The 72,089-nt window shown below is 47.3% G+C and overlaps 1 protein-coding gene across 2 annotated transcripts; it reads right to left on the bottom strand.

Annotated features, from left to right (window-relative positions):
* Positions 1-31,655: 31,655 nt before the first annotated feature.
* On the bottom strand, positions 31,656-71,412 carry TRUB1 (TruB pseudouridine synthase family member 1). 2 transcript variants are annotated; one of them, XM_063962685.1, is made up of 8 exons: positions 71,208-71,412; positions 70,365-70,457; positions 69,088-69,143; positions 51,807-51,888; positions 49,891-49,987; positions 48,230-48,369; positions 47,704-47,760; positions 31,656-32,175 (listed from the first exon to the last, which is right to left on the bottom strand). In XM_063962685.1, exons 1-8 carry the CDS (start codon positions 71,323-71,325, stop codon positions 31,976-31,978), a joined length of 843 nt encoding a protein of 280 aa, XP_063818755.1. In that variant the 5' UTR covers positions 71,326-71,412; the 3' UTR covers positions 31,656-31,975. The 2 variants fall into 2 exon arrangements, with proteins under 2 accessions (XP_063818755.1, XP_063818756.1); XM_063962686.1 differs by having other exon boundaries at positions 49,891-49,963; positions 71,208-71,407.
* Between the last annotated feature and the right edge of the window lie 677 nt (positions 71,413-72,089).

Here is a 72,089-nt window from a genome sequence, read left to right as displayed (position 1 = left end):
AGGGTTAGGATCAGGTACTATCCTGGGAGGTTAGGGATAGGCTGTGGTAAGTGGAGGGTTAGGATCAGGTGCTATCCTGGGAGGTTAGGGATAGGCTGTGGTAAGAGGAGGGTTAGGATCAGGTACTATTCTGGGAGGTTAGGGATAGGCTGCGGTAAGTGGAGGGTTAGGATCAGGTACTATCCTGGGAGGTTAGGGATAGGCTGTGGTAAGGGAGGGTTAGGTGCAGGTACTATCCTGGAAGGTTAGGTATGGGCTGTGGTAAGGGAGGATTAGGTTCAGGTATTATCCTGGGAGGTTAGGGATAGGCTGTGGTAAGTGGAGGGTTAGGATCAGGTATTATCCTGGGAGGTTAGGGATAGGCTGTGGTAAGGGAGGATTAGGTTCAGGTATTATCCAGGGAGGTTAGGGATAGGCTGTGGTAAGTGGAGGGTTAGGATCAGGCACTATCCTGGGAGGTTAGGGATAGGCTGTGGTAAGTGGAGGGTTAGGATCAGGTACTATCCTGGGAGGTTAGGGATAGGCTGCGGTAAGTAGAGGGTTAGGATCAGGCACTATACTGGGAGGTTAGGGATAGGCTGCGGTAAGTGGAGGGTTAGGATCAGGTACTATCCTGGGAGGTTAGGGATAGGCTGTGGTAAGTGGAGGGTTAGGATCAGGTGCTATCCTGGGAGGTTAGGGATAGGCTGTGGTAAGGGAGGGTTAGGATCAGGCACTATCCTGGGAGGTTAGGGATAGGCTGTGGTAAGTGGAGGGTTAGGATCAGGTACTATCCTGGGAGGTTAGGGATAGGCTGTGGTAAGTGGAGGGTTAGGATCAGGTACTATTCTGGGAGGTTAGGGATAGGCTGCGGTAAGTGGAGGGTTAGGATCAGGTACTATCCTGGGAGGTTAGGGATAGGCTGTGGTAAGGGAGGGTTAGGATCAGGTACTATCCTGGGAGGTTAGGGATAGGCTGCAGTAAGGGAGGGTTAGGTTCAGGTATTATCCTGGGAGGTTAGGGATAGGCTGTGGTAAGTGGAGGGTTAGGATCAGGTACTATCCTGGGAGGTTAGGGATAGGCTGTGGTAAGTGGAGGGTAAGGATCAGGCACTAACCTGGGAGGTTAGGGATAGGCTGTGGTAAGAGAGGGTTAGGTTCAGGTGCTATCCTGGGAGGTTAGGGATAGGCTGTGGTAAGTGGAGGGTTAGGTTCAGGTGCTATCCTGGGAGGTTAGGGATAGGCTGTGGTAAGTGGAGGGTTAGGATCAGGTACTATCCTGGGAGGTTAGGGATAGGCTGTGGTAAGTGGAGGGTTAGGTTCAGGTGCTATCCTGGGAGGTTAGGGTTAGGCTGTGGTAAGGGAGGGTTAGGTTCAGGTGCTATCCTGGGAGGTTAGGGTTAGGCTGTGGTAAGGGAGGGTTAGGTTCAGGTACTATCCTAGTAGGTTAGGGATAGGATGCGGTAAGTGGAGGGTTAGGATCAGGTGCTATCCTGGGAGGTTAGGGTTAGGCTGTGGTAAGGGAGGGTTAGGTGCAGGTACTATCCTAGGAGGTTAGGGATATGCTGTGGTAAGGGAGGGTTAGGTGCAGGTACTATCCTAGGAGGTTAGGGATAGGCTGCGGTAAGGGAGGGTTAGGTTCAGGTGCTATCCTGGGAGGTTAGGGATAGGCTGCGTTAAGGAAGGGTTAGGTTCAGGTGCTATCCTGGGAGGTTAGGGATATGCTGTGGTAAGTGGAGGGTTAGGTGCAGGTACTATCCTAGGAGGTTAGGGATAGGCTGCGGTAAGGGAGGGTTAGGTTCAGGTGCTATCCTGGGAGGTTAGGGATAGGCTGTGGTAAGGGAGGGTTAGGTTCAGGTGCTATCCTGGGAGGTTAGGGTTAGGCTGTGGTAAGGGAGGGTTAGGTTCAGGTACTATCCTAGGAGGTTAGGGATGGGCTGTGGTAAGGGAGGGTTAGGATCAGGTATTATCCTGGGAGGTTAGGGATAGGCTGTGGTAAGGGAGGGTTAGGTTCAGGTACTATCCTGGGAGGTTAGGGATGGGCTGTGGTAAGGGAGGGTTAGGATCAGGTACTATCCTGGGAGGTTAGGGATGGGCTGTGGTAAGTGGAGAGTTAGGATCAGGTATTATCCTGGGAGGTTAGGGATAGGCTGTGGTAAGGGAGGGTTAGGTTCAGGTACTATCCTGGGAGGTTAGGGATGGGCTGTGGTAAGGGAGGGTTAAGTTCAGGTATTATCCTGGGAGGTTAGGGATGGGCTGTGGTAAGGGAGGGTTAGGATCAGGTACTATACTGGGAGGTTAGGGATAGGCTGTGGTAAGTGGAGGGTTAGGATCAGGTGTTATCCTGGGAGGTTAGGGATAGGCTGCGGTAAGTGGAGGGTTAGGATCAGGTACTATCCTGGGAGGAGGTTAGGGATAGGCTGTGGTAAGGGAGGGTTAGGATCAGGTACTATCCTGGGAGGTTAGGGATAGGCTGTGGTAAGGGAGGGTTAGGTTCAGGTACTATCCTGGGAGGTTAGGGATAGGCTGTGGTAAGGGAGGGTTAGGTTCAGGTATTATCCTGGGAGGTTAGGGATAGGCTGTGGTAAGGGAGGTTTAGGTATTATACTGGTAGGTTAGAGATAGGCTGTGGTAAGGGTGGGTTAGGATCAGGTACTATCGTAGGAGGTTAGGGATAGGCTGCGGTAAGTGGGGGGTTAGGATCAGGTACTATCCTGGGAGGTTAGGGATGGGATGTGGTAAGGGAGGGTTAGGATCAGGTATTATCCTGGGAGGTTAGGGATGGGTTGTGGTAAGGGAGGGTTAGGATCAGGTATTATCCTGGGAGGTTAGGGATAGGCTGTGGTAAGGGAGGGTTAGGTTCAGGTACTATCCTGGGAGGTTAGGGATGGGCTGTGGTAAGGGAGGGTTAGGATCAGGTATTATCCTGGGAGGTTAGGGATGGGTTGTGGTAAGGGAGGGTTAGGTTCAGGTACTATCCTGGGAGGTTAGGGATGGGCTGTGGTAAGGGAGGGTTAGGATCAGGTACTATCCTGGGAGGTTAGGGATGGGCTGTGGTAAGTGGAGAGTTAGGATCAGGTATTATCCTGGTAGGTTAGGGATAGGCTGTGGTAAGGGAGGGTTAGGATCAGGTGCTATCCTGGGAGGTTAGGGATAGGCTGTGGTAAGGGAGGGTTAGGATCAGGTGCTATCCTGGGTGGTTAGGGATAGGCTGTGGTAAGGGAGGGTTAGGTGCAGGTACTATCCTGGGAGGTTAGGGATAGGCTGTGGTAAGGGAGGGTTAGGTGTAGGTACTATCCTGGGAGGTTAGGGATAGGCTGTGGTAAGGGAGGGTTAGGATCAGGTGCAATCCTGGGAGGTCAGGGATAGGCTGTGGTAAGGGAGGGTTAGGATCAGGTGCTATCCTGGAGGTTAGGGATAGGCTGTGGTAAGTGGAGGGTTAGGATCAGGTGCTATCCTGGAGGTTAGGGATAGGCTGTGGTAAGTGGAGGGTTAGGATCAGGTACTATCCTGGGAGGTTAGGGATAGGCTGTGGTAAGTGGAGGGTTAGGATCAGGTGCTATCCTGGGAGGTTAGGGATAGGCTGTGGTAAGTGGAGGGTTAGGATCAGGTACTATTCTGGGAGGTTAGGGATAGGCTGCGGTAAGTGGAGGGTTAGGATCAGGTACTATCCTGGGAGGTTAGGGATAGGCTGTGGTAAGTGGAGGGTTAGGATCAGGTACTATCCTGGGAGGTTAGGGATAGGCTGTGGTAAGGGAGGGTTAGGTGCAGGTACTATCCTGGAAGGTTAGGTATGGGCTGTGGTAAGGGAGGATTAGGTTCAGGTATTATCCTGGGAGGTTAGGGATAGGCTGTGGTAAGTGGAGGGTTAGGATCAGGTATTATCCTGGGAGGTTAGGGATAGGCTGTGGTAAGGGAGGATTAGGTTCAGGTATTATCCAGGGAGGTTAGGGATAGGCTGTGGTAAGTGGAGGGTTAGGATCAGGTATTATCCTGGGAGGTTAGGGATATGCTGTGGTATGGGAGGGTTAGGATCAGGTACTATCCTGGGAGGTTAGGGATAGGCTGTGGTAAGTGGAGGGTTAGGATCAGGTGCTATCCTGGGAGGTTAGGAATAGGCTGTGGTAAGTGGAGGGTTAGGATCAGGTGCTATCCTGGGAGGTTAGGGATGGGCTGTGGTAAGGGAGGGTTAGGATCAGGTACTATCCTGGGAGGTTAGGGATAGGCTGTGGTAAGTGGAGGGTTAGGATCAGGTACTATCCTGGGAGGTTAGGGATGGGCTGTGGTAAGGGAGGGTTAGGATCAGGTACTATCCTGGGAGGTTAGGGATAGGCTGTGGTAAGTGGAGGGTTAGGATCAGGTGCTATCCTGGGAGGTTAGGGTTAGGCTGTGGTAAGGGAGGGTTAGGTGCAGGTACTATCCTAGGAGGTTAGGGATAGGCTGCGGTAAGGGAGGGTTAGGTTCAGGTGCTATCCTGGGAGGTTAGGGATAGGCTGCGTTAAGGAAGGGTTAGGTTCAGGTGCTATCCTGGGAGGTTAGGGATATGCTGTGGTAAGTGGAGGGTTAGGTGCAGGTACTATCCTAGGAGGTTAGGGATAGGCTGCGGTAAGGGAGGGTTAGGTTCAGGTGCTATCCTGGGAGGTTAGGGATAGGCTGTGGTAAGGGAGGGTTAGGTTCAGGTGCTATCCTGGGAGGTTAGGGTTAGGCTGTGGTAAGGGAGGGTTAGGTTCAGGTACTATCCTAGGAGGTTAGGGATGGGCTGTGGTAAGGGAGGGTTAGGATCAGGTATTATCCTGGGAGGTTAGGGATAGGCTGTGGTAAGGGAGGGTTAGGTTCAGGTACTATCCTGGGAGGTTAGGGATGGGCTGTGGTAAGGGAGGGTTAGGATCAGGTACTATCCTGGGAGGTTAGGGATGGGCTGTGGTAAGTGGAGAGTTAGGATCAGGTATTATCCTGGGAGGTTAGGGATAGGCTGTGGTAAGGGAGGGTTAGGTTCAGGTGCTATCCTGGGAGGTTAGGGATAGGCTGTGGTAAGGGAGGGTTAGGTTCAGGTGCTATCCTGGGAGGTTAGGGATAGGCTGCTGTAAGTGGAGGGTTAGGATCAGGTGCTATCCTGGGAAGTTAGGGTTAGGCTGTGGTAAGGGAGGGTTAGGTTCAGGTACTATCCTGGGAGGTTAGGGATGGGCTGTGGTAAGGGAGGGTTAAGTTCAGGTATTATCCTGGGAGGTTAGGGATGGGCTGTGGTAAGGGAGGGTTAGGATCAGGTACTATACTGGGAGGTTAGGGATAGGCTGTGGTAAGTGGAGGGTTAGGATCAGGTGTTATCCTGGGAGGTTAGGGATAGGCTGCGGTAAGTGGAGGGTTAGGATCAGGTACTATCCTGGGAGGAGGTTAGGGATAGGCTGTGGTAAGGGAGGGTTAGGATCAGGTACTATCCTGGGAGGTTAGGGATAGGCTGTGGTAAGGGAGGGTTAGGTTCAGGTACTATCCTGGGAGGTTAGGGATAGGCTGTGGTAAGGGAGGGTTAGGTTCAGGTATTATCCTGGGAGGTTAGGGATAGGCTGTGGTAAGGGAGGTTTAGGTATTATCCTGGTAGGTTAGGGATAGGCTGTGGTAAGGGAGGGTTAGGATCAGGTACTATCCTAGGAGGTTAGGGATAGGCTGCGCTAAGTGGAGGGTAAGGATCAGGTACTATCCTGGGAGGTTAGGGATGGGATGTGGTAAGGGAGGGTTAGGTTCAGGTACTATCCTGGGAGGTTAGGGATAGGCTGTGGTAAGGGAGGGTTAGGTTCAGGTATTATCCTGGGAGGTTAGGGATAGGCTGTGGTAAGGGAGGTTTAGGTATTATCCTGGTAGGTTAGGGATAGGCTGTGGTAAGGGAGGGTTAGGATCAGGTACTATCCTAGGAGGTTAGGGATAGGCTGCGGTAAGTGGAGGGTAAGGATCAGGTACTATCCTGGGAGGTTAGGGATGGGATGTGGTAAGGGAGGGTTAGGATCAGGTATTATCCTGGGAGGTTAGGGATAGGCTGTGGTAAGGGAGGGTTAGGTTCAGGTACTATCCTGGGAGGTTAGGGATGGGCTGTGGTAAGGGAGGGTTAGGATCAGGTATTATCCTGGGAGGTTAGGGATAGGCTGTGGTAAGGGAGGGTTAGGTTCAGGTACTATCCTGGGAGGTTAGGGATGGGCTGTGGTAAGGGAGGGTTAGGATCAGGTACTATCCTGGGAGGTTAGGGATGGGATGTGGTAAGGGAGGGTTAGGATCAGGTATTATCCTGGGAGGTTAGGGATAGGCTGTGGTAAGGGAGGGTTAGGATCAGGTGCTATCCTGGGTGGTTAGGGATAGGCTGTGGTAAGGGAGGGTTAGGTGCAGGTACTATCCTGGGAGGTTAGGGATAGGCTGTGGTAAGGGAGGGTTGGTGTAGGTACTATCCTGGGAGGTTAGGGATAGGCTGTGGTAAGGGAGGGTTAGGATCAGGTGCAATCCTGGGAGGTCAGGGATAGGCTGTGGTAAGGGAGGGTTAGGATCAGGTGCTATCCTGGAGGTTAGGGATAGGCTGTGGTAAGTGGAGGGTTAGGATCAGGTGCTATCCTGGAGGTTAGGGATAGGCTGTGGTAAGTGGAGGGTTAGGATCAGGTACTATCCTGGGAGGTTAGGGATAGGCTGTGGTAAGTGGAGGGTAAGGATCAGGCACTATCCTGGGAGGTTAGGGATAGGCTGTGGTAAGGGAGGGTTAGGTTCAGGTACTATCCTGGGAGGTTAGGGATAGGCTGTGGTAAGTGGAGGGTTAGGATCAGGTACTATCCTGGGAGGTTAGGGATATGCTGTGGTAAGGGAGGGTTAGGATCAGGTACTATCCTGGGAGGTTAGGGATAGGCTGTGGTAAGTGGAGGGTTAGGATCAGGTACTATCCTGGGAGGTTAGGGATAGGCTGTGGTAAGGGAGGGTTAGGATCAGGCACTATCCTGGGAGGTTAGGGATGGGCTGTGGTAAGTGGAGGGTTAGGATCAGGTACTATTCTGGGAGGTTAGGGATATGCTGTGGTAAGGGAGGATTAGGTTCAGGTATTATCCTGGGAGGTTAGGGATAGGCTGTGGTAAGTGGAGGGTTAGGATCAGGTGCTATCCTGGAGGTTAGGGATAGGCTGTGGTAAGTGGAGGGTAAGGATCAGGTACTATCCTGGGAGGTTAGGGATAGGCTGTGGTAAGTGGAGGGTTAGGATCAGGTACTACCCTGGTAGGTTAGGGATAGGCTGTGGAAAGTGGAGGGTTAGGTTCAGGTGCTATCCTGGGAGGTTAGGGATAGGCTGTGGTAAGCGGAGGGTTAGGTTCAGGTGCTATCCTGGGAGGTTAGGGATAGGCTGTGGTAAGTGGATGGTTAGGATCAGGTACTATCCTGGGAGGTTAGGGATAGGCTGTGGTAAGGGAGGGTTAGGATCAGGTACTATCCTGGGAGGTTAGGGATGGGCTGCGGTAAGGGAGGGTTAGGATCAGGTGCTATCCTGGAGGTTAGGGTTAGGCTGTGGTAAGGGAGGGTTAGGATCAGGTATTATCCTGGGAGGTTAGGGATAGGCTGCGGTAAGGGAGGGTTAGGATCAGGTGCTATCCTGGGAGATTAGGGATGGGCTGCGGTAAGGGAGGGTTAATATCAGGTGCTATCCTGGGAGGAGGTTAGGGATAGGCTGTGGTAAGGGAGGGTTAGGATCAGGTGCTATCCTGGGAGGTTAGGGATGGGCTGTGGTAAGGGAGGGTTAGGTTCAGGTACTATCCTGGGAGGTTAGGGATGGGCTGTGGTAAGGGAGGGTTAGGATCAGGTGCTATCCTGGGAGGAGGTTAGGGATAGGCTGTGGTAAGGGAGGGTTAGGTGCAGGTGCTATCCTGGGAGGTTAGGGATAGGCTGCAGTAAGGGAGGGTTAGGATCAGGTACTATCCTGGGAGGTTAGGGATAGGCTGTGGTAAGGGAGTGTTAGGATCAGATGCTATCCTGGGAGGAGGTTAGGGATAGGCTGTGGTAAGGGAGGGTTAGGTGCAGGTGCTATCCTGGGAGGTTAGGGATAGGCTGCAGTAAGGGAGGGTTAGGATCAGGTACTATCCTGGGAGGTTAGGGATAGGCTGTGGTAAGGGAGGGTTAGGATCAGATGCTATCCTGGGAGGAGGTTAGGGATAGGCTGTGGTAAGGGAGGGTTAGGTGCAGGTGCTATCCTGGGAGGTTAGGGATGGGCTGTGGTAAGGGAGGGTTAGGTGCAGGTGCTATCCTGGGAGGTTAGGGATAGGCTGCGGTAAGGGAGGGTTAGGATCAGGTACTATCCTGGGAGGTTAGGGATAGGCTGGGGTAAGGGAGGGTTAGGATCAGGTACTATCCTGGGAGGTTAGGGATAGGCTGGGGTAAGGGAGGGTTAGGATCAGGTACTATCCTGGGAGGAGGTTAGGGATGGGCTGTGGTAAGGGAGGGTTAGGATCAGGTACTATCCTGGGAGGTTAGGGATAGGCTGGGGTAATGGAGGGTTAGGATCAGGTACTATCCTGGGAGGTTAGGGATAGGCTGCAGTAAGGGAGGGTTAGGATCAGGTACTATCCTGGGAGGTTAGGATTAGGCTGTGGTAAGGGAGGGTTAGGATCAGGTACTATCCTGGGAAGTTAGGGATAGGCTGTGGTAAGGGAGGGTTAGGATCAGGTACTATCCTGGGAGGTTAGGGATAGGCTGGGGTAAGGGAGGGTTAGGATCAGGTACTATCCTGGGAGGTTAGGGATAGGCTGTGGTAAGGGAGGGTTAGGATCAGGTACTATCCTGGGAGGTTAGGGATAGGCTGGGGTAAGGGAGGGTTAGGATCAGGTGCTATCCTGGGAGGTTAGGGATAGGCTGTGGTAAGGGAGGGTTAGGATCAGGTGCTATCCTGGGAGGAGGTTAGGGATAGGCTGTGGTAAGGGAGGGTTAGGATCAGGTGCTATCCTGGGAGGAGGTTAGGGATAGGCTGTGGTAAGGGAGGGTTAGGATCAGGTGCTATCCTGGGAGGAGGTTAGGGATAGGCTGGGGTAAGGGAGGGTTAGGATCAGGTATTATCCTGGGAGGTTAGGGATAGGCTGTGGTAAGGGAGGGTTAGGATCAGGTGCTATCCTGGGAGGAGGTTAGGGATAGGCTGCAGTAAGGGAGGTTTAGGATCAGGTATTATCCTGGGAGGTTAGGGATAGGCTGTGGTAAGGGAGGGTTAGGATCAGGTGCTATCCTGGGAGAAGGTTAGGGATAGGCTGGGGTAAGGGAGGGTTAGGATCAGATGCTATCCTGGGAGGAGGTTAGGGATAGGCTGTGGTAAGGGAGGGTTAGGATCAGGTATTATCCTGGGAGGAGGTTAGGGATAGGCTGGGGTAAGGGAGGGTTAGGATCAGGTGCTATCCTGGGAGGAGGTTAGGGATACGCTGTGGTAAAGGAGGGGTAAGGGAGTAAGGAGGGGAGTTGGAATCCTGAACTCACCCCTGTCAGTATCTTTAACACTGGGATGATGGTGTTGGTGTTCTGACTCCCGACATCCTGTCCGCCAGGATCTCATACCAATCCAGTATAGCAGGTAAGAGGGACAGAATATGCTTTTGCTGGGGCACTCTCATTGTATATGTATATTAAAACGTAACATTTAATAAAGTCTTTTAAAATGGTGTCTGGAATAATATTCTATCCACCCTCCTGAGATCACCAAGAAATATTACAAATTAACACTTAATTAGAATAAGGTTCAGCTGAATATCCCCTAGTGATAGAGATAATGGCAGCAGCGCCATCCGGAGAGTACAGCGCTCACTACCTTGTGTCACTGGAAGGTTTTACATATTACCATAAATACATTATTAATCGTATTAGTTTATAATCTGTAATTCCGGATCATTCATTTCATCACACAACAATAAAAGGCTGCGGTCAGAGGGGTGGTCTTCTGTTTGCTGGCGGTCGGGCTCCCGGCGCTCAGTATACCGGCGCCGGGAGCCCGACAGCCGGAATACCGACAATTATTTTCCCTCGTGGGGGTCCACGACCCCCATAGAGGGAGAATAAAATAGTGTGGCGCGCGTAGCGCGCCACCGTGCCCGTAGCGTGGCGAGCGCAGCGAGCCCGCAAGGGGCTCATTTGCGCTCGCCAAGCTGTCGGTAAGCCGGCGGTCGGGCTCCCGGCGCCGGGATGCTGGTCGCCGGGAGCCCGACCGCCGGCCAGCCGTAGTGAACCCGGTCAGAGAGCATGTCTCATAGATTTATGTTATTTGTATGTTATATGTATGATTTATGTCAGTATGTATCATTTATGTCAGTACGCATGTTATATGTATGATTTATGTCAGTGCGTACGTTATATGTATGATTTATCAGTACGTATGTTATATGTATGATTTATGTCACTGCGTATGTTATATGTATGACTTATGTCAGTACGTATGTTATATGTATGATTTATGTCAGTGCGTATGTTATATGTATGATTTATGTCAGTACGTATGATTTATGATAGTATGTATGTTATATGTATGATTTATGTCAGTACGTATGTTATATGTATGATTTATGTCAGTACGTATGATTTATGATAGTATGTATGTTATATGTATGAGTTATGTCAGTACGTATGTTATATGTATGATTTGTCAGTACGTATGATTTATATCAGTACGTATATGTATGATTTATGTCAGTACGCATGTTATATGTATGATTTATGTCAGTACGTATGATTTATGATAGTATGTATGTTATATGTATGAGTTATGTCAGTACGTATGTTATATGTACGATTTATGTCAGTGCGTATGTTATATGTATGATTTATGTCAGTACGTATGATTTATGATAGTATGTATGTTATATGTATGATTTATGTCAGTACGTATGATTTATGATAGTATGTATGTTATATGTATGAGTTATGTCAGTACGTATGATTTATGATAGTATGTATGTTATATGTATGAGTTATGTCAGTACGTATGTTATATGTATGATTTGTCAGTACATATGATTTATACCAGTACGTATATGTATGATTTATGTCAGTACGCATGTTATATGTATGAGTTATGTCAGTGCGTACGTTATATGTATGATTTATCAGTACGTATGTTATATGTATGATTTATGTCACTGCGTATGTTATATGTATGACTTATGTCAGTACGTATGTTATATGTATGATTTATGTCAGTACGAATGATTTATGATAGTATGTATGTTATATCAATATGTATGATTTATGTCAGTACGTATGTTATATGTATGATTTATGTCAGTACGTATGATTTATGATAGTATGTATGTTATATGTATGAGTTATGTCAGTACGTATGTTATATGTATGATTTGTCAGTACGTATGATTTATATCAGTACGTATATGTATGATTTATGTCAGTACGCATGTTATATGTATGATTTATGTCAGTACGTATGATTTATGATAGTATGTATGTTATATGTATGAGTTATGTCAGTACGTATGTTATATGTACGATTTATGTCAGTGCGTATGTTATATGTATGATTTATGTCAGTACGTATGATTTATGATAGTATGTATGTTATATGTATGATTTATGTCAGTACGTATGATTTATGATAGTATGTATGTTATATGTATGAGTTATGTCAGTACGTATGTTATATGTATGATTTGTCAGTACGTATGATTTATATCAGTACGTATATGTATGATTTATGTCAGTACGCATGTTATATGTATGAGTTATGTCAGTACGTATGTTATATGTATGATTTATGTCAGTACATATGTTATATGTATGATTTATGTCAGTGTGTATGTATCATTTATGTCAGTACGGATACGTATGATTTATGTCAGTGCGTATGTTATATGTATGATTTATGTCAGTACGTATGATTTATGATAGTAAGTATATGTATGAATGATGTCAGTACGTATGATTTATGATAGTACGTATGTTATATGTATGATTTATGTCAGTACGTATATGTATGATTTATGTCAGTGCTTATGTTACATGTATGATTTATGTCAGTACGTATATGTATGATTTATGTCAGTACGTATATGTATGATTTATGTCAGTGCGTATGTTATATGTATGATTTATGTCAGTACGTGTTATATGTATGATTTATGTCAGTACGTATGTTATATGTATGATTTATGTCAGTACGTATGATTTATGTCAGTGTGTATGTTATATGTATGATTTATGTCAGTACGTATGTTATATGTATGATTTATGTCAGTACGTATGATTTATGTCAGTATGTATGTTATATGTATGATTTATGTCAGTACGTATGTTATATGTATGATTTGTCAGTACGTATATGTTATATGCATGATTTATGTCAGTACGTATGATTTATGATAGTACGTATGTTATATGTATGATTTATGTCAGTATGTATGATTTATGTCAGTATGTATGTTATATGTATGATTTATGTCAGTATGTATGTTATATGTATGATTTATGTCAGTACGTATGTTATATGTATGATTTGTCAGTACGTATATGTTATATGCATGATTTATGTCAGTACGTATGATTTATGATAGTACGTATGTTATATGTATGATTTATGTCAGTATGTATGTTATATGTATGATTACACTGACACAGGTGTCTGTCACACCCTGACTAGCAGGTGACGGTAGGGCACGGTACCCAGTACTTCCTCCCTGCCTTGGCCACATTAGTGGGTCAGGGTTCTCTGATGGCGCCCTCGGTGCTGGGACCTCGCCGACATTACAGTCGGTACTGAGAAGTCCGTGGTGCTCCCTGATCTGCCCTTCCTCTAATGTCGACCTGCAGCCCCCCAAACTAATATCGCCTGATTATCATCCTCAGTTACCTGGTGAATGTGTCACTGGCAGAGTCTAGGTCAGGATCACAGAGACGCTGACGTTTATTCTTTTACTATATGTAATTACTGGCCTTAAAACCCCCAGTAATTAATAATAAGAGCAATTGTCCCCATTTGCAGTTACTGTCATATAAGGCCAGTGCAGTATTACAGTTACTGGCAGGAAGATAAATGGGACTATATTCTGCATTCCGGGAACTGCCGGAGAGGTTGGAATGAATTTACATAATTATGAGCTATGATATGACAGCATGGAAAGGCTTAACCTTCTCTGTGCTGCTGACGGGTCAGACGGGCAGGGAGAGAGCTCTCGCTGATACCTCCCCCTAATCCCAAGCCCTGGAAGAGGAGAATAAACCATCCACAGAAACAGAACATAGAATGTGACGGCAGATAAGAACCACTTGGCCCATCTAGTCTGCCCTTTTTTTTATCCTTTAGGTAATCTCAGCCATTTTTGATCCTTATTTCTTAGTAAGGATATCCTTATGTCTATCCCATGCATGTTAACATTGCTCTACTGTCTTATACTCTACCACCTCTGCTGGGAGACTATTCCACTTATCCATACCTGTATCACTGCTGAACAGGAGATTGCATCCACGCATTTGCTGGACATAACTATATTATTATCCTTTATATGTAAGGCATCAGAAAGTGTCCACAGCCTAGTATAAGGAATATACACAGTAACAGAGCTGACATATATTAGGAACCGTGCTAACCAATATAACATCACACTAGGCAGAACGAGGAAAAATAAAAAAGTAGCACACATTCTACATGTCAGAACGGGCACTATTATAGATAAGTCCTGGATAAACCGATATAATGTGTTAGTATTAGGGATGTTAGGGACCCATCGGATGAGGTTCACCTTGACGTGGTAGGTGGGCCCGCATTTTTGCACTTATACTTCACTTATACTCCATGTTAATTATATGAGTTTAATAAAATGTATTTTTATAGGGTGTGCTGTCCGCATAAATTGGGGGTACTATGATGGATAATGTTTACTGGCAGCCATTTAATGTGGCATCACGTGAAGTAGAGCACTACTAGGGTTCATAAAATAAACTAGGGCGCTATTATTGGGCGTAAAATGAACAACTTGCGGAGAGATATCTCTCTAGAAGCATTGGGACAGGGGCCCCTTAAAAATGTTGCTCTGTGGCCCACAAAGTTTTGGCTATGCCCCTGGGTGTAATTCAGATGTTTTTGTGTACCCCGCAGCAGAATATCACCCATCACGGTTAGATCGGAGCAACAAATGAATTGCTCTATTGTGTGCAGGGTGTCCAAAAAATTATTGCATCCCCCCCTAAGGGAGACATGGAGTAAAGCTGTTCCAGAGGGGGGAGGCTGAAGTGGTGAGAGGAAACGGAGACAACACTCAGAATAGGCTGATGAGGAGGCCAGAGAGGAAGAGGTTACAGTAGTTCAGGTGGGTGATTGCCTGGATGAGAGTCTTGGTGGCATCAGAGTGATAAAGGGCCTCATCCTATAGATGATGCGGAATTGGAAACAGCAGTAGAGATGCTGGGAATAACAGGAGTCAAGAAGGACACCCAAAGGGTCTTAAGGGTTAAAGATGTTTGCACTAAGAAAGTACTGGACATCCAGGACAAGATGGCAGAGAGGCAGGAAGAGAAACGAGAGAGGACAGAGGAAAGATTTATAGGATTGTTATCAGCGTTCAGATGGTATAGGAGAACGAAGGAGCTTATGACATTTCCAAGGGAGGAGGTGTAAACACCCCCTGGGGGTAAATGTACTAAAGACTGATTTTTAATCGATTTTAAAATTGACTTAAACCAACAGATTTTGCAGTTGAGTCTGATTGTTACAAATTGGAGATTTACTATGTGTCGATTTTGTGTTCTTTTTGGAAATCGATGTCAATGTGATTCGATTTTAAAAGTCTAATGTCAGTCGGTTTTATCAGCTCCATTTCTAATCGCCTGCAAAACCGACTGAAAACAATCCCTATTGTCCAAAACATTACACATGCAAAGTAAGCATCACAAACACTTTATAGAAAAGCTGCGAGACACACAAGCTATCTCAGGGTGCCCCCAGATTTGGCAACACAGTAGAACCAAGATTTTAATAGGCCAAACGTGCAATCTATCACTGACGTAGTGGCTGTATGTGCCTCGTTATACTTATGCTCAGCAGGAGTCTGCTGATGTGACAACGGAGTCAGAAGCCAGGAGTAACAGCCGTAGCCTAAATCCCCTGCTGTAGGAAAAAAAAAAAGATAATTTATTAAAATTAGTGATGTGCACTGGACATTTTTCGGGTTTTGGTTTTGGATTCGGTTCCGCGGCCGTGTTTTGGATTCGGACGCGTTTTGGCAAAACGTCCCTGACATTTTTTTGTCGGATTCGGGTGTGTTTTGGCTTCGGGTGTTTTTTTACAAAACCCCCTCAAAAACAGCTTAAATCATAGAATTTGGGGGTCATTTTGATACCATAGTATTATTAACCTCAATAACCATAATTTCCACTCATTTTCAGTCTATTCTGAACACCTCACACCTCACAATATTATTTTTAGTCCTAAAATTTGCACCAAGGTCGCTGGATGACTAAGCTAAGCAACCCAAGTGGCCGACACAAACACCTGGCCCATCTAGGAGTGGCACTGCAGTGTCAGACAGGATGGCACTTCAAAAAATAGTCCCCAAACAGCACATGATGCAAAGAAAAAAAGAGGTGCACCAAGGTCGCTGGGTGGCTAAGCTAAGCGACCCAAGTGGCCGACACAAACACCTGGCCCATCTAGGAGTGGCACTGCAGTGTCAGACAGGATGGCACTTCAAAAAATAGTCCCCAAACAGCACATGATGCAAAGAAAAAAAGAAGTGCACCAAGGTCGCTGGGTGGCTAAGCTAAGCGACCCAAGTGGCCGACACAAACACCTGGTCCATCTAGGAGTGGCACTGCAGTGTCAGACAGGATGGCACTTAAAAAAAATAGTCCCCAAACAGCACATGATACAAAGAAAAAAAGAGGTGCAATGAGGTAGCTGTGTGACTAAGCTAAGCGACCCAAGTGGCCGACACAAACACCTGGCCAATCTAGGAGGTGGCACTGCAGTGTCAGACAGGATGGCACTTCAAAAAATAGTCCCCAAACAGCACATGATGCAAAGAAAAAAAGAGGTGCACCAAGGTCGCTGGATGGCTAAGCTAAGCAAACCAAGTGGCCGACACAAACACCTGGCCCATCTAGGAGTGGCACTGCAGTGTCAGACAGGATGGCACTTCAAAAAATAGTCCCCAAACAGCACATGATGCAAAGAAAAAAAGAGGTGCACCAAGGTCGCTGGGTGGCTAAGCTAAGCGACCCAAGTGGCCGACACAAACACCTGGCCCATCTAGGAGTGGCACTGCAGTGTCAGACAGGATGGCTCTTCAAAAAATAGTCCCCAAACAGCACATGATGCAAAGAAAAATGAAAGAAAAAAGAGGTGCAAGATGGAATTGTCCTTGGGCCCTCCCACCCACCCTTATGTTGTATAAACAGGACATGCACACTTTAACAAACCCATCATTTCGGCGACAGGGTCTGCCACACGACTGTGACTGAAATGACTGGTTGGTTTGGGCCCCCACCAAAAAAGAAGTAATCAATCTCTCCTTGCACAAACTGGCTCTACAGAGGCAAGATGTCCACCTCCTCCTCATCGTCCGATTCCTCACCCCTTTCACTGTGCACATCCCCCTCCTCACAGATTATTAATTCGTCCCCACTGGAATCCATCATCTCAGGTCCCTGTGTACTTTCTGGAGGCAATTGCTGGTGAATGTCTCCACGGAGGAATTGATTATAATTCATTTTAATGAACATCATCTTCTCCACATTTTCTGGAAGTAACCTCGTACGCCGATTGCTGACAAGGTGAGCGGCTGCACTAAACACTCTTTCGGAGTACACACTGGAGGGGGGGGCAACTTAGGTAAAATAAAGCAAGTTTCTGCAAGGGCCTCCAAATTGCCTCTTTTTCCTGCCAGTATATGTACGGACTGTCTGACGTGCCTACTTGGATGCGGTCACTCATAAAATCCTCCACCATTCTTTCAATGGTGACAGAATCATATGCAGTGACAGTAGACGACATGTCAGTAATCGTTGGCAGGTCCTTCAGTCCGGACCAGATGTCAGCATTCGCTCCAGACTGCCCTGCATCACCGCCAACGGGTGGGCTCGGAATTCTTAGCCTTTTCCTCGCACCCCCAGTTGCGGGAGAATGTGAAGGAGGAGCTGTTGACAGGTCACGTTCCGCTTGACTTGACAATTTTCTCACCAGCAGGTCTCTTTGAACCTCTGCAGACTTGTGTCTGCCGGAAAGAGAGATACAACGTAGGTTTTAAATCTAGGATTGAGCACAGTGGCCAAAACAACAGATTGACCACCCGTGAATCCTGGTTAAGCGAATTAAGGGCTCCATCCACAAGTCCCACATGCCTAGCGGAATCGCTCTGTTTTAGCTCCTCCTTCAATCTCTCCAGCTTCTTCTGCAAAAGCCTGATGAGGGGAATGACCTGACTCAGGCTGGCAGTGTCTGAACTGACTTCACGTGTGGCAAGTTCAAAGGGTTGCAGAACCTTGCACAACGTTGAAATCATTCTCCACTGCGCTTGAGTCAGGTGCATTCCCCCTCCTTTGCCTATATCGTCGTAGGTAGCTGTATAGGCTTGAATGGCCTTTTGCTGCTCCTCCATCCTCTGAAGCATATAAAGGATTGAATTCCACCTCGTTACCACCTCTTGCTTCAGATGATGGCAGGGCAGGTTCAGGAGTGTTTGCTGGTGCTCCAGTCTTCGGCACGCGGTGGCTGAATGCTGAAAGTGGCCCGCAATTCTTCGGGCCACCGACAGCATCTCTTGCACGCCCCTGTCGTTTTTTAAATAATTCTGCACCACCAAATTCAATGTATGTGCAAAACATGGGACGTGCTGGAATTTGCCCACATGTAATGCACACACAATATTGGTGGCGTTGTCCGATGTCACAAATCCCCAGGAGAGTCCAATTGGGGTAAGCCATTCTGCGATGATGTTCCTCAGTTTCCGTAAGAGGTTGTCATCTGTGTGCCTCTTATGGAAAGCCGTGATACAAAGCGTAGCCTGCCTAGGAACGAGTTGGCGTTTGCGAGATGCTGCTACTGGTGCCGCCGCTGCTGTTCTTGCTGCGGGAGGCAATACATCTACCCAGTGGCCTGTCACAGTCATATAGTCCTGAGTCTGCCCTGCTCCACTTGTCCACATGTCCGTGGTTAAGTGGACATTGGGTACAACTGCATATTTTAGGACACTGGTGACTCTTTTTCTGACATCTGTGTACATTTTCGGTATCGCCTGCCTAGAGAAATGGAACCTAGATGGTATTTAGTACCAGGGACACAGTACCTCAATCAATTCTCTAGTTCCCTGTGAATTAACGGTGGATACCGGAAACACGTTTTTCACCACCCAGGCTGCCAAGGCCTGAGTTAACCGCTTTGCAGCAGGATGACTGCTGTGATATTTCATCTTCCTCGCAAAGGACTGTTGGACAGTCAATTGCTTACTGGAAGTAGTACAAGTGGTCTTCCGACTTCCCCTCTGGGATGACAATCGACTCCCAGCAGCAACAACAGCAGCGCCAGCAGCAGTAGGCGTTACACTCAAGGATGCATCAGAGGAATCCCAGGCAGGAGAGGACTCGTCAGACTTGACAGTGACATGGCCTGCAGGACTATTGGCTTTCCTGTCTAAGTAGGAAATTGACACTGAGGGAGTTGGTGGTGTGGTTTGCAGGAGCTTGGGTACAAGAGGAAGGGATTTAGTTGGCAGTGGACTGCTTCCGCTGTCACCCAAAGTTTTTGAACTTGTCAATGACTTCTGATGAATGCGCTCTAGGTGACGTATAAGGGAGGATGTTCCTAGGTGGTTAACGTCTTTACCCCTACTTATTACAGCTTGACAAAGGCAACACACGGCTTGACACCAGTTGTCCGCATTTCTGTTGAAATAATTCCACACCGAAGAGGTGATTTTTTTTGTAATTTGACCAGGCATGTCAATGGCCATATTCGTCCCACGGACAACAGGTGTCTCCCTGGGTACCTGACTTAAACAAACCACCTCACCATCAGAATCCTCCTTGTCAATTTCCTCCCCAGCGCCAGCAACACCCATATCCTCATCCTGGTGTACTTCAACAGTGACATCTTCAATTTGACTATCAGGAACTGGACTGCGGGTGCTCCTTCCAGCACTTGCAGGGGGCGTGCAAATGGTGGAAGGCGCCACCTATTCCCGTCCAGTGTTGGGAAGGTCAGGCATCGCAACCGACACAATTGGACTCTCCTTGGGGATTTGTGATTTAGAAGAACGCACAGTTCTTTGCTGTGCTTTTGCCATCTTAACTCTTTTAAGTTTTCTAGCAGGAGGATGAGTGCTTCCATCCTCATGTGAAGCTGAACCACTAGCCATGAACATAGGCCAAGGCCTCAGCCGTTCCTTGCCACTCCGTGTCGTAAATGGCATATTGGCAAGTTTACGCTTCTCCTCAGACGCTTTTAATTTAGATTTTTGGGTCATTTTACTGAACTTTTGTTTTTTGTATTTTACATGCTCTCTACTATGACATTGGGCATCGGCCTTGGCAGACGACGTTGATGGCATTTCATCGTCTCGGCCATGACTAGTGGCAGCAGCTTCAGCACGAGGTGGAAGTGGATCTTGATCTTTCCCTATTTTACCCTCCACATTTTTGTTCTCCATTTTTTAATGTGTGGAATTATATGCCAGTAATATATCAATAGCAATGGCCTACTACTATATATACTGCGCACAAAAACTTAAATGCATCACAGGTATGGATGGATAGTATACTTGACGACACAGAGGTAGGTAGAGCAGTGGCCTACTGTACCGTACTGCTATATATTATATACTGGTGGTCAGCAAAATTATGCACTGTCCTACTACTATATATATACTGCGCACAAAAACTTAAATGCACCACAGGTATGGATGGATAGTATACTTGACGAAACAGAAGTAGGTAGAGCAGTGGACTATTGTACCGTACTGATATAATTCTGGTGGTCACTGGTCAGCAAAATTCTGCACTGTCCTCCTACTATATACTACAATGCAGCACAGATATGGAGCGTTTTTCAGGCAGAGAACGTATAATACTGGTGGTCACTGGTCAGCAAAACTCTGCACTGTCCTCCTACTATATAATACTGGTGGTTCCCAGTCCCCACAATAAAGCACACTGAGCACAGATATTTGCAGCACACTGAGCACAGATATGGAGCGTTTTTCAGGCAGAGAACGTAGATATTTGCAGCACACTGAGCACAGATATTTGCAGCACACTGAGCACAGATATTTGCAGCACACTGAGCACAGATATGGAGCGTTTTTCAGGCAGAGAGCGTAGATGTTTGCAGCACACTGAGCACAGATATTTGCAGCACACTGAGCACAGATATTTGCAGCACACTGAGCACAGATATTTGCAGCACACTGAACACAGAAACAGAGAACACCAGCCACGTCCTCTCCCTATCATCTCCAATGCACGAGTGAAAAATGTCTGCGACGCGCTGCTCCTTATATAGAATACTAATCTCGCGAGAATCCGACAGCGGGATGATGACATTCGGGCGCGCTCGGGTTAACAGAGCAAGGCGGGAGGATCCGAGTCTGCTCGGAACCGTGCAAAAATGGGTGAAGTTCGGGAGGGGGGGGGGGGGGGGGGATCGGATCCCGAGGAACCGAACCCGCTCATCACTAATTAAAATGTTCAATTATAATATTAGGTACAAAAATAAGGTGACTTTATCCAGCAACCTTCCCTCATGCACCCTCAATTGAGGGTTGGATTAGTTTTTTTTTTAAAAAAACATCAGAGCAGGGATTTTCCCATAGCCGCAGGGTTTTGCTATTCAATTGCGGGACAGAAAATGAACAGAGGTGATTTCTATAGAAATCACAAAGTCTTTGTTTTTATCTCGCACTGCCACAGCAAGTCTCATTTTTCCTAAAATCGTTATTTTCAGGAAAAATCACCAGGACTTGCTATGGTACCCCGGCAGTAACCCCCTGAGGACTAGTTACGCAGTGTGATATTTCCAATTAGCTTAATTAGTCTCTAATTACTCACCATCCAAAGGGTTGTCTCAGCGGGATGCGGTCTTCTGCAGCGGTGGTGAGTGTAAAGTGTCTGTGTGTACGACCCGTTCCCTACCCTCGGGTGGTATTCATGTGACCGACGGTCGGGAGACTGACGGTCACATGACCTCCACCGACATCCCGCCCCCTCACTATCCCGATGGTCGGCATGCTGACCGACAGGGACTATTTCCACTCGTGGGTGTCCACGACGCCCATAGAGTGGGAATAGAACCTGTGGCAGCCGCAGGTCTCCACTGAGCCCGCAAGGGGCTTTCCGCACTCTCCCCTCCCCGCCGGGATCCCGGCGTCAGTATGCTGCCGGGATCCCGGCGTCGGTATGCTGACCGGCGGTCTCCGGACCGCCGGTCAGACATGCTACACCCCCTCCCCTCCCCCTGTGGGAGTGTAATCCTTCCGCAAGCAGCAGCTGGGAGAACTACACCTCCCAGCAGCCCCCCTCCCCAGTGGGAAGGTGGAGTGAGACCACTGGGAGCCACGAAGACTACCAAACAGGTATCATTTTTATTGTAACTTGCACCGCAGGGTTTTCAGAGCTAAAATCCTAGCAACCATTTTTTTTTAATTGGAATCCACGGGTATCGGGAGCACATATACCCGCTAGGAATAAACCTTGCGCCTAATTGAACTAACCCCATAGAGTGGTAATGATGTCTGTAAATGTACAAACGTACAGTATTCCCAAATCTAACTCTCTCTGCAGAGGTTACTTCTGCCCAACCTGCAGTACAGAATGGTTTTGCCCATTAGAGCAACATGTTGCTGCTGCTATCAGGTCTGAATTATGCCCATAGTCTGTGATCTGCTGTTCTGTCGCTATATGAATAACATGTAAATGTATCGGCTACTTAGCATTCCGGCGTTTCTTCACCGGTTACTTTGATAACAATTTCAATGCAAATTTGCCGCCGTATTCATTCAGTAGCTGCTACTGACAAAGCGGCATTACTCCACCACGCAGCCATCTGACCTTCTCCTCTGTATAGAAAAACAAACGTTAGACGCTCCTGAAAAACATCAGTATTTACAGTTGTGATTTCCATCAGCGGATAGACTCGCTAATGCAAATAAACGCGGAGGAAAATTTTGCGTGTGACGCTATCCTCGGGGAGAAAGGTTCTACAAGTGTTGCTGCAACACGGAAAAATAATGAAGTGTCTGCTGAGTCCTATCACGACGACTGCCGAGCAGGTGTGAGAACGCAGACCGACATCTTACACACCAATCATATGACAGCTCCGGCTAACGAGTATAGCTGCAAATTGTTCCAGTGAAAGAAGGCATAAAACTGAATAACTGACTGTTTTACCAGGGCCAGATTAACAACATAGGCCCATCAAGATGAGAGCATGATAATGACCAGCTGCCCCCTGCGCTCAGCCATAAATCATTAGTACTGCAATTGTATTTCTATTTTCCTTTACAAAGTTATATGAAAGTTTTTCTAGCCTTCTGTATTTAAGGTGACATTAGGGCTGATAGTGTAGGGGTGTACACGCTACACGGCACTGGCCACACCCACACGGCACTGGCCACACCCACAGAACATGAGGGAATGGAACCCAAGACCTCAGTGCTGTGCGGCAGTAATGCTAACCATTACACTTACCCCGTACCTCTCACCTGTCCTGCTTTTTGTACTAGATGTTGTCCCGACTACTGTCTGGGTTACTTATTTTTTGTTTGATTCATGTCAGCACAGATAAAATGTCAACATGATTAGAATATTGAGAAAAGAGTGTGTCTCGGAGAAGCGCTGACTTATAGTATTCTCTATTGGATCTTCGTCTGTGTCTACTGGGTCCGGCGATCATGTTATGGTACATTCTGGATGTTGTCTAGTGGTGAGTGATGCCCCTGTTCCTAACCCTCCCCTCCCAAAGTCTTAACCTAAGCCTCCCCCTAGTGACTGACCCCAACCCTCCTCTCCTGCAGCCTAACCCTGCGCCATGCGGTACTCCAACTGAGAGATGTAGCGAAGAGGAGGTGGAATCAGAGAAGCGGACACTGAACGAGCGATTAGGTAGGATGAGAACCAAGAAAGGGCCGTGTCCTGAGGACCTAGGGATGTCCGTATGATAAGAGAGCGGTCACAGTGTCACATGCAGCAGCTTCTACCAATACACAGAGAGCCCGATTCTGATTTGGGAATAAAGTAAGAAAGAGCCAGTAACTGCACCGTGGTAAGTATATATACACCGGAACATTATAACCAATATTATAACAGGCAGCGAATGAACACTCAGCTCTTGAAGTTGATGTGTTGGGCAAGAAGAAGGATCTGAGGAACAAGGGCCAAACTGTGCCGGCTAGATGACTGGGTCAGAACATCTCCAGGATGGCAGGGCTTGTGTGGCGTTCCTGGTATGCAGTGGTTACTACCTAAGTGGCCAAAGGAAGGACAACTGGGGAACCGGAGACAGGGTAATGGGTGTCCAAGGCTCATTGATGTCCGTGGGAAGCGATGGTTAGCTGTCTGGACCTATCGCACAGAAGAGCCGCTGTAGCACGCATTGCTGATGCAGTTACTGCTGGCTGTGACAGAGGTGTCAGATGACGCAGAGCATCGCGGCTCGCTGTGTATGGGGCATGGAGCAGTGGCAGAAGGCGGCCTGGTTTGATGAATCACGTTTTCTCTTACATCATGAGGACGGCCGGGTGCGGGTGCGTCATTTACCAGGGGCAGAGATGGCACCAAGATGCAGTACGATGCTCTGCTGGGAAACCGTGCGTCCTGCCATTCATGAGGATGTTACTGTGACACGTGACACCTACCTTACATTGTAACAGACCAAGGGGGTCATTCAGACCGGACCGCTGCAGCGATTGCAGTCTGAAGACCTTTGGGGAGTGCGTTCGCGCAGCGTGCACACCCCGTGAAGCCCAGTGAGATGCGAATGCATCTCAGGGCTGCGATCGCCTCTGCCCGATTGACAGGCAGAGGTGGTCGCGGGCGTGCCAACGGCGTTAAAATGCCATTGGTGGGGCGTGGTCCAGACAACGCAAGTGTGTCCGGACTGTTGCGGGGGCAGGCCACGGTGGAGGCGTGACATCACACGCAGCCGCTGCAACCCGGGACGCGGCAGGTATCCACCTGCCAGTGCAGCTAGGCTGCGCAGGCAGGGAGTTACTCGGCGGGTGCAAAAGCACCACCGCCGTGCAATGCTTTCGTACCCGTGCCGGGGAAGGGGGGGGAGGTCTAGGGCCAGACGTGCGGGGTGGACTAGCCCTGTGCTGGGCGTCCCCCTGCATGTCAGTAACTGATTATAGATGTGCTAAATTTAGCACAACTAGGATCAGATCTGAATGACCCCCCCCAAAGTACTCCCCTTCATGGCAATGGTATTCCCTGATGCTAGTGGCCTTTCAGAATCCAATTCAGGCTTCTCACACTCACTTACAAAGCCCTCACCCACTCCTCTCCCATCTACATCTCTGACCTTATCTCCCTTTACTCTCCCACCCGTCCTCTTCGCTCTGCTAATGCACGCCGACTCTCCTGCCTACTGATTACTTCCTCCCACTCCTATCTCCAATATATCTCACGTGCTGCACCCTTTCTCTGGAATTCTCTACCTCTCCCCCTCAGACTCTCCACCTCTCTACAAAACTTCAAACGGGCTCTCAAGACCCACTTCTTCCCCAAACCCAACTGTCTCTCATCCTAACCTTCCACGCTCACTGTCTACCCCACCTGTGTCACCCCTGTCTGTCTGCCCCTCCCCTATAGAGTGTAAGCTCTCCATGCAAGCACTGGAGTACTGAAAGCCCCTACCACATACAGTATGAGACATTTCTTGGCCAACCACGAGCCAGTACTGCCGGAGGACAGGGCGGGGAAACCAGCGCATTGCGTTAGGAAACGAAATCCAGTCTTTATTCACCATAATTAAACCCAAAATGAAATGTTTAATTTGAAGTGAAATTGGAATGGGGAAAAGTGGACGGGTTCCTGCAGGAGGGCAGACCACCATAATGTCTAGTTACTATTATACTGAATTCTATGCCAGCACTTAAAAAGGCATATTTTATTAACGGCTCCATTCAGCCAATCACGGCCCTGATCCAACCAATCACACAATTTTTATTTAAGCTCTGCTCACTTGAGTAATGCAGAACCATCCCACTGAAACTGGGACATTAGTAGGTGTGACAGGATACCGGTGTAGATTTGGTGCCACAGCTAATAAGCGAGGATGAAGAAAACAGAAGAGTCGCAGAGAACTCCCATGGGAGGCCGGATTCAGACATGTTCCTCTTGTTGGTTACAGTTCAGCTTACCATGTATTTGCAAATATATGCAACAAATATCTCTGAATTTCTATTACCATATAATTCTCAAGTATTGTTGCAAGTACTATTTAGTGTGCTGGGGATACCAGGCGGAAAAAGAACCCCCTCGCTCTCTGTTTATTGCAACCTCTCCCTTTCATGCTGCCAGACTGATTAAGCAGCTATCACTGTGTTTGCAATTGTGTAAAGGCATTGCATGGAATCAGCATTTGGAAGGCATGCTGGTTCCTGCAGTGCTACTTGGAGATCCCACGTGCGGCTCCTAGGTAAGCAAGCCCTCAGTTTAGATATATTCTGTATATCCAATTCTTTGGAATTCCCTACCTCTCCACCTCTCTACAAAATTTCAAGCAGGCTCTCAAGACCCACTTCTTCCTCAAACCCAGATAAATCTCAGCCTAACCCTCTGTTACACGCTCTCTATGTACCCCGTCTGCGTCACCCCTGTCTGTCTACCCCTCCCCGTTAGAATGTAAGCTCTCATGAGCAGGGCCCTCTTCCCTCATGTGCTTATCCTTTGTCTTACTTTAATAATCTTCAACTGCACCAATTCCATCAGTCTTCTGCCACCTGATACTTATTCCAGTGTCATCTGCTGATGTAGCTATGTTTATTTACCCTGTACTTGTCCTATACTGTCATCACCTGTAAGTTGCTGTTTTCCTGTATTATTTGTTTATGTACTCTGTAATTGGGCACTGCAGAACCCTTGTGGCGCCATATAAATAAAGGATAATAATAATAATTATGAGGCCTTACAATAAACAATTACATGGCCCTAAGTGGGCACTGGTCTGGTATCATGTAGTATAAGGACTGCCGATAATCAGAGAAGCCGTGAAGGGGCTCGGCCGCTTACCATGTATTTGCAAAAATATGCAACAAATATCTCTGAATTTCTATTATCATATAGTTCTTAAGTATTGTTGCAAGTACTGTTTAGTGTGCAGGGGGATACCTGGGGGATAAAGCCCCCCCCCCCCCCCCTTCTGTATTCAGTTCATTACCTGCATTATAATAGCTCACCTGGGCCTGGCAAAGCCATCACCATTCCTGCCATGAAAGACCAGCGCCGGCTTGGCAAGCTGAGGCAATCAGATGATACGTCGCCTCCGTGAGCTCCCGATACTGTATACAGAGCGAGGGTCAGGATTCGGGGGAATAGTTCTGTGCACTTATGAGATCTGAAGATTACGTGGAACAGCAAAATAGAAACAAACCATTAAATAACTTGTATAAAATCAATTCAGTCCGGGCAGCGGGCCACCACAGAGGAGAAATTCAATGAAAGAGAACCGCTTACTAGGCATTAAAGAATAAAACTACTGCAGACAATGTATAAACATCTACAGAGAGATGGGCCGGGATCCTGCCAGTGACCCACTCCTTCCGTGACTTTCCAATACACGTGTCTGGGCTCTGATTCTGCAGTTGTGACCCCAGAAATACATTTGCAGAGGTTTTTATGAAGCCTGGTAACAGTTTTCTGACTTTGTAGCCTTTCAGAATCCCGGCCTGCTGTGGGAAGGGGCAGACTACAGCCATGTGCAATGTACTACAGCATGATTCATGTTTGTAAGTAAAGCAAAAAAAAAACCCATGTAGCACTGCAGGTGGGGCAGATGTAACATGTGCAGAGAGATTTAGATGTGGGTGGATTTTATGTTTTCTGTGCAGGGTAAATACTGTCTACTTCTGCATGTACAGTACTTTGATTTCAGTTTGTACACGCGCCACCCAAATCCAAATCTCTCTGCCCCACCTGCAGTGCAGCGTGATTTTTCCCAGCTGCGTGTTTTTTTTGGTTTGCTAATAAACCTGAATCAGACCCTAAATGCAGCGGCTCCGGCAGAGAACTACATGTACAATCATGCTTTGTAGCAGCCTCCTCTGTGACATCATCAGGCGCTGCTGCTGTTTGGATCCTTCCTGCACAGAGGTAACACCTGCAGAGAAGGTAACACTGAATGGGAGGACCACATACAGTCCCAAGGCTGCAGTGTCCAACTACACAGGATTACTCCACTGGCGGCCAGGCAGCACTGTATGTACTAACACACAGCTCGCACATACCCTGTTACAGTATGTAGACAGATGTGAATCATTTTCTGTAACAGGATAGAACATTTTTGTTTGCAGCAAAATGTCCTTTAAAACCCCGAATAAGTCAGGACAAACAAAAGGAAATTTTCCTTTAAATACATTGTCTTCTATGTGCGTGTCTGAGACTCTGCTTCACCCTCCGGTCCTCCTTGTGTGGCTGTAGCCTCTTGTCATGACAAAGACATTGCTGTTCTCGGTAACCTGGGGCTGCGGCAGATACCAGAACATAAACCACTCTGCCTGATAATAAGAATACGCTGCTGAAACACATAATGAAGATAGTGCAGGATGACAGGACGGATACTAAAACCATCTGAAGGTTAAAGAGAATATCCCAGAATTATTCTCAGTACGGAGATTGTATTTGTACACAGGCCACAGCTCTCCTCCTGATGTACATAAATCTGATACAGGAGTCGGATCTTTTTATGACTTTTGGAACATCAATAGATATCAATCCTAGATCTAGTGTCCGCATTGTTTTCTCTTGGGACATGGGTGTTCAACCTGCGTCCCTCCAGCTGCTGTGGAACGACACATCCCAGCATGCCCTGCCTCAGTTTTAGCATGCTGGTATGTGTAGTTCTACAGCAGCTAGAGGGCCGCAGGTTGAACACCCATGTCTTGGGATGTCCGGTCAGTGATCTTTGGTTAAATGAGAACATAAAGGAGCAACAGCTCGGTAACTAAGTCCTGTAGTCATCCGAAGGTTTCTGCAGATCCTCTCCCACCTCATCTGCAGAGCATCACATCGCTCATAGGGGGTAATTCCAAGTTGATCGCAGCAGGAAATTTTTTAGCAATTGGGCAAAACCATGTGCACTGCAGGTGTGGCAGATATAACATGTGCAAAGAGTTATTTTTGGGTGGGTTATTTTATTTCTGTGCAGGGTAAATACTGTCTGCTTTATTTTTACACTGCAAATTAGATTGCAGATTGAACACACCCCACCCAAATCTAACTCTCTCTGCACATGTTATATCTGCCCCCCCCCCCCCCCCTGCAGTGCACATGGTTTTGCCCAATTGCTAACAAAATTCCTGCTGCGATCAACTTGGAATTACCCCCATAGAGTGGATACAGAGTCCACACACACTCCCTGATAGTGCAGGTTTTGTGAGGCTGTGGGATGTATTAAATAAAGTGTCGGATCCATTCTGACATGCATTTGTCGGAATAGATCCGACAAGGGCTATTCAACGAACGTCCAAACCCGACTATCGGATTTGTCTGTTCCCGATGTCGTGTCCTGCTGCTGCGGTCAGTGACTGCCGGGTGCGCTGACAGCGGCGGTGGCGGGGCTGAGTGCGGCGGTCAGCCGACTTTTTTTAACGTTGGATTGAGATTGTCGGAAAGGGGGCCAAAACCTGCCGGATTTGGCCCCGTTTCCAACAGAAGCACGCGGATCGCCGGCTACTCCATTGATCCACGTGTTTTCCGACAAGTCTGCACTTTTTAAATAGGTCGGAACCCCTTCCAACCGAAATCTGCCGGAAGCTGCCGTTTTTCCGACAAGATGGCAGTTTCTGACAGCTATTGAATACATCCCTGTGTCTGACAGCAAGTCACTGCAAGGTCTTCCTCTAGTACACAGGTTCTCAAACTCGGTCCTCAGGACCCCACACAGTGCATGTTTTGCAGGTCACCCAGCAGGTTCACAGGTGTATTAATTACTCACTGACATTTTAAAAGGTCCACAGGTGGAGCTAATTATTTCACTTGCAATTCTGTGAGGAGATCTGCAAAACATGCACTGTGTGGGGTCCTGAGGACCGAGTTTGAGAACCTGTGCTCTAGTATATATACCCCAACCCTTTATAACAACCGCGGTGACCTTACTGAGCAACCTCTATCTCTGTTGTCAGAGGCAACCTCCTTTTAATTCCACCTTGTAACTAGCAAAAGGGTCATTTATATGGCGGATGAAGCATTATAGCAGGAAGTACAGGACACGGGGAAGGGCACAGCAGCAGATCATTTATATGGCGGATGAAGCATTATAGCAGGAAGTACAGGACACAGGGGGAAGGGCACAGCAGCAGATCATTTATATGGCGGATGAAGCATTATAGCAGGAAGTACAGGACACAGGGGGAAGGGCACAGCAGCAGATCATTTATATGGTGGATGAAGCATTATAGCAGGAAGTACAGGAGACAGGGGGAGGGGCACAGCAGCAGATCATTTGTATGGCGGATGAAGCATTATAGCAGGAAGTATAGGACACGGGGAAGGGCACAGCAGCAGATCATTTATATGGCGGATGAAGCATTATAGCAGGAAGTACAGGACACAGAGGGAAGGGCACAGCAGCAGATAATTTATATGGCGGATGAAGCATTATAGCAGGAAGTACAGGCCACAGGGGAAAGGGCAGAGCAGCAGATCATTTATATGGCGGATGAAGCATTATAGCAGGAAGTACAGGACACAGAGGTAAAGGGCACAGCAGCAGATCATTTATATGGCGGATACAGCATTATAGCAGGAAGTTCAGGACACAGAGGGAAGGGCACAGCAGGAGATCATTTATATGGCGGATACAGCATTATAGCAGGAAGTACAGGACACAGGGGGAAGGGCACAGCAGCAGATCATTTATATGGCGGATGAAGCATTATAGCAGGAAGTACAGGCCACAGGGGAAAGGGCAGAGCAGCAGATCATTTATATGGCGGATGAAGCATTATAGCAGGAAGTACAGGACACAGAGGGAAGGGCACAGCAGCAGATCATTTATATGGCGGATAAAGCATTATAGCAGGAAGTACAGGACACAGGGGGAGGGGCACAGCAGCAGATCATTTATATGGTGGATAAAGCATTATAGCAGGAAGTACAGGACACAGGGGGAGGGGCACAGCAGCAGATCATTTATATGGCGGATAAAGCATTATAGCAGGAAGTACAGGACACAGGGGGAGGGGCACAGCAGCAGATCATTTATATGGTGGATAAAGCATTATAGCAGGAAGTACAGGACACGGGGAGGGGCACAGCAGCAGATAATTTATATGGTGGATAAAGCATTATAGCAGGAAGTACAGGACACAGGGGGAGGGGCACAGCAGCAGATCATTTATATGGCGGATAAAGCATTATAGCAGGAAGTATAGGACACAGGGGGAAGGGCACAGCAGCAGATCATTTATATAACGGATAAAGCATTATAGCAGGAAGTACAGGACACAGGGGGAAGGGCACAGCAGCAGATCATTTATATGGCGGATGAAGCATTATAGCAGGAAGCACAGGACACGGGGAGGGGCACAGCAACAAATCATTTATATGGCGGATGAAGCATTATAGCAGGAAGTACAGGACACAGGGGGAGGGGCACTGCAGAAGATCATTTATGTGGTGGATAAAGCATTATAGCAGGAATTACAGGACACAGAAGGAAGGGCACATCAGCAGATCATTTATATGGTGGATAAAGCATTAAAGCAGGAATTACAGGACACGGGGGAAGGGCACAGCAGCAGATCATTTATATGGAGGATGAAGCACATCAAGTAGGTATTCTACAATTTTAGAGATAATCTGGCCAGTGTACATTTATGGCTCACATACTAAAGGAAACATTATCTCTGGGAGTACCAACGATCTGATAACAGTTTCATACTAAGGGGCAGATGTACTGAGACTTGGGGATAAAGGGAATAGGGTGCGAGTTGCCGTACTTCAGGCGAGAATGCCCATATTTTTAAAGTGGTAATCATTTACAAGGCAAAACCAGGTTTGTTTTGCCTTGTGATTGCTGCTTTAAAAATACGGGCATTCTCGCTTTTAGTCCTGTGACTCCACCAACTGGCACTCTATTACATTTACCCCTTGGAGAGAGATAAAGTACCAACTAATCCGCTCCTGTCATTTTTCAAACACAGCCTGTAACATGGCAGCTAGAAGCTGATTGGTTGGTCTCTCTCCAAGGTTTAGTACATCTCCCCCTAGTCTCTTACACGTATAATGAAGGCGAAATATCTGCGCTAGGATGTACAGATAGACAGCCCTGGATGGGGAACCAGTGAGCAGACAATTCCTACAGGCGTTCAGGGCTTATATAGCGGCTGTTACATACAAGATGTATATAGAACACATAGGTAATCAATAAGCTGATATATACCAGCACAATGAAGGTTCTAGGAAGCACACTAAGCGTATGTTAGAAGAGAAGGCTCATTACTGTATACGAGTTGCTGTGAGAGAATAATTAGGACCCTGCGAAGATTCTCAAAGCAAATTTCATTTTTTATTAAAAATAAAATTATGTACAAAAACTCTGGAAATGTCCTTTTGCATGAACCGGTGATTGCCTGGTGTTCATAACATGTCCTACTGCCAGTTTTGTTACCCAAAAATATTCCAACGCATGTTGTGGATTTCCCCAGCCACTGGAATGTTCATCATAACCACCGTCACCCAGTATACAGCTCACCTCTCCGGAACACTAGGCTGCGGGGGCTGTGAGCGGATGCGGTGGTACAGGGAGGCGTGCACCAGTCATCCAGGCATGTTCCACTAACACTCCACGGGGAGCGGACTACACGTCACACATGCGATGCCTCCTTTTCCCCGGTCTTTAGGCGTTTGGCCCCTGGCTCCGCTGGGAGGAGGTGGGCAAAGTCCTTCAGAGATTGGGCGACTGTGGCAATATCCCAGCTGTCCTCTCTCAGGGCGTGTTCATCCAGCGAGAACGGCCCCTGCTTGGTGCGGATGAGCTCCTTCACATTGGCACAACTTGACAAAGCTGCGGGAGAACAGGAAACAGAGGACTTAATAGCTGAGAGTACAGGAGAAGTCACATCCTAGAGGGCGGTTACCTTCCTGACCACACTGCGACTTATCAAATGCTGGATGTGAAAAGCGGAGAGTTACCCAGATCTATCCATAGACAGTGATAGCAGCACCGGATGCTGGACTGGAGCAGATCACTTACTCCTAAAATGCTGCTTTAATAAAGTTTTCTACACAGACGCCGGTTCTTATGTCACGTGACCACGTAAAGGAACGACGCAGCAGACTAAGTGCTTTGTACAGGTCGCGGGACCTCCAGGGCGACTTCTGATGCTTATAATAATAATTCAGGCAGGACACACAAGTGATGACACTAGAACTATTACACGACTTATGCATTATATCTAGGTAAAGAAACAGAATTTGTCGGCAGATAAGAACCACTTGGCCCATCTAGTCTGCCCCCCCCCCCTTTTTTTTTTTTTTTTTTTTTACATTATTTTTATCTCTAACCTTATTTGATCCTTATTTCTGTGTAAGGAGATCCTTATGTCTATCCCATGCATGTTTACATTGATCTACTGTATTAGCCTCTACCACCTCTGATGGGAGGCTATTCCACTTGTGCACTACCCTTTCTGTGAAGTAATTTTTCTGCAAATTTCCCCTGAACCTCCCCCCCTCCAGTCTCAGTGCATGTCCTCGTGTCCTATTGCTTCTCTTCCTGTGAAGAATGTTTCCCTCCTGGACTTTGTTAAATCCCTTGATATATGTGAAAGTTTCCATCATGTCCCCCCTTTCTCTTCTCTGCTCCAAACTATACATATTGAGATTTCTTAGTCTTTCTGGGTATGTTGTGTGTTGTAGGCCATGCACCATTTTAGTCACCCTTCTTTGTACAGTGTCTAATGTATTAATATCCTTCTGAATATATGGCCTCCAGAACTGAATACAGTATTCTAGGTGAGGCTGCAGCAATGACCTATACAGTGGCATTATTACTTCTTTCTTTCTGCTGCTGATTCCTCTCCCAATGCAGCCAAGCATCTGACTAGCCTTCCTCATTGCCTTGTTACATTGCTTACCTGCTTTTAAGTCATCAGAAATAGTGACTCCTAGATCCCTTTCCTCCTCAGTAGTTCCCAGTATAGTGCCATTAATATATTTATCCTTTATGTCACCTGAAATAGTGACTCCTAGATCCCTTTCCTCCTCAGTAGTTCCCAGTATAGTGCCATTAATACTATATTTATCCTTTATGTCACCTGAAATAGTGACTCCTAGATCCCTTTCCTCCTCAGTAGTTCCCAGTATAGTGCCATTAATACTATATTTATCCTTTATGTCACCTGAAATAGTGACTCCTAGATCCCTTTCCTCCTCAGTAGTTTCCAGTATAGTGCCATTAATACTATATTTATCCTTTATGTCACCTGAAATAGTGACTCCTAGATCCCTTTCCTCCTCAGTAGTTCCCAGTATAGTGCCATTAATACTATATTTATCCTTTGTGTCACCTGAAATAGTGACTCCTAGATCCCTTTCCTCCTCAGTAGTTACCAGTATAGTGCCATTAATACTGTATTTATCCTTTATGTCACCTGAAATAGTGACTCCTAGATCCCTTTCCTCCTCAGTAGTTCCCAGTATAGTGCCATTATACTATATTTATCCTTTATGTCACCTGAAATAGTGACTCCTAGATCCCTTTCCTCCTCAGTAGTCTCCAGTATAGTGCCATTAATACTATATTTATCCTTTATGTCACCTGAAATAGTGACTCCTAGATCCCTTTCCTCCTCAGTAGTTCCCAGTATAGTGCCATTAATACTATATTTATCCTTTATGTCACCTGAAATAGTGACTCCTAGATCCCTTTCCTCCTCAGTAGTTTCCAGTATAGTGCCATTAATACTATATTTATCCTTTATGTCCCCTGAAATAGTGACTCCTAGATCCCTTTCCTCCTCAGTAGTTCCCAGTATAGTGCCATTAATACTATATTTATCCTTTATGTCACCTGAAATAGTGACTCCTAGATCCCTTTCCTCCTCAGTAGTTCCCAGTATAGTGCCATTAATACTATATTTATCCTTTATGTCACCTGAAATAGTGACTCCTAGATCCCTTTCCTCCTCAGTAGTTCCCAGTATAGTGCCATTAATACTATATTTATCCTTTGTGTCACCTGAAATAGTGACTCCTAGATCCCTTTCCTCCTCAGTAGTTACCAGTATAGTGCCATTAATACTGTATTTATCCTTTATGTCACCTGAAATAGTGACTCCTAGATCCCTTTCCTCCTCAGTAGTTCCCAGTATAGTGCCATTATACTATATTTATCCTTTATGTCACCTGAAATAGTGACTCCTAGATCCCTTTCCTCCTCAGTAGTCTCCAGTATAGTGCCATTAATACTATATTTATCCTTTATGTCACCTGAAATAGTGACTCCTAGATCCCTTTCCTCCTCAGTAGTTCCCAGTATAGTGCCATTAATACTATATTTATCCTTTATGTCACCTGAAATAGTGACTCCTAGATCCCTTTCCTCCTCAGTAGTTCCCAGTATAGTGCCATTAATACTATATTTATCCTTTGTGTCACCTGAAATAGTGACTCCTAGATCCCTTTCCTCCTCAGTAGTTACCAGTATAGTGCCATTAATACTGTATTTATCCTTTATGTCACCTGAAATAGTGACTCCTAGATCCCTTTCCTCCTCAGTAGTTCCCAGTATAGTGCCATTATACTATATTTATCCTTTATGTCACCTGAAATAGTGACTCCTAGATCCCTTTCCTCCTCAGTAGTCTCCAGTATAGTGCCATTAATACTATATTTATCCTTTATGTCACCTGAAATAGTGACTCCTAGATCCCTTTCCTCCTCAGTAGTTCCCAGTATAGTGCCATTAATACTATATTTATCCTTTATGTCACCTGAAATAGTGACTCCTAGATCCCTTTCCTCCTCAGTAGTTTCCAGTATAGTGCCATTAATACTATATTTATCCTTTATGTCCCCTGAAATAGTGACTCCTAGATCCCTTTCCTCCTCAGTAGTTCCCAGTATAGTGCCATTAATACTATATTTATCCTTTATGTCACCTGAAATAGTGACTCCTAGATCCCTTTCCTCCTCAGTAGTTCCCAGTATAGTGCCATTAATACTATATTTATCCTTTATGTCACCTGAAATAGTGACTCCTAGATCCCTTTCCTCCTCAGTAGTTCCCAGTATAGTGCCATTAATACTATATTTATCCTTTGTGTCACCTGAAATAGTGACTCCTAGATCCCTTTCCTCCTCAGTAGTTACCAGTATAGTGCCATTAATACTGTATTTATCCTTTATGTCACCTGAAATAGTGACTCCTAGATCCCTTTCCTCCTCAGTAGTTCCCAGTATAGTGCCATTATACTATATTTATCCTTTATGTCACCTGAAATAGTGACTCCTAGATCCCTTTCCTCCTCAGTAGTCTCCAGTATAGTGCCATTAATACTATATTTATCCTTTATGTCACCTGAAATAGTGACTCCTAGATCCCTTTCCTCCTCAGTAGTTCCCAGTATAGTGCCATTAATACTATATTTATCCTTTATGTCACCTGAAATAGTGACTCCTAGATCCCTTTCCTCCTCAGTAGTTTCCAGTATAGTGCCATTAATACTATATTTATCCTTTATGTCCCCTGAAATAGTGACTCCTAGATCCCTTTCCTCCTCAGTAGTTCCCAGTATAGTGCCATTAATACTATATTTATCCTTTATGTAACCTGAAACAGTGACTCCTAGATCCCTTTCCTCCTCAGTAGTTCCCAGTATAGTGCCATTAATACTATATTTATCCTTTATGTCACCTGAAATAGTGACTCCTAGATCCCTTTCCTCCTCAGTAGTTCCCAGTATAGTGCCATTAATACTATATTTATTCTTTATGTCACCTGAAATAGTGACTCCTAGATCCCTTTCCTCCTCAGTAGTTTCCAGTATAGTATCATTAATACTATATTTATCCTTTATGTTACCTGAAATAGAGACTCCTAGATCCCTTTCCTCCTCAGTAGTGTCCAGTATAGTGCCATTAATACTATATTTATTCTTTATGTAACCTGAAATAGTGACTCCTAGATCCCTTTCCTACTCAGTAGTTTCCAGTATAGCGCCATTAATACTATATTTATCCTTTATGTCACCTGAAATAGTGACTCCTAGATCCCTTTCCTCCTCAGTAGTGTCCAGTATAGTGCCATTAATACTATATTTATTCTTTATGTAACCTGAAATAGTGACTCCTAGATCCCTTTCCTCCTCAGTAGTTTCCAGTATAGTATCATTAATACTATATTTATCCTTTATGTCACCTGAAATAGTGACTCCTAGATCCCTTTCCTCCTCAGTAGTGTCCAGTATAGTGCCATTAATACTATATTTATCCTTTATGTCACCTGAAATAGTGACTCCTAGATCCCTTTCCTCCTCAGTAGTTTCCAGTATAGTGCCATTAATACTATATTTATCCTTTATGTCACCTGAGATAGTGACTCCTAGATCCCTTTCCTCCTCAGTAGTGTCCAGTATAGTGCCATTAATACTATATTTATCCTTTATGTCACCTGAGATAGTGACTCCTAGATCCCTTTCCTCCTCAGTAGTTCCAGTATAGTGCCATTAATACTATATTTATCCTTTATGTCACCTGAAATAGTGACTCCTAGATCCCTTTCCTCCTCAGTAGTTTCCAGTATAGTGCCATTATTACTATATTTATCCTTTACGTTACCTGAGATAGTGACTCCTAGATCCCTTTCCTCCTCAGTAGTTCCCAGTATAGTGCCATTAATACTATATTTATCCTTTATGTAACCTGAAATAGTGACTCCTAGATCCCTTTCCTCCTCAGTAGTTCCCAGTATAGTGCCATTAATACTATATTTATCCTTTATGTAACCTGAAATAGTGACTCCTAGATCCCTTTCCTCCTCAGTAGTCCCCAGTATAGTGCCAGTAATACTATATTTATCCTTTATGTCACCTGAAATAGTGACTCCTAGATCCCTTTCCTCCTCAGTAGTTCCCAGTATAGTGCCATTAATACTATATTTATCCTTTATGTCACCTGAAATAGTGACTCCTAGATCCCTTTCCTCCTCAGTAGTTTCCAGTATAGTGCCATTAATACTATATTTATCCTTTATGTCACCTGAAATAGTGACTCCTAGATCCCTTTCCTCCTCAGTAGTTCCCAGTATAGTGCCATTAATACTATATTTATTCTTTATGTCACCTGAAATAGTGACTCCTAGATCCCTTTCCTCAGTAGTTTCCAGTATAGTATCATTAATACTATATTTATCCTTTATGTCACCTGAAATAGTGACTCCTAGATCCCTTTCCTACTCAGTAGTTTCCAGTATAGCGCCATTAATACTATATTTATCCTTTATGTCACCTGAAATAGTGACTCCTAGATCCCTTTCCTCCTCAGTAGTGTCCAGTATAGTGCCATTAATACTATATTTATTCTTTATGTAACCTGAAATAGTGACTCCTAGATCCCTTTCCTCCTCAGTAGTTTCCAGTATAGTATCATTAATACTATATTTATCCTTTATGTCACCTGAAATAGTGACTCCTAGATCCCTTTCCTCCTCAGTAGTTTCCAGTATAGTGCCTTTAATACTATATTTATCCTTTATGTCACCTGAGATAGTGACTCCTAGATCCCTTTCCTCCTCAGTAGTTTCCAGTATAGTGCCATTAATACTATATTTATCCTTTATGTCACCTGAAATAGTGACTCCTAGATCCCTTTCCTTCTCAGTAGTTTCCAGTATAGTGCCATTAATACTATATTTATCATTTATGTCACCTGAAATAGTGACTCCTAGATCCCTTTCCTCCTCAGTAGTTTCCAGTATAGTGCCATTAATACTATATTTATCCTTTATGTCACCTGAAATAGTGACTCCTAGATCCCTTTCCTTCTCAGTAGTTTCCAGTATAGTGCCATTAATACTATATTTATCATTTATGTCACCTGAAATAGTGACTCCTAGATCCCTTTCCTCCTCAGTAGTTTCCAGTATAGTGCCATTAATACTATATTTATCCTTTATGTCACCTGAAATAGTGACTCCTAGATCCCTTTCCTCCTCAGTAGTTCCAGTATAGTGCCATTAATACTATATTTATCCTTTATGTCACCTGAGATAGTGACTCCTAGATCTCTTTCCTCCTCAGTAGTTCCAGTATAGTGCCATTATTACTATATTTATTCTTTATGTAACCTGAAATAGTGACTCCTAGATCCCTTTCCTCCTCAGTAGTTCCCAGTATAGCGCCATTATTACTATATTTATCCTTTATGTCACCTGAAATAGTGACTCCTAGATCCCTTTCCTCCTCAGTAGTTTCCATTATAGTGCCATTATTACTATATTTATCCTTTATGTCACCTGAAATAGTGACTCCTAGATCCCTTTCCTCCTCAGTAGTTCCCAGTATAGTGCCATTAATACTATATTTATCCTTTATGTCACCTGAGATAGTGACTCCTAGATCCCTTTCCTCCTCAGTAGTTCCCAGTATAGTGCCATTAATACTATATTTATCCTTTATGTCACCTGAGATAGTGACTCCTAGATCTCTTTCCTCCTCAGTAGTTCCCAGTATAGTGCCATTAATACTATATTTATCCTTTATGTCACCTGAGATAGTGACTCCTAGATCCCTTTCCTCCTCAGTAGTTCCCAGTATAGTGCCATTAATACTATATTTATCCTTTATGTCACCTGAGATAGTGACTCCTAGATCCCTTTCCTCCTCAGTAGTCCCCAGTATAGTGCCAGTAATACTATATTTATCCTTTATGTCACCTGAGATAGTGACTCCTAGATCCCTTTCCTCCTCAGTAGTCCCCAGTATAGTGCCAGTAATACTATATTTATCCTTTATGTCACCTGAGATAGTGACTCCTAGATCTCTTTCCTCCTCAGTAGTTCCAGTATAGTGCCATTAATACTATATTTATCCTTTATGTCACCTGAAATAGTGACTCCTAGATCCCTTTCCTCCTCAGTAGTTTCCAGTATAGTGCCATTAATATTATATTTATCCTTTATGTCACCTGAAATAGTGACTCCTAGATCCCTTTCCTCCTCAGTAGTTTCCAGTATAGCGCCATTATTACTATATTTATCCTTTATGTCACCTGAAATAGTGACTCCTAGATCCCTTTCCTCCTCAGTAGTTCCCAGTATAGTGCCATTAATACTATATTTATCCTTTATGTCACCTGAGATAGTGACTCCTAGATCCCTTTCCTCCTCAGTAGTTCCCAGTATAGCGCCATTAATACTATATTTATCCTTTATGTCACCTGAAATAGTGACTCCTAGATCCCTTTCCTCCTCAGTAGTTCCCAGTATAGTGCCATTAATACTATATTTATCCTTTATGTCACCTGAAATAGTGACTCCTAGATCCCTTTCCTCCTCAGTAGTTCCAGTATAGTGCCATTAATACTATATTTATCCTTTATGTCACCTGAAATAGTGACTCCTAGATCCCTTTCCTCCTCAGTAGTTTCCAGTATAGTGCCATTAATACTATATTTATCCTTTGGATTTTTGAGACCCAAGGGCATGATTTTGCATTTTTTGGCATTAAACTGTAATTGCCAGACTCTTGACCATTCTTCTAGTCTACCTAGATCCTCAATCATTTGTTTTACCCCACCTGGTGTGTCTACCCTGTTGCATACCTTTGTGTCATCTGCAAAAAGGCATACCGTATATACTCGAGTATAAGTCGACCCGTATATAAGCCGAGGCACCCAATTTTACCACAAAAACCTGGGAAAACTTATTGACTCGAGTATAAGCCTAGGGTGGGAAATGCAGCTCTAGCCGTACACAGACCTCATAGTGCCAGATATACCCCACAGTGCCAGATATGCCCCACAGTGCCAGATATGCCTCCACAGTGCCAGATATGCCTCCACAGTGCCAGATGTGCCCCACAGTGCCAGGTGTGCCCCACAGTGCCAGGTGTGCCCCACAGTGCCAGGTGTGCCAGATATGCCCCACAGTGCCAGGTGTGCCCTACAGTGCCAGGTGTGCCAGATATGCCCCACAGTGCCAGGTGTGCCAGATATGCCCCACAGTGCCAGGTGTGCCAGATATGCCCCACAGTGCCAGGTGTGCCCTCAGTGCTAGATACTTACCCTCCGTCGCTCCCGCGCTGTCTTCTGAAGGAGGGACACGGAGAGCGCAGCGCGCGGCTCTCCTGTGTCCCTCCTGCGTCTCCGGCGGCAGCGGCGTGTGTTAAAGGAAGTGCCGGTTCGTGCACTTCCTTTACCACACAGACGCCGCTGCCGCCGGAGATGCAGGAGGGACACAGGAGAGCCGCGCGCTGTGCTCCCCGTGTCCCTCCTTAAGCTGACTCAAATATAAGCCGAGGTGGCTTTTTCAGCACAAAAAAAAGTGCTGACAAAGTCGGCTTATACTCGAGTATATACAGTACTTTCGCTTTAATGCCATTTGCAATATCACCAATAAAGATATTAAAAAGCACTGGTCCAAGTACAGATCCCTGGCGCACTCCATTGGTAACATTTCCTCCTGTGAATGCACTCCATTTACTACAACTCTCTGCGGTTTTCTATCCTGCAACCAAGATTTTATCCATTCAATAATCCTAATATCCAATCCCAAACTTTCAAGTTTATTTAGCAGTCTGCGATGTGGAACAGTGTCAAAAGCCTTACTAAAGTCTAGATAAGCTATATCCATGGCTCACCTTTATCCATCACTTTAGTCACACAGTCAAAAAAGTAAATAAGATTTGTTTGACATGATCTCCCCCCAGTGAATCCATGCTGTTTGGGATCCTGTAAATTGCCGGATTTGAGATAATCTACAACTCTTTCTTTTAAGAGTGTTTCCATCAATTTCCCTACTACTGATGTAAGACTCACTGGTCTGTAGTTGTTTGACTCTTCCTTGCTTCCACTTTTGTGCAGTGGGACTACGTTTGCTCTTTTCCCGTCCTCTGGAATTACTCCTGTAGCTAATGACTGGTTGAATAATTCTGTCAATGGTGCTACCAGCACCTCTTTAAGTTCTTTTAGTATCCTTGGATGTATCCCATCTGGCCCCATAGATTTGTCCACTTTCAGCTTTGAGAGTTCTGTTAGGACCTTCTCCTCTGTAAATGTACTTGTGTCATTTTCCTGAATATCCCTGCAACTTAACTGTGGCCCCTTCCCCTCTCTTTCAGTAGTAAATACTGAGCAAAAAATAAGAATTTACTTACCGATAATTCTATTTCTCGGAGTCCGTAGTGGATGCTGGGGTTCCTGAAAGGACCATGGGGAATAGCGGCTCCGCAGGAGACAGGGCACAAAAAGTAAAGCTTTAGGATCAGGTGGTGTGCACTGGCTCCTCCCCCTATGACCCTCCTCCAAGCCAGTTAGGTACTGTGCCCGGACGAGCGTACACAATAAGGGAGGAATTATGAATCCCGGGTAAGACTCATACCAGCCACACCAATCACACCGTACAACTTGTGATCTAAACCCAGTTAACAGTATGATAACAGCGGAGCCTCTGAAAAGATGGCTCACAACAATAATAACCCGATTTTTGTAACTATGTACAAGTATTGCAGATAATCCGCACTTGGGATGGGCGCCCAGCATCCACTACGGACTCCGAGAAATAGAATTATCGGTAAGTAAATTCTTATTTTCTCTATCGTCCTAGTGGATGCTGGGGTTCCTGAAAGGACCATGGGGATTATACCAAAGCTCCCAAACGGGCGGGAGAGTGCGGATGACTCTGCAGCACCGAATGAGAGAACTCCAGGTCCTCTTTTGCCAGGATATCAAATTTGTAGAATTTTACAAACGTGTTCTCCCCTGACCACGTAGCTGCTCGGCAGAGTTGTAATGCCGAGACCTCTCGGGCAGCCGCCCAAGATGAGCCCACCTTCCTTGTGGAATGGGCCTTAACCGATTTAGACTGTGGCAGGCCTGCCTCAGAATGTGCAAGTTGAATTGTGTTACAAATCCAACGAGCAATCGCCTGCTTAGAAGCAGGCGCACCCAACTTGTTGGGTGCATACAGTATAAACAGCGAGTCAGATTTTCTGACTCCAGCTGTCCTGGAACATATTTTCAGGGCCCTGACAACTCCTAGCAACTTGGAGTCCTCCAAGTCCCTAGTAGGTGCAAGGCACCACAATAAGCTGGTTCAGGTGAAACACTGACACCACCCTTAGGGAGAGAACTGGGGACGAGTCCGCAGCTCTGCCCTGTCCGAATGGACAAACAGATATGAGCTTTTTTGAGAAAAAACCACCAATTTGACACTCGCCTGGTCCAGGCCAGGGCCAAGAGCATGGTCACTTTTTATGTGAGATGCTTCAAATCCACATATTTGACTGGTTTTAAACCAATGTGATTTGAGGAATCCCAGAACTACGTTGAGATCCCACAGTGCCACTGGAGGCACAAAAAAGGGGTTTGTATATGCAATACTCCCTTGACAAACTTCTGGACTTCAGGAACTGAAGCCAATTCTTTCTGGAAGAAAATTTACAGGGCCGAATTTGAACCTTAATGGACCCCAATTTGAGGCCCATAGACACTCCTGTTTGCAGGAAATGCAGGAAACGACCGAGTTGAAATTTCTTTGTGGGGCCTTCCTGGCCTCACACCACGCAACATATTTTCGCCACACGTGGTGATAATGTTGTGCGGTCACCTCCTTTCTGGCTTTGACCAGGGTAGGAATGACCTCTTCCGGAATGCCTTTTTTCCCTTAGGATCCGGCTTTCCATCGCCATGCCGACAAACGCAGCTGCGGTAAGTCTTGGAACAGACATGGTACTTGCTGAAGCAAGTCCCTTCTTAGCGGCAGAGGCCATAAGACCTCTGTAAGCATCTCTTGAAGTTCCGGGTACCAAGTCCTTCTTGGCCAATCCGGAGCCATGAGTATAGTTCTTACTCCTCTACGTCTTATAATTCTCAGCACCTTAGGTATGAGAAGCAGAGGAGGGAACACATACACCGACTGGTACACCCACGGTGTTACCAGAACGTCCACATCTATTGCCTGAGGGTCTCTTGACCTGGCGCAATACCTGTCCCGTTTTTTGTTCAGACGGGACGCCATCATGTCCACCTTTGGTATTTCCCAACGGTTTACAATCATGTGGAAAAAACTTCTCAATGAAGTTTCCACTCTCCCGGGTGGAGGTCGTGCTGAGGAAGTCTGCTTCCCAGTTTCCATTCCCGGGATGAAAAACTGCTGACAGTGTTATCACATGATTTTCCGCCCAGCGAAAAGTCCTTGCAGTTTCTGCCATTGCCCTCCTGCTTCTTGTGTCGCCCTGTCTGTTTACGTGGGCGACTGCCGTGATGTTTTTCCCACTGGATCAATACCGGCTGACCTTGAAGCAGAGGTCTTGCTAAGCTTAGAGCATTATAAATTTACCCTTAGCTCCAGTATATTTATGTGGAGAAAAGTCTCCATACTTGATCACACTCCCTGGAAATTTTTTCCTTGTGTGACTGCTCCCCAGCCTCTCAGGCTGGGCTCCGTGGTTACCAGCATCCAATCCTGAATGCCGAATCTGCTGCCCTCTAGAAGATGAGCACTCTATAACCACCACAGGAGAGACACCCTTGTCCTTGGATATTGGGTTATCCGCTGATGCATCTGAAGATGCGATCCGGACCATTTGTCCAGCAGATCCCACTGAAAAGTTCTTACGTGAAATCTGCCGAATGGAATTGCTTCGTAGGAAGCCCCCATTTTTACCAGGACCCTTGTGCAATGATGCACTGTTTTTAGGAGGTTCCTGACTTGCTCGGATAACTCCCTGGCTTTCTCTTCCGGGAGAAACACCTTTTTCTGGACTGTGTCCAGAATCATCCCTAGGCACAGCAGACGTGTCGTCGGGATCAGCTGCGATTTTGGAATATTTAGAATCCACCCGTGCTGATTGTAGCAGTATCCGAGATAGTGCTACTCCGACCTCCAACTGTTCCCTGGACTATGCCCCTATCAGGAGATCGTCCAAGTAAGGGATAATTAAGACGCCTTTTCTTCGAAGAAGAATCATCAATTCGGCCATTACCTTGGTAAAGACCCCAGGGTGCCGTGGACAATCCAAACGGCAGCGTCTGAAACTGATAGTGACAGTTCTGCACCACGAACCTGAGGTACCCTTAGTGAGAAGGGCAAATTTGGGACATAGAGGTAAGCATCCCTGATGTCCCGGGACACTATATAGTCCCCTTATTCCTGGTTCGTTATCACTGCTCTGAGTGACTTCATCTTAATTTGAACCTTTGTAAGTGTTCAAAAACAAATTTTTAGAATAAGTCTCACCTAGCCTTCTGGCTTCAGTACCACAATATAGTGTGGAATAATACCCCTTTTCTGTAGTAGGAGGGGTAATTTAATTATCACCTGCTGGGAATACAGCTTGTGAATTTTTTCCCATACTACCTCCTTGTCGGAGGGAGACTTGGTAAAGCAGACTTCAGGAGCCTGCGAAGGGGAAACGTCTCGACATTCCCATCTGTACCCCCGGGATACTACTTGTAGGATCCAGGGGTCCTGTACGGTCTCAGCGCCATGCTGAGAACTTGTCAGACGCGGTGGAACGCTTCTGTTCCTGGGAATGGGCTGCCTGCTGCAGTCTTCTTCCCTTTCCTCTATCCCTGGGCAGATATGATCTTATAGGGACGAGAGGACTGAGGCTGAAAAGACGGTGTCTTTTTCTGCAGAGATGTGACTTAGGGTAAAAAACGGTGGATTTTCCAGCAGTTGCCGTGACCACCAGGTCCGATGGACCGACCCCAAACAAGTCCTCTTCCTGTATACGGCCATACTGTGCCGTTTGGAATCTGCATCACCTGACCACTGTCGTGTCCATAACATCTTCTGGCAGTTATGGACATCGCGTTTATTCATGATGCCAGAGTGCAAATATCCCTCTGTGCATCTCGCATATATAGAAATGCTCTATAGTCAATAAAATACTGTCCCTGTCAAGGGTATCAATATTTTTAGTCAGGGAATCCGACCAAGCCACCCTAGCTCTGCACATCCAGGCTGAGGCGATCGCTGGCCGCAGTATAACACCAGTATGTGTGTATATACTTTTTATTATATTTTCCAGCCTTGTCAGCTGGTCCTTGAGGACGGCCCTATCTATAGACGGTACCGCCACTTGTTTTGATAAGCGTGTGAGCGCCTTATCCACCTTAAAGGGTGTTTCCCAACGCGCCCTAACTTCTGGCGGGAAAGGGTATACCGCCCATAATTTTCTATCGGGGGGAACCCACGCATCATCACACACTTTATTTAATTTATCTGATTCAGGAAAAACTATGGTAGTTTTTTCACATCCCACATAATACCCTCTTTTGTGGTACTTGTAGTATCAGAAATACGTAACACCTCCTTCATTGCCTTTAACGTGTGGCCCTAATAAGGAATACGTTTGTTTATTCACCGTCGACACTGGATTCAGTGTCCCTGTCTGTGTCTGTGTCGACCGACTAAAGTAAACGGGCGTTTTAAAACCCTTGACGGTGTTTTTGAGACGTCTGGACCGTACTAATTGTTTGTCGGCCGTCTCATGTCGTCAACCGACCTTGCAGCGTGTTGACATTATCACGTAATTTCCTAAATAAGCCATCCATTCCGGTGTCGACTCCCTAGAGAGTGACATCACCATTACAGGCAATTGCTCCGCCTCCTCACCAACATCGTCCTCCTACCTGTCGACACACACGTACCGACACACAGCACACACACAGGGAATGCTCTGATAGAGGACAGGACCCACTAGCCCTTTGGAGAGACAGAGGGAGAGTTTGCCAGCACACACCAAAAACGCTATAATTATATAGGGACAACCTTATATAAGTGTTTTCCCTTATAGCATCTTAATATATATATATAAGCATATCGCCAAATTAGTGCCCCCCCTCTCTGTTTTAACCCTGTTTCTGTAGTGCAGTGCAGGGGAGAGCCTGGGAGCCTTCCCTCCAGCCTTTCTGTGAGGGAAAATGGCGCTGTGTGCTGAGGAGATAGGCCCCGCCCCTTTTTCGGCGGCCTCGTCTCCCGCTCTTAACGGATTCTGGCAGGGGTTAAATATCTCCATATAGCCTCCGGAGGCTATATGTGAGGTATTTTTAGCCAAAATAGGTATTCATTTGCCTCCCAGGGCGCCCCCCTCCCAGCGCCCTGCACCCTCAGTGACTGCCGTGTGAAGTGTGCTGAGAGGAAATGGCGCACAGCTGCAGTGCTGTGCGCTACCTTAAGAAGACTGAGGAGTCTTCTGTCGCCGATTCTGGACCTCTTCTTACTTCAGCATCTGCAAGGGGGCCGGCGGCAAGGCTCCGGTGACCATCCAGGCTGTACCTGTGATCGTCCCTCTGGAGCTGATGTCCAGTAGCCAAGAAGCCAATCCATCCTGCACGCAGGTGAGTTCACTTCTTCTCCCCTAAGTCCCTCGTTGCAGTGATCCTGTTGCCAGCAGGACTCACTGTAAAATAAAAAACCTAAGCTAAACTTTTCTAAGCAGCTCTTTAGGAGAGCCACCTAGATTGCACCCTTCTCGGCCGGGCACAAAAATCTAACTGGCTTGGAGGAGGGTCATAGGGGGAGGAGCCAGTGCACACCACCTGATCCTAAAGCTTTACTTTTTGTGCCCTGTCTCCTGCGGAGCCGCTATTCCCCATGGTCCTTTCAGGAACCCCAGCATCCACTAGGACGATAGAGAAATAATCATTAAGATGATCTGCTATTAAATGGTCTCCTTCAACAAGACTCCCAGTGTCTGTCTTTAGTTTTATTATTCCGCCTTTTGTTTTTCTCCTTTCGCTTATATACCTAGAAAAAAGTTTTGCCTCCTTTACCCACTGACTGGGCCATTTTCTCCTCAGCTTGTGCCTTTGCACATCTGATTACCTTCTTAAGGCCCGTACACACTGGCCGATATATCGCGGGACCATCGGCCAGTGTGTACGGCCGATACGTCTGTGAACTCCGTCATTCACAGACGTATCGCGTCGGCCCCGCTGCACAGCCGACGGCCAATATATCTACCGATATATTGGCGCGTCGCTGTGTGTGTATGGGGCGTGATTGACAGCTGAACTGGGCGGGCATGTGTACACGCCCGCCCAGTTCATGACGTCAGTCCCCGACGGATCGGGCAGTGTGTATGCACAGCACACTGCCCGATCCGTCCATAGATATATCTGCAGATCAATTGATCTGCAGATATATCTTTCTAGTGTGTACCCACCTTTAGTCTCCTTCTGTCTAACAAGATACAATATATCTCTTTGTCTTCATTATTTTGTGTCTGCTTATATTTCCTAAAAGCCAAGTAGAAGTGGACGTAGAAGTAACCTATGTGTTCTGTTACATAGAATAACCCAGTAATGAGTTAGTAAGGGCAGATGCATCTTACAATATGGTGAGCAAACACAATGATCATCCTACCTTTCCCAATGTCGCTGACCAGGCTCCTGACGTAAAACCCGCCGCCACACTCAACGTCTGTCAACAGAAAAGAGGAGTCCAGGTGACATTTACAGAGAACACACATGACATATAAGCACTGCGGTGGTCCGGTAATACCGCAGTGTATTAGCCCTGACTGCACATATACTTCTGAAACATTCAGCTATGTGCAATCGCCACCCTCACCCCCATCTCCACCCTCGGCGCCTGCGCCAATCTCCACCCTCACTGCTTGCGCCAATCTCCACCCTCGCCGCCTGCGCCACTCTCCACCCTTGCCACCACTCTCCACCTGCGCCAATCTCCACACCCACTCTCCACCTTCGCTGGCTATGCCAATCCCCACCCTCGCCGCCTGCGCCAATCTCCACCCTCTGTGTTGCGTACAAACTCATGTGCTCTATATACAGCTATTTGTGTCCGCTAACCCAACCCCGCTACACCCATTCCCTGTTCCCCTAATGTGCTCTCCATACAGTCAGAGACCTATGTGAGACCTTCTTACCCAGAGTAAATAGCGGGGGCTGGAAATCGGTCACAGTCAGCTGGTAGACCACCACTGGCCTGGCCGGCTTCGGTGCCACCTCTGCACCTTCCCTTAGGAGGCAGGACAGTCTCTTCCCATCCCGCTTTAGGGCAGAGAATCTGGAAGACAATTAGGTGATGTTTTAAGGTTTTATAACTTACGTCGGCCACTACCCCTGATCCTCCCCTCACCCCCCCCCCCATGTCACAACCCCCCGACCATCTGTAATGCGTTCCTGCACGGAATTAGAAGTGTAAGGCACTGCACTAGTGTTACAGTAAGTCAGTGTCATCCACCACTGCATAACAACGCTGCTAGTCATAGGTGTTGGGAGGGTGCACTGTGCCCCATATCACCCACACTGGTCCGAATCCCTTGTCTGTTTCACACAATGTGCCCCCTTAGTATTTATTTCCTGGTAATCACAAAACAATAAGGGAAACCCCCAAAATGGAATTTGCACAGATTTTCTTAAACTTGTGTCACGTAAAAGAGGCGTCCAGTCACGGAATGTGGCAGGCCTCGTCAGGGGGTGATATATTATTCCTACTGTAAAAAAAATCACATTGGCTTTTGGTTCACTTTAAATATAGAACACACTCGTATGAACATTTTGGTTACATTTCATCAGGTTATTCTACTCTACAATCACCACAAGGAAAACTTAAAGTGTGTGGAAATATACTCCCCCATAATTCTGGACTTTCATTACATGAGTTTCGCATTGTCAGTTCACAACATTTGAAATATACCCAGGAATATCTGGAGTAATATCTGGCTGGAGTCGCCGGCTGCAGGGGCACGTAGAAGGGCAGAGTCGCCGGCTGCTGGGGCATGTAGAAGGGAAGAGTCGCCGGCTGCTGGGGCACGTAGAAGAGCCGAGTCGCCGGCCGCTGGGGCATGTAGAAGGGCAGAGTCGCCGGCCGCTGGGGCATGTAGAAGGGCAGAGTCGCCGGCCGCTGGGGCACGTAGAAGGGCCGAGTCAACAGCTGCTGGGGCACGTAGAAGGGCAGAGTCGCCGGCTGCTGGGGCATGTAGAAGGGCAGAGTCGCCGGCTGCTGGGGCATGTAGAAGGGCAGAGTCGCCGGTTGCTGGGGCATGTAGAAGGGAAGAGTCGCCGGCTGCTTGGGCACGTAGAAGAGCCGAGTCGCCGGCTGCTGGGGCAAGTAGAAGGGCCGAGTCGCCGGCTGCTGGGCAAGTAGAAGGGCCGAGTCGCCGGCTGCTGGGGCAAGTAGAAGGGCCGAGTCGCCGGCTGCTGGGGCATGTAGAAGGGAAGAGTCGCCGGCTGCTGGGGTACGTAGAAGAGCCGAGTCGCCGGCCGCTGGGGCATGTAGAAGGGCAGAGTCGCCGGCTGCTGGGGCATGTAGAAGGGAAGAGTCGCCGGCTGCTGGGGCATGTAGAAGGGAAGAGTTGCCGGCTGTTGGGGCATGTAGAAGAGAAGAGTCGCCGGCTGCTGGGGCACGTAGAAGGGCTGAGTCGCTGGCTGCTGGGGCATGTAGAAGAGCCGAGTCGCCGGCTGCTGGGACACGTAGAAGGGCCGAGTCGCCGGCTGCTGGGACACGCATTGAGCTGGATTTGTTCAATTTCTGTCTACACGTTGTCTGTAACTAGATGATGACTATAATGTAATCCCCACTTACAGAGGAGGTACCTGCATGATATCCCCCATGAATGTCTTCAGCACATTCTCCAGGTCTTCTCTAGTGATGTGATCTGTGCAGGAAACCAGACAGGACACTGATGGGACATTAATGATCAGGGAAACACATGATAACCTACAGCGCACATTATAGGGGGTAGTATATCCCAGGTCCGTTCTTTTCCCCACACTTCCCATGCTAGGACACGGCAGGAGCCATATGGCCCTTTCTAGTCCGTTATCGGCACCTATCAGACTAGTATGCCGAACCTGCAGATTCCTAAACCTTACCTGTCACTCACACTCCGGTCTTCCGCTGCTAGGCGTCCCAAACAACAAGCGCTGTGACTGGTGGGAACGCTGCCTTTCAGTCCTCTCCCACACTCAGCCAGTATAGGGGAACACGGGGAGGCTGCTGCGAGATAAGCGGAAGACAGAATCCCTACAGTTCCCAGGTCTGACTGCTCCCTACAGTGCAGCACACAACAATGCTCTGCAACAATGGTCACAGATTAGATTGTTGTAACACTCACGAATGGTAAAGCGATCCAATCAGAAGCCGTCTACCACATGTGCAAACCCCCAGCAGCTACAATTCTCTGATCCACTCGGTACCGTTGGGTGATAATTACATGTAGTATACTGAGAACAACAGTGTGGAATCATTATGAAATATACAGCTACAGAATACTACTCTGTAAACCTAAGTCTATATACTGTACAGACGGAGGCTTAGAGCAGCGGTGGCCAACCTGTGGCTCTTTCTTTACTCAAATGTGGCTCTTTCTTTACTCAAATGTGGCTCCCAAACACTCAAAGTCACATGACCACAGCAGATCCAGAGACCGCTGCACTCCAGCCAGACACGCAGCAACACTGCAGGGACTGAAAACTGAGGGAGCCAAATACTATAGGTGAGACATCCACTGGCAAATAGAGGACACATAAGGGGCTGCTGCAATCAGGGGCTTGGCAACCTTTAGCCTGGGGGGCAGACTCAAGCAAGCGGACCCATTTTTTATAGGGAATCTGCGTTCAAGTGGCCCTGGAACACTTATATTGCACTGGCCCAGGGGTCAGATGGCACCTTGCCCCCCCTTCCCAACCAGCCCCTGGGCACAAGTTGGGGGGACTGCAGTGACATGTGAGGGTGGGTTGGAGTGACACAAGTTGGGGCTGGCTGGAGTGACACAGGAGTGTTCTGGCAGGAGAGACACAATGGGGGAGCTGACTAGTGACATACTGTAGGACGGTGCTGGCTGGAGTGACACATGGGGGAGCTGAAGTGTATTATGTGAATCTGGCTTTTTCAATTATTTTATGTGAAAGTGACTATTTCAATGTATTTTATGTTGGATCTGGCTTTAAAATGTAGCTTATGCTGGATCTGGCTTTTTCAATGTATTTTATACAAGGGGTGTGTCCTAGCTGGCATAAAGCCACACCCCATTTTTGCACACGCACCTTCGGCTCAATGTCGGCTCTTTGACGTACCTAACCAGATTTTTTGGCTCTTTGTCTCTGCCTGGTTGGCCACCCCTGGCTTAGAGAGATGACAGCGCCGCACAAAGATTTGGATTGTACAGCAGGTATTATTGATGGCACCTACCTACTGACAATGGCTCTTTACTTGGGACAGAAAATAAACTAATGGTGGGGAATCCAGGCCACATAGGTGGCAGGCTCTATATATGATGGAAAGGCAGGAGAGACTGAGTATTAGGTTTGCATGTCCTATAATGTAATAATAATAATGATGTGTATTAAACACAGGACAGGAAGAATGTTACATTACACCTTAATTCCGTCACTGTCTATTTCATAAGGTTATACACCCTATGCTAGTCTCTGGCGCTAGTTCCCGGCTGTGGCCACAGAACCAGGAGGTCTCTGATGAAAAGTGAAAGCAGGACGTACCGTAAGGCTTCTCTTCAGTTACAGCCCCAGAGGCGTCCAGCGTGTCGGTGGCTCTCCCCAGCTCACCAACAGCTGTGTACTTCTGTAGAGAAAGAAACATGTATGTGTGTATGCCCACACGCGTGTACGCTGATAATCTGAGATCCTGCTTAATGTAAAGTTTGTGTACATACTGGAGTATTGGCAACGAGAATAAACCAGGACAACAATTGCTGAATGATTTAGCTATAGGTTATAGTGAATAATTCCAGAGTAAGTGTACGTGGTCACAGGATATGAAGTTAATGTACGTGGTCTGAGTGTCAGGTCACAGGATATGAAGTTAATGTACGTGGTCAGAGTATCAGGTCACAGGATATGAAGTTAATGTACGTGGTCAGAGTATCAGGTCACAGGATATGAAGTTAGTGTACGAGTGTCAGATCACAAGATATGAGGTTAGTGTACGTGGTCTGAGTGTCCGGTCACAGGATATGAAGTTAGTATATGTGGTCTGAGTGTCAGGTCACAGTATATGAAGTTAGTGTACGTGGTCTGAGTGTCCGGTCACAGGATATCAGGTTAGTGTACGTGGTCTGAGCGTCAGGTCACAGGATATGAAGTTAGTGTACGTGGTCTGAGCGTCAGGTCACAGGATATATACGTTATGGTAAGAACTTACCGTTGATAACGTGATTTCTCTTATGTCCACAGGTATCCACAGGATAACATTGGGATATTGTCGAGCGACAGCGAAAATGGCACACACACGGTCACGAGCTTTCTGGCCTCCCAGGATGCATTGGGGCCTCCACTATATAGTCCCGCCCACTGACTCAGTCAGATCAGTTCTTTCCACAGCGATTATAGGCAGGAACATCAGGCAGAGACCTGTACAGGCGATAAGAACACACATGCACACCCTTCCATACAAGAAGGAAGAGGTTTAGTGATTGTCTAGATCCTCAAATCAGATGCATCCCTGTGGATACCTGTGGACATAAGAGAAATTACGTTATCAACGGTAAGTTCTTACCATAACGTATATTTCTCTGGCTGGGTCCACAGGATTATCCACAGGATAACATTGGGATTCCCAAAGCCATTTTAGTGGTGGGGACGCTCCTGATTGCACAGGAGGACATTTCGCACGAAGTCTGCGTCATGAGAGGCAAAAGTATCCAAGGCATAATGTCTGATGAATGTGTTTATGGAAGACCATGTGGCTGCCCTACATATCTGTTCTGCTAAAGCACCCTGTTGTACTGCCCATGAAGGACCTACCTTACGTGTAGAGTGTGCAGAGACATTAGCCGGAATAGGGAGATCTGCATGAGAATAAGCTTCTGATATTACCATTCGGAGCCATCTCGCCAGCGTCTGTTTACTAGCAGGCCATCCTCTTCTATGGAATCCGTACAGGATGAAGAGAGAATCCGTTTTCCTGATGGCACTAGTACGATCTATGTAGATTCTCAAAGCTCGGACCACGTCCAGCGACGCTTCTCCCGCATATAGTCCAGATACCTGAAAAGCTGGGACTACAATCTCTTCATTCAGGTGAAATTTTGACACCACCTTTGGAAGATAACTAGATCTCGTTCTGAGAACTGCTCTGTCTGGAAAAAACTTAGGAAAGGAGACTTACATGATAATGCTCCTAAATCTGACACTCTTCTGGCTGACGCCATTGCCAGTAAAAAAATAAGAATTTACTTACCGATAATTCTATTTCTCATAGTCCGTAGTGGATGCTGGGAACTCCGAAAGGACCATGGGGAATAGCGGCTCCGCAGGAGACTGGGCACAAAAGTAAAAGCTTTAGGACTAGCTGGTGTGCACTGGCTCCTCCCCCTATGACCCTCCTCCAAGCCTCAGTTAGGATACTGTGCCCGGACGAGCGTACACAATAAGGAAGGATTTAGAATCCCGGGTAAGACTCATACCAGCCACACCAATCACACCGTACAACTTGTGATCTGAACCCAGTTAACAGCATGATAACAGAGGAGCCTCTGAAAAGATGGCTCACAACAATAATAACCCGATTTTTGTAACTATGTACAAGTATTGCAGACAATCCGCACTTGGGATGGGCGCCCAGCATCCACTACGGACTATGAGAAATAGAATTATCGGTAAGTAAATTCTTATTTTCTCTGACGTCCTAGTGGATGCTGGGAACTCCGAAAGGACCATGGGGATTATACCAAAGCTCCCAAACGGGCGGGAGAGTGCGGATGACTCTGCAGCACCAAATGAGAGAACTCCAGGTCCTCCTCAGCCAGGGTATCAATTTTGTAGAATTTTACAAACGTATTTGCTCCTGACCAAGTAGCTGCTCAACAAAGTTGTAAAGCCGAGACCCCCCGGGCAGCCGCCCAAGATGAGCCCATCTTCCTTGTGGAGTGGGCATTTACAGATTTTTGGCTGTGGCAGGCCTGCCACAGAATGTGCAAGCTGAATTGTATTACAAATCCATCGAGCAATAGTCTGCTTAGAAGCAGGAGCACCCAGCTTGTTGGGTGCATACAGGATAAACAGCGAGTCAGATTTTCTGACTCCAGCCGTCCTGGAAACATATATTTTCAGGGCCCTGACAACGTCTAGCAACTTGGAGTCCTCCAAGTCCCTAGTAGCCGCAGGCACCACAATAGGTTGGTTCAGGTGAAACGCTGAAACCACCTTAGGGAGAAACTGAGGACGAGTCCTCAATTCCGCCCTGTCCGAATGGAAAATCAGATAAGGGCTTTTACAAGATAAAGCCGCCAATTCTGACACGCGCCTGGCCCAGGCCAGGGCCAACAGCATGACCACTTTCCATGTGAGATATTTTAACTCCACAGATTTAAGTGGTTCAAACCAATGTGACTTTTTGGAACCCAAAAACTACATTGAGATCCCAAGGTGCCACTGGAGGCACAAAAGGAGGCTGTATATGCAGTACCCCTTTTACAACGTCTGAACTTCAGGGACTGAAGCTAGTTCTTTTTGGAAGAAAATTGACAGGGCCGAAATTTGAACCTTAATGGACCCCAATTTCAGGCCCATAGACACTCCTGTTTGCAGGAAATGTAGGAATCGACCCAGTTGAATTTCCTCCGTCGGGCCTTACTGGCCTCGCACCACGCAACATATTTTCGCCAAATGCGGTGATAATGTTTTGCGGTTACATCCTTCCTGGCTTTGATCAGGATAGGGATGACTTCATCCGGAATGCCTTTTTTCCTTCAGGATCCGGCGTTCAACCGCCATGCCGTCAAACGCAGTCGCGGTAAGTCTTGGAACAGACAGGGTCCTTGCTGAAGCAGGTCCCTTCTTAGAGGTAGAGGCCACGGATCCTCCGTGAGCATCTTTTGAAGTTCCGGTTACCAAGTCCTTCTTGGCCAATCCGGAGCCACGAATATAGTGCTTACTCCTCTCCATCTTATCAATCTCAGTACCTTGGGTATGAGAGGCAGATGAGGGAACACATACACTGACTGGTACACCCACGGTGTTACCAGAGCGTCTACAGCTATTGCCTGAGGGTCCCTTGACCTGGCGCAATACCTGTCGAGTTTTTCCCAACGGTTTATAATCATGTGGAAGACTTCTGGGTGAAGTCCCCACTCTCCCGGGTGGAGGTCGTGTCTGCTGAGGAAGTCTGCTTCCTAGTTGTCCACTCCCGGAATTGCTGACAGTGCTATCACATGATTTTCCGCCCAGCGAAGAATCCTTGCAGCTTCTGCCATTGCCCTCCTACTTCTTGTGCCACCCTGTCTGTTTACGTGGGTGACTGCCGTGATGTTGTCCGACTGGATCAACACCGGCTGACCTTGAAGCAGAGGTCTTGCTAAGCTTAGAGCATTGTAAATGGCCCTTAGCTTCAGGATATTTATGTGAAGTGATGTCTCCAGGCTTGACCATAAGCCCTGGAAATTCCTTCCCTGTGTGACTGCTCCCCAGCCTCGCAGGCTGGCATCCGTGGTCACCAGGACCCAGTCCTGAATGCCGAATCTGCGGCCCTCTAGAAGATGAGCACTCTGCAACCACCACAGGAGGGACACCCTTGTTCTTGGTGACAGGGTTATCCGCTGATGCATCTGAAGATGCGACCCGGACCATTTGTCCAGCAGGTCCCACTGGAAAGTTCTTGCGTGGAATCTGCCGAATGGGATTGCTTCGTAGGAAGCCACCATTTTACCCAGAACCCTTGTGCATTGATGCACTGAGACTTGGCTCGGTTTTAGGAGGTTCCTGACTAGCTCGGATAACTCCCTGGCTTTCTCCTCCGGGAGAAACACCTTTTTCTGGACTGTGTCCAGGATCATCCCTAGGAACAGAAGACGAGTCGTCGGAACCAGCTGCGATTTTGGAATATTGAGAATCCAATCGTGCTGCCGCAACACTACCTGAGATAGTGCTACACCGACCTCCAACTGTTCCCTGGATCTTACCCTTATCAGGGTATCGTCCAAGTAAGGGATAACTAAAATTCCCTTCCTTCGAAGGAATATCATCATTTCGGCCATTACCTTGGTAAAGACCCGGGGTGCCGTGGACCATCCATACGGCAGCGTCTGAACTGATAGTGACAGTTCTGTACCATAAACCTGAGGTACCCTTGGTGAGAAGGGTACATTTGGACATGAAGGTAAGCATCCTTGATGTCCCGAGACATCATGTAGTCCCCTTCTTCCAGGTTCGCAATCACTGCTCTGAGTGACTCAATCTTGAATTTGAACCTCTGTATGTAAGTGTTCAAAGATTTTAGATTTAGAATCGGTCTCACCGAGCCGTCCGGCTTCGGTACCACAACAGTGTGGAATAATAACCCGTTCCCTGTTGCAGGAGGGGTACCTTGATTATCACCTGCTGGGAATACAGCTTGTGAATGGCTTCCAAAACTGTCTCCCTGTCAGAAGGAGACATCGGTAAAGCCGACTTTAGGAAACGGCGAGGGGGAGACGTCTCGAATTCCAATTTGTACCCCTGAGATATCACCTGAAGGATCCAGGGGTCTACTTGCGAGTGAGCCCACTGCGCGCTGAAATTCATTGAGACGGGCCCCCCACCGTGCCTGATTCTGCTTGTAAAGCCCCAGCGTCATACTGAGGGCTTGGCAGAGGCGGGAGAGGGTTTCTGTTCCTGGGAACTGGCTGATTTCTGCAGCCTTTTTCCTCTCCCTCTGTCACGGGGCAGAAATGAGGAACCTTTTGCCCGCTTGTCCACGAAAAGACTGCGCCTGATAATACGGCGTCTTCTCATGTTGAGAGGCGACCTGGGGTACAAACGTGGATTTCCCAGCTGTTGCCGTGGCCACCAGGTCTGAAAGACCGACCCCAAATAACTCCTCCCCTTAATAAGGCAATACTTCCAAATGCCGTTTGAAATCCGCATCACCTGACCACTGTCGTGTCCATAACCCTCTACTGGTAGAAATGGACAACGCACTTAGACTTGATGCCAGTCGGCAAATATTCCGCTGTGCATCACGCATATATAGAAATGCATCTTTTAAATGCTCTATAGGCAAAAATATACTGTCCCTATCTAGGGTATCAATATTTTCAGTCAGGGAATCCGACAACGCCAACCCAGCACTGCACATCCAGGCTGAGGCGATTGCTGGTCGCAGTATAACACCAGTATGTGTGTAAATAAGAATTTACTTACCGATAATTCTATTTCTCGTAGTCCGTAGTGGATGCTGGGGACTCCGTAAGGACCATGGGGAATAGCGGCTCCGCAGGAGACTGGGCACATCTAAAGAAAGCTTTAGGACTATCTGGTGTGCACTGGCTCCTCCCCCCATGACCCTCCTCCAAGCCTCAGTTAGGATACTGTGCCCGGACGAGCGTACACAATAAGGAAGGATTTTGAATCCCGGGTAAGACTCATACCAGCCACACCAATCACACCGTACAACTTGTGATCTGAACCCAGTTAACAGCATGATAACAGAGGAGCCTCTAGAAAAGATGGCTCACTACAGCAATAACCCGATTTTTTGGTAACAATAACTATGTACCAGTATTGCAGACAATCCGCACCTGGGATGGGCGCCCAGCATCCACTACGGACTACGAGAAATAGAATTATCGGTAAGTAAATTCTTATTTTCTCTAACGTCCTAAGTGGATGCTGGGGACTCCGTAAGGACCATGGGGATTATACCAAAGCTCCCAAACGGGCGGGAGAGTGCGGATGACTCTGCAGCACCAAATGAGAGAACTCCAGGTCCTCCTCAGCCAGGATATCCATTTTGTAGAATTTTACAAACGTATTTGCTCCTGACCAAGTAGCTGCTCGGCAAAGTTGTAAAGCCGAGACCCCTCGGGCAGCCGCCCAAGATGAGCCCACCTTCCTTGTGGAGTGGGCATTTACAGATTTTTGGCTGTGGCAGGCCTGCCACAGAATGTGCAAGCTGAATTGTACTACAAATCCAACGAGCAATAGTCTGCTTAGAAGCAGGAGCACCCAGCTTGTTGGGTGCACACAGGATAAACAGCGAGTCAGATTTCCTGACTCCAGCCGTCCTGGAAACATATATTTTCAGGGCCCTGACAACGTCTAGCAACTTGGAGTCCTCCAAGTCCCTAGTAGCCGCAGGCACCACAAATAGGTTGGTTCAGGTGAAACGCTGAAACCACCTTAGGGAGAAACTGAGGACGAGTCCTCAATTCCGCCCTGTCCGAATGGAAAATCAGATAAGGGCTTTTTCAGGATAAAGCCGCCAATTCTGACACGCGCCTGGCCCAACAGCATGACCACTTTCCATGTGAGATATTTTAACTCCACAGATTTAAGTGGTTCAAACCAATGTGACTTTTGGAACCCAAAACTACATTGAGATCCCAAAGTGCCACTGGAGGCACAAAAGGAGGCTGTATATGCAGTACCCCTTTTACAAACGTCTGAACTTCAGGGACTGAAGCTAGTTCTTTTTGGAAGAAAATTGACAGGGCCGAAATTTGAACCTTAATGGACCCCAATTTCAGGCCCATAGACACTCCTGTTTGCAGGAAATGTAGGAATCGACCCAGTTGAATTTCCTCCGTCGGGCCTTACTGGCCTCGCACCACGCAACATATTTTCGCCAATTGCGGTGATAATGTTTTTGTGGTTACATCCTTCCTGGCTTTGATCAGGATAGGGATGACTTCATCCGGAATGCCTTTTTTTTCCTTCAGGATCCGGCGTTCAACCGCCATGCCGTCAAACGCAGCCGCGGTAAGTCTTGGAACAGACAGGGTCCTTGCTGGAGCAGGTCCCTTCTTAGAGGTAGAGGCCACGGATCCTCCGTGAGCATCTCTTGAAGTTCCGGTTACCAAGTCCTTCTTGGCCAATCCGGAGCCACGAATATAGTGCTTACTCCTCTCCATCTTATCAATCTCAGTACCTTGGGTATGAGAGGCATAGGAGGGAACACATACCCTGACTGGTACACCCACGGTGTTACCAGAGCGTCTACAGCTATTGCCTGAGGGTCCCTGGACCTGGCGCAATACCTGTCGAGTTTTTCCCAACGGTTTATAATCATGTGGAAGACTTCTGGGTGAAGTCCCCACTCTCCCGGGTGGAGGTCGTGCTGAGGAAGTCTGCTTCCCAGTTGTCCACTCCCGGAATGAATACTGCTGACAGTGCTATCACATGATTTTCCGCCCAGCGAAGAATCCTTGCAGCTTCTGCCATTGCCCTCCTGCTTCTTGTGCCACCCTGTCTGTTTACGTGGGTGACTGCCGTGATGTTGTCCGACTGGATCAACACCGGCTGACCTTGAAGCAGAGGTCTTGCTAAGCTTAGAGCATTGTAAATGTCCCTTAGCTTCAGGATATTTATGTGAAGTGATGTCTCCAGGCTTGACCATAAGCCCTGGAAATTCCTTCCCTGTGTGACTGCTCCCCAGCCTCGCAGGCTGGCATCCGTGGTTACCAGGACCCAGTCCTGAATGCCGAATCTGCGGCCCTCTAGAAGATGAGCACTCTGCAACCACCACAGGAGGGACACCCTTGTCCTTGGTGACAGGGTTATCCGCTGATGCATCTGAAGATGCGACCCGGACCATTTGTCCAGCAGGTCCCACTGGAAAATTCTTGCGTGGAATCTGCCGAATGGGATAGCTTCGTAGGAAGCCACCATTTTACCCAGAACCTTTGTGCATTGATGCACTGAGACTTGGCTCGGTTTTAGGAGGTTCCTGACTAGCTCGGATAACTCCCTGGCTTTCTCCTCCGGGAGAAACACCTTTTTCTGGACTGTGTCCAGGATCATCCCTAGGAACAGAAGACAAGTTGTCGGAACCAGCTGCGATTTTGGAATATTGAGAATCCAATCGTGCTGCCGCAACACTACCTGAGATAGTGCTACACCGACCTCCAACTGTTCCCTGGATCTTACCCTTATCAGGGAATTGTCCAAGTAAGGGATAACTAAAATTCCCTTCCTTCGAAGGAATATCATCATTTCGGCCATTACCTTGGTAAAGACCCGGGGTGCCGTGGACCATCCATACGGCAGCGTCTGAACTGATAGTGACAGTTCTGTACCATAAACCTGAGGTACCCTTGGTGAGAAGGGTAACTTTTGACATGAAGGTAAGCATCCTTGATGTCCCGAGACATCATGTAGTCCCCTTCTTCCAGGTTCGCAATCACTGCTCTGAGTGACTCAATCTTGAATTTGAACCTCTGTATGTAAGTGTTCAAAGATTTTAGATTTAGAATCGGTCTCACCGAGCCGTCCGGCTTCGGTACCACAACAGTGTGGAATAATACCCCGTTCCCTGTTGCAGGAGGGGTATCTTGATTATCACCTGCTGGGAATACAGCTTGTGAATGGCTTCCAAAACTGTCTCCCTGTCAGAAGGAGACATCGGTAAAGCCGACTTTAGGAAACGGCGAGGGGGAGACGTCTCGAATTCTAATTTGTACCCCTGAGATATCACCTGAAGGATCCAGGGGTCTACTTGCGAGTGAGCCCACTGCGCGCTGAAATTCATTGAGACGGGCCCCCCACCGTGCCTGATTCTGCTTGTAAAGCCCCAGTGTATACTGAGGGCTTGGCAGAGGCGGGAGAGGGTTTCTGTTCCTGGGAACTGGCTGATTTCTGCAGCCTTTTTCCTCTCCCTCTGTCACGGGGCAGAAATGAGGAACCTTTTGCCCGCTTGTCCACGAAAGGACTGCGCCTGATAATACGGCGTCTTCTCATGTTGAGAGGTGATCTGGGGTACAAACGTGGATTTCCCAGCTGTTGCCGTGGCCACCAGGTCTGAAAGACCGACCCCAAATAACTCCTCCTCTCGTTCGGGCACAAAGATCTAACTGAGGCTTGGAGGAGGGTCATGGGGGGTGGAGCCAGTGCACACCAGATAGTCCTAAAGCTTTCTTTAGATGTGCCCAGTCTCCTGCGGAGCCGCTATTCCCCATGGTACTTACGGAGTCCCCAGCATCCACTTAGGACGTTAGAGAAAATACATTTTAGGATACCCTCCTGCTTTCTATCAGCAGGATCCTTAAGGGCGGCCATCTCAGGAGAGGGTAGAGCCCTTACAAGCGTGTGAGCGCTTTATCCACCCTAGGGGGTGTTTCCCAACGCACCCTAACCTCTGGCGGGAAAGGATATAATGCCAATAACATTTTAGAAATTATCAGTTGTTATCGGGGGAAACTCACGCATCATCACACACCTCATTTAATTTCTCAGATTCAGGAAAACTACAGGTAGTTTTTCCTCACCGAACATAATACCCCTTTTTGGTGGTACTCGTATTATCAGAAATGTGTAAAACATTTTTCATTGCCTCCATCATGTAACGTGTGGCCCTACTGGAAGTCACATTTGTCTCTTCACCGTCGACACTGGAGTCAGTATCCGTGTCGGCGTCTATATCTGCCATCTGAGGTAACGGGCGCTTTAGAGCCCCTGACGGCCTATGAGACGTCTGGACAGGCACAAGCTGAGTAGCCGGCTGTCTCATGTCAACCACTGTCTTTTATACAGAGCTGACACTGTCACGTAATTCCTTCCAACAGTTCATCCACTCAGGTGTCGACCCCCTAGGGGGTGACATCACTATTACAGGCAATCTGCTCCGTCTCCACATCATTTTTCTCCTCATACATGTCGACACAAACGTACCGACATACAGCACACACACGGGGAATGCTCTGATAGAGGACAGGACCCCACTAGCCCTTTGGGGAGACAGAGGGAGAGTTTGCCAGCACACACCAGAGCGCTATATATATATATATATATATATATATATATATATATATATACAGGGATAACCTTATATAAGTGTTTTTCCCCTTATAACTGCTGTATCTCTAATACTGCGCGTAATTAGTGCCCCCCCTCTCTTTTTTAACCCTTTCTGTAGTGTAGTGACTGCAGGGGAGAGCTAGGGAGCTTCCCTCCAACGGAGCTGTGAGGGAAAATGGCGCCAGTGTGCTGAGGAGATAGGCTCCGCCCCCTTATCGGCGGCCTTATCTCCCGTTTTTCTATGTATTCTGGCAGGGGTTAAATGCATCCATATAGCCCAGGAGCTATATGTGATGTATTTTTTTTTGCCATCTAAGGTATTTTTATTGCGTCTCAGGGCGCCCCCCCCCAGCGCCCTGCACCCTCAGTGACCGGAGTGTGAAGTGTGCTGAGAGCAATGGCGCACAGCTGCGGTGCTGTGCGCTACCTTATTGAAGACAGGACGTCTTCTGCCGCCGATTTTCCGGACCTCTTCTGCTCTTCTGGCTCTGTAAGGGGGACGGCGGCGCGGCTCTGGGACCCATCCATGGCTGGGCCTGTGATCGTCCCTCTGGAGCTAATGTCCAGTAGCCTAAGAAGCCCAATCCACTCTGCACGCAGGTGAGTTCGCTTCTTCTCCCCTTAGTCCCTCGATGCAGTGAGCCTGTTGCCAGCAGGACTCACTGAAAATAAAAAACCTAATTTAAACTTTTACTCTAAGCAGCTCAGGAGAGCCACCTAGATTGCACCCTTCTCGTTCGGGCACAAAAATCTAACTGAGGCTTGGAGGAGGGTCATAGGGGGAGGAGCCAGTGCACACCAGCTAGTCCTAAAGCTTTTACTTTTGTGCCCAGTCTCCTGCGGAGCCGCTATTCCCCATGGTCCTTTCGGAGTTCCCAGCATCCACTAGGACGTCAGAGAAAATAACTTTAACCGTTAACCACTTAAGATCTGCTCTCTCAAGTGGTTCAAACAGAGGACCCTGGAGAAATTTAAGAACTAAATTCAAATCCCAGGGAGCTGCAGGAGGAACAAATGGAGGTTGAATATGTACTACTCCTTGAAAAAACGTACGTACATCCTGTAGGTCAGCAATCTTCTGCTGAAACCATACAGTCAACGCTGAGACTTGCACCCTCAAGGAAACAACCTTCAACCCTTTATCCAATCCTGCCTGAAGGAAATCCAAAATCCTAGCTACTTTCAAAGATCTCGGATTAAATTTTTTTCCAGTACACCAGTAAATATAGGCTTTCCATATTCTATGATACACACGAGACGAAGAAGGCTTTCTTGCTCTAAGCATAGTTTGAATTACTTGCTTTGAAAATCCTTTAGCCTCTAAGATAGAGGTTTCAACAGCCACGCCGTCAAAGATAGGCGATCCAGATGACTGTGACAACAAGGACCCTGCATTAACAGATCTGGACGTTGAGGGAGCAGTATCGGTGCTTCCACGGACATTCTCAGCAGATCTGTGTACCAATGCCTTCTTGGCCAAGCTGGAGCTATTAGAATGATTGCTCCTTTTGCCTGTTCTATCTTTCTCACTACTTTGGGTAACAGAGATATTGGAGGGAACAGATATGCCAGCTGAAACCTCCATTCTACTGACAGTGCGTCTATCAGGACCGCTCCTGGGTCCCTTGTTCTTGATCCGTACCTCGGAACTTTGTTGTTTAGACGAGACGCCATAAGGTCCATCTCCGGTAGACCCCATCTGTTCACCAGTGTCTGAAACACTTCTGGGTGTAGTGCCCATTCGGTTTCCTGAATGGTGTGCCGACTGAGAAAATCCGCTTCCCAATTTAGTACACCCGGGACAAATACTGCTGACAATGCCGGGAGATGGAGTTCTGCCCATTTTAGAATGGGGGTTACTTCCTCCATCAGACTCTTGCTGTGAGTTCATCCTTGATGATTGAGGTATGCTACTGCCGTCACATTGTCTGAGCGGAACTGGACTGGTCTTCCTTGTAGATTGTCCTTTGCCTGAACCAGAGCCAAGTAAATGGCCCTTATTTCCAACAGATTTATCGGCAGGCGACTTTCCCTTGCGGTCCATTTTCCCTGGAACCATAGGCTTCCGAGTACCGCCCCCCAACCTTGCAGGCTGGCATCTGTTGTCAGGACTTGCCACTCTTTTATCCAAAAGGGTCTCCCTTTGTTTAAATGGTCTGTCTGTAGCCACCACGCTAGAGACCTTTTTACATTTAGTGGAATCTTTATCATCTGCTTCTTTATCGTTTGATGATTTCCGTTCCATTTGGTCAAAATAAGGTGCTGCAACGGTCTGGAGTGGAATTGCGCATATTCCACCATGTCGAAGGTTGATACCATCAGACCCAACAGTCGCATTACTGCATGGACTGACATTGTCTGGGCTTGCAACGCTTCCTGAGCCATGACCTGCACCTTGACTATCTTTTTCTCCGGTAAGAGAACTTTCTGTAGGTCTGAATCCAATATGGCTCCCAAATGAACCATCCGCTGTGACGGATTCAGGGACGACTTTTCCCAATTTATGAGCCACCCGTGTCTCTGTAAACAAACTATCGTCTGTTGGAGATGGCTCAACAGTAAATCTTGCGACTGTGCTAAGATTAACAGGTCGTCTAGGTATGGGAATATTCTTATTCCTTGTTTGCGCAGACAAGCTGCCATAACCACCATGATCTTGGTAAACACCCTGGGTGCTGTAGTTATCCCGAAGGGCAGAGCTTGGAACTGGAAGTGTTCCTTGAGGATGGCAAACCTGAGGTAACACTGATGCGACAGTGCTATAGGCACATGTAGGTAAGCATCCCGTACATCCAGAGATACCATGTAATCTCCCGGTTCCATAGCCAACATTATGGAGTGTAACGTCTCCATGTGGAACTTCGGGATCCATATGTATCTGTTCAACATTTTCAGATTTAGAATTGGTCGATATGACCCATTTGGTTTCTGGATTAGAAATAGATTGGAGTAATACCCCTGTCCCTTTTGTGATGGAGGTACTGGGACAATCACACCTGACTGCAGTAATTTTTGGACTGCTTCTTGCAGGGCATTGGCCTTCGACCCTATACGAGACGGGCTGGTGCAAAAAAATCTTTGAGGTGGCTGCCTCCTGAATGGGAACCCATACCCCTGAGATACTACCTTCTGCACCCAGGCATCTGTTGTTGACTGTTGCCATGTGTGTGCAAATTGCAGGAGTCGGCCCCCAACCCTGGAATCCTCCAGGCGGAGGCCCGTCCCTTCAGGCTGAGGGTTTCTGTTCAGGTTTGGAAGCTGGCTTCTTGCTAGCCCACTGCTTCCTACCCCTGGATTTAAACTGGGGTTGCTTAGGCTCCTCTTTAGCTTTCGCTTTGCCAACGAAAAGAGCGAAATTTTAAACCCTTGGACTTAGGGTTATAAGCAGCCGGAAATCTGACCTTTTTCGATTCAGCCTCTGATTCTAGGATATCCGATAAAGGTTTTCCAAATAATATATTACCCATGAAAGGCAATGCTTCCAATTCTTTCTTGGACTCCGCATCCGCCTTCCAGGTCCGTAGCCAGACTGCTCTGCGAGCGACTACTGTCAAGGCTGAAGCTTTAGAAGCAACTGTGCCTACATCAATTGCTGCTTCTTCTAAATACTGGGCAGATTGTCTTAAACGGCAAAAATGATCCTCTTGCTCCTTAGTAGGAGAGGGGATGTCATTCTCTAGTTCCTCTATCCATTCGCCCATTGCCTTTGCTACCCAGGCCGAAGCCATAGCAGGTCTTACCACTGCTCCTACAAGAGAAAAAATATTTTTCAACAGGCTATCTACCCTTCTGTCTGTGACATCATTTAGTGAGGTAGATGACAATGGTAAAGCAGATTTATGCACGAGTCGCAGAACATGTGCATCTACTTTTGGAGGAACTTCTCTCTTCGAACAATCCACAGCAGGAAATGGATAATAAGAATCCCATCTCTTGGGAATCTTATACTTTTTACTGGGCGCTGCCCAAGACTCATCCATCATTTCCGTCAACTCATCTGACGCTGGAAATTCAGCTTTCACTGATTTTGTTCGTTTAAATACAGGTGCTTTTGCTTTTAACGCCGTCTTGGCTGGCTCTTCCAAAGAAAGCACAGCCTTCACTGCATTAATAAGTTCAGCTACATCATCTGAACTAAAGCTCTGCGACTGATCATCATACGGAATTGAATCTATTGTTTCCTCACCATCATCCGATGTATCCTCTTGTGTAATCTGCCATACAGACGTATCTGTCTTAGTCTTACCTGCCCCTTGGTTGCTTGTAGAGGCTACTGGAACCAAACCATAGGAAGGGAGCTGCATGTACGGGTTCATAGTGTAACCTAACCCTTGAGGTGGTGCTACTGGAGCTAACCTGTCCGCTATTGAAGATAGAGTCTTTGCGAACATATTCCATGGTGGCTCTGTTGGTGGTTGAACCAACTCCTGTCTTTTACTGCGCTGAAAAGCGAAACAATTTGCACACAAACCCTCATAAGTGACCAATTGATTCATATCAATTACCCCTGACTTACAAGATAAGCATGTTAGGGCTATGGGAGTGCTTGATAAATTCTCCTCATCACTTTTGCCGCTCACAGACATGGTAATAAACTGTTATTGACTACACAATTTGTGACTGAAAATCACCCTATATGTCAGTATATAGAGGTGAAATCAATCTGACCACAGTGCACCTGATTTGAGGGTCAGAACAGGACTGACATTACACAGAAAAGTCAGCACATATACTAGCAATCAGTCACATGTTAAAGCATTAGACATTGTCATATGAGAATACAACCTCCATAACAACTTATACATAAGTAGGAAAATTGTACTTCTGTTTTAACTGGTTCTAATTTCAACATAACATGCAGAAAACACAGCAATATACAGGTCTCATATGCAATAGGTACTAAAAAAATTAACAATGCATACTAAGAAGTAGAGAGAATTTTTAGTACTGTATACCCTGCCTCCAGAGAGCGGGATACAGGGAGACTCACCACCCTTCCTTATCCAAGCAAATACGCTCGTAAGACGCTGAGTGGATTCAGACACTACTGGTGTACACTGCCGCTCTTGGTAACTGATAACGGAGACGGACGCTCACCAACGGACACGGACGCTGAGCGACTTCCACGTGTATGCAGACGCTAAGGCCTGCGACTCGGTCTGGCGGGTTTTATCTCCAGTGTACACAACCGCAGCGTTTAAGCTGCGACCGAGTACCCTCGTGGTAGCGTCTGAGCCGGAAGTGAGGTCATTCAGTTCATGAAACGAGAGACACGCGGGAACTGGCCATGAACTCGGAGGAGGGACGGCCAGGAGAGCGTCTGAATCCCCCTGTTGACTTAAACTCCCAGGATCGCGGCCTCTACCTAGTCCTGGCGCCTATGATCCCCGGAGCGTAGCGCTGTCACACTCGAGATGTTCGGCGCATCAACACACTGTTTGTAGTCTCCACCAAATCAGTGTAGCTGTGTCCTGACCCCTCTAGTAAGAGGAAGTCCATAGACTCACCGTTTCCCCATGCTCCGGCCACAGCCTGGTTACGTCTGCTGGACCTGCTAGAATATCCGACACAGACGCCTGTCGAGACAGCACTGATACCCGAAGGTAAGCGTTGTTGCGACCCGGTGGGGAGTTGTTGGAGCGACTCTTTCTAATATGCGTTTAAGACGCTGTTAAGAGAAGTCGCTCTAAAAAACATTATAGTAAGTCTATAAAAATAAACTAATGAAAACTTGAGGCTGCTCTTACAGCAGCCCTGTGACCATGCGGCTTCCTGCCGCACCAAGCAAAAAACTGATCTAACTGAGTCAGTGGGCGGGACTATATAGTGGAGGCCCCAATGCATCCTGGGAGGCCAGAAAGCTTGTGACCGTGTTGGTGCCATTTTCGCTGTCGCTCGACAATATCCCAATGTTATCCTGTGGATAATCCTGTGGACCCAGCCAGAGAAATGTAGTTAGTGTACGTGGTCTGAGCGTCAGGTCACAGGATATGTAGTTAGTGTACGTGGTCTGAGTGTCAGGTCACAGGATATGTAATTAGTATACGTGGTCTGAGTGTCAGGTCACAGGATATGTAGTTAGTGTACGTGCTCTGAGCGTCAGGTCACAGGATATGTAGTTAGTGTACGTGCTCTGAGCGTCAGGTCACAGGATATGTAGTTAGTATACGTGGTCTGAGTGTCAGGTCACAGGATATGAAGTTAGTATACGTGGTCTGAGTGTCAGGTCACAGGATATGAAGTTAGTATACGTGGTCTGAGTGTCAGGTCACAGGATATGAAGTTAGTATACGTGGTCTGAGTGTCAGGTCACAGGATATGAAGTTAGTGTACGTGGTCTGAGCGTCAGGTCACAGGATATGTAGTTAGTATACGTGGTCTGAGTGTCAGGTCACAGGATATGAAGTTAGTGTACGTGGTCTGAGCGTCAGGTCACAGGATATGTAGTTAGTATACGTGGTCTGAGTGTCAGGTCACAGGATATGAAGTTAGTATACGTGGTCTGAGTGTCAGGTCACAGGATATGAAGTTAGTATACGTGGTCTGAGTGTCAGGTCACAGGATATGAAGTTAGTGTACGTGGTCTGAGTGTCAGGTCACAGGATATGAAGTTAGTGTACGTGGCCCGTGGGTGAAATCGTGAAGTGTCACAGGAGATGTATGCCGCTAACACATGAAACAAAGCGCCACCTCTAGCATACATGTACCTTCCTCCAGCGCTGAGGAGACCATGAAGACTACAGATTCCTTGTCTTACTAAGATATAATCCCTTTAGAGTTACATAAGCACATCAGCAAATTATTTCTTTAAGAACACTGATATCATAGAAACGACGGAGCCGCAGCTGGATTTAGGCCATTTCTCGCACAATGATGGCTATCCCTGACAAACTGCCCATCCCGCTGATACACATGGTCCGCCACAACCTCACAGACTGCCCAGCCCCCTCAACCCCGCAGATGGTCCCCACTACCCCTAATAAATGCCGCTCTCTTTATGTAAGCCATTGGGCACCACTGATGGAGAGGGAGAAACGCGTCACTCTCGTCTTACCTTGGTTCCAGTCAGCATTGCACCCAGGAGCTTTGTACCATCCCCAATGCCAACCACTGAATAAGAGATAGAAGTAGTTTAGAGATGATGACACACAAATGGTGATATCAGCGTGATACATATTAGAAACATCTCTCAGCAGGGTCACCTGAGGCTGGTAATGCCACAACAGCAGGGAATCCACACGTTGCGTTAGAAATCTACCAGCAGAAAGAGGGGTCCAGCTGACCTCCGACCCTGTCTCAGCGTCAAATCCCCCTCCAACCCCATCTCCCTGCCACACCCAGGCTCTTCGAGGGAGAGCTGCCACCTGTCAGACCTATGTGACGGCAGTGGCAGACCAGAGTTACAGAATCCTGTCTCATCCTTGTACGCGTAATGGGGGACAGATATTTTTCCATACACATAGTGGTAAGGGCCACATATACAGCGCACAGTATAAAGAACAGGAGGGTAACGGCAGTGGCCGCATTTACTGGCGCACTCTGGCCATCTGTGGTAGAGAGGAGGGGGCATCTATCGGTGGCAAGGGCCAATTATGATCGTACTCAGAAAAAGTAGGGTAGGACCCCAAACTTTATATGATGTAGTGTTCACGCTAGGCTGTTTTAGCAGGGCGCCGTGCCCTGCCCGATTTTTTAAGGGCAAAACCCACCCTGCCCGCTTTTTGCCTCTCCCAGCATGTAAAGATGCCGTGCGCAATCGCGCGGCATCCATTCACGCTGAGAGAGAGCTTGGGGGAAGCCCAGAACCTCCGCAGGTGCTCGGCACGCCCCCAACAGTGACGCCGCCGGCCGACCACGCCCCCTGTTTTCCCACGTCTGTGGGCTGAACCGCCCACTTTTATTACGCGTAGTGACCCCACCCCCTAATTTGCATGACCGCGCCCCCTATTCGGCCGCGTGCACATGCTTGTGCCCCTCTCAGTCCGGCACCCTGCCCGGATTCTTGAGTGAACACTATGATGGGTCTCTGAGAACCACATAATAATGAACTTGTTGCAACCACTGGAGAGATAACGAGATAAGATCCATAGAAGTGAAACATAACCCCGCCCCCCTCGCCCTTCCTCCAGGTGTGCGCTGGAGGCCAAATAGCAGAAAGACGCACAGTCCGGAAAGATGGGGTGTAGCATATACACACAGTGTGGGATCTGGGTAACTCAAAGACAGGCCGGCGCTCACTGGCTGGATAAAGAATAATATAGTCTATGCCCCACCCTGAAATCTATACGCCCCAATGCTTCTACATAGTGACATATGCTAATAATGACTTACCCAGCACCCCGGAGGCGGTGCAGTCCAGGGTCCCGCCATGCCCAATTTTCAGAGTCTGTTTCCTTTTCTTTGTTAATTCCTTCAGGCCGGCTTCTAGAAATCAGACAGAGGAGACTCATTAAACCATCCCTCCAAATACAGGAGACTAAAGCCCACACACTCCGTACAGTGACCCCATAACGCCTGACAGTCACCCCGCTGATAACTCACGCTGTAGCTTCCATGTGGTCATGTGATACAATCGCAGCGGTTATTTCATTTTCACCATTGAACCGTTCTGAGATGGATCCTGAGCCCGCATACCTGTCAGCGTACGGTGCGTCCATACTCGTACACTCCCACAGTCATACAGGTCAGTGTAACATCTCCTATATACAGTGCTGCACTATGCAAAGTCTGCTCTCCCGCCAGGAGCAGCCATTTATAGGGAAACAGTAACAATTACCACTGACTTACATTTAACAGCACTTCCTAGCCTCTCCTTCATTAATTCCTACATATCTGTGCTCTGATCCAGAGGCGGAACTCTAGGAGTCAACGGCATACCTCCCAACATGACCCTCTCCAGGAGGGACACAATGCTATGCTTCTGGACTTTTCTCTTAATGTATGATTGTCTGCACCTGTGTTGAACAGGTTAATGGATGAGAAAGATGTTTCAACACAGGTGATGGCAATCGTGAATTAAGAGGGAAGTCCAGGAGCAGAGCATTCTGTCCCTCCTGGAGAGGGTCATGTTGGGAGGTATGAGATATATATATATATATATATATATATATATATATATATATATATATATATATATATATATATTATGAGATGAGTAATGTAATATAAGAGCACCTCCCAGCAGCCGCCGCTTCAGGTCACTCAGGAACTGGGCTGAGGTCGGTCCCCGGGGCTTGTACACCGGGAAGACGCCGCTCAGAGACAGCAGCCTGACCGCCTTCTCCGCTGCCATGCCTGCTCCTGGCAGTGCTGGCAGGGTAGATGCTAGAATCAAGTGGGCTAAGGGACCTTTTCCGTAAGGGGGAGGAGTTACGACGCAAGGGGGAGGAGCTAGGCCAGCGGGATAGTTCCTCTACTATCCACGCCACCAACTATTACCTTTAGTAATTAGGTGGTGAGCGAAGCGGAGCGGAGCGAGCCACCGTGCCCGAAGCGTGGCGAGCGAAGCGAGCCCGCGAGGGTACTTTTCGGGTACCCTGTTCGCCCGTAGCTCCTCCCCCTGGTGACGTAGCTCCTCCCCTCAATACGTCACAAGGTCCCTTCAGCCCCTCCGATATAGAACCAACCGTGCTTGGCAGCCGCGCACATCAGTGACGTCAGCGCGGGGGATTCTGGGAGATGTGGTTTCTTGGTAGCGGCGACTGGTTCTCTCTCTGGTGACAGCGGCCTGCTGCGGGGGAGAGCGCCCCCTGGTGTCTGAGAGATATACACAGCTGTAACAGGTATATAGAGCGCCCTCTGGTGTCTGTGAGCTATACACAGCTGTAACAGGTATCATCAGTCTCTGGGGCCGCCACTGTATCCTATAATGGGGTCTGTTTACTAAACATTGGAGATAGTTAAAGCACCAGCCAATCAGCTCCTAACTGCCATGTTATGGGTTTGATAAATGACAGTAGCTGTTTGGTGGATACTTTATCTCTCTCCACTTTATCACTCTCAGAGGCTTAGTACATAGGCCCATTGTCACTGAGACTTATATACGGAGCCATAACT

Source organism: Pseudophryne corroboree, chromosome 3, assembly GCF_028390025.1.
Source record: "Pseudophryne corroboree isolate aPseCor3 chromosome 3, aPseCor3.hap2, whole genome shotgun sequence".
In the NCBI taxonomy this organism is placed as follows: Eukaryota; Metazoa; Chordata; class Amphibia; order Anura; family Myobatrachidae; genus Pseudophryne; species Pseudophryne corroboree.
This window is presented reverse-complemented; position numbering and strand designations above follow the sequence as displayed.

Coding starts and splice junctions, on each gene's coding strand:
- TRUB1 (XM_063962685.1), bottom strand. CDS start 71,325: ATGGCAGCGGAGAAGGCGGTCAGGCTGCTGTCTCTGAGCGGCGTCTTC. Junction 70,458..71,207: donor GAAGCGGCGGCTGCTGGGAG/GTGCTCTTATAT, acceptor TCTGATTTCTAG/AAGCCGGCCTGAAGGAATTA. Junction 69,144..70,364: donor CACCGCCTCCGGGGTGCTGG/GTAAGTCATTAT, acceptor TCTCTTATTCAG/TGGTTGGCATTGGGGATGGT.